The sequence below is a fragment of the Hordeum vulgare genome, chromosome 2H (genome assembly GCF_904849725.1).
Source record: "Hordeum vulgare subsp. vulgare chromosome 2H, MorexV3_pseudomolecules_assembly, whole genome shotgun sequence".
NCBI lineage: Eukaryota > Viridiplantae > Streptophyta > Magnoliopsida > Poales > Poaceae > Hordeum > Hordeum vulgare.
This window is the reverse complement of record NC_058519.1, coordinates 621,590,095-621,662,183: the sequence shown is the minus strand read 5'-3', so window position 1 is coordinate 621,662,183 and position 72,089 is coordinate 621,590,095. Positions and strand designations below refer to the sequence as shown.

The following is a 72,089-nucleotide window of genomic DNA, read 5'->3' as shown; positions in this document are numbered from 1 at the left end:
TACATTACTTTTCATTATGACAGTATAAGAAGAAGTAATAAACTAGATTCTATACCCCTAAAGAAAAGTAAACAAGATTCCTAACGACCGATAACCCAATTAGTAAGGTTGCTTATTGCAGTCGCGAATCGTTCATGTGAGGTTTCATGTAGGCCAACCCAGTAGAAAAGTTTTTTTTACCGGAGCCTGCTACAGCCGTGTGATGTGAGGCCATCGTACAGTAAAGTGATGTTTTTTGGAAACAAAATTCTTGTTGCAAAAATCTTTGCAACACAAGACTTGTTGCAGAAAACTTTTGCAACAAAGGTTTTGTTGCAAACAAACTTTGCAATAGTGGTAATGTTGCATATTTTTTGATCTCCACATTCATATGATGTTATCGAAGAAAGTTTTGCAACATGATTTTCAACATGATTTAGGTTACAGAAATCTTTTCTTGCAACAAAGAGAAAGTTGCTGGATGGTTGTGAGGGAGGATCGGCATCACCCGTCCTTGCTTTCGCGCCACCGCCACCACCGGCGAGCATCGAAGTTGTGAATCTCGCCATCAACCCCGTCGAACCTCATCTAGGTTAGCCCCCACCGCTCCCGGATGTCCCCACCTCATGCTCGCACGTCATCCTCAACGGATTTGGTGAGATCTTGCTGGAATCCTCGTCGTGATCGCCCTCCTAGCCGCACGAGTCTCCGCCCCTACTGCTCTTTGACGTCCCCGCCTCCTGCACGCATGCAATCCTCGTTGGATCCGGCGAGATTCCTTGCGGCCATCGCCCTCCCAGTCGCACGAGTCTCCGCTGCGACAAAAGGCCACGCCAGCTGCAAACTCTATTTTCAAAACAATGGCTCAGTTATAAAAAAACGTAGACATGGAGGGGGTCTCTTTTGACCGTCTAATCAAGAGTTGGTGGACGTCCATAGATGATCGGCTGGTTGAAGGTAAGTGTTTCCCTTTTTTTTCCTCGCAAAGAGTAATAGCGGTTTCTTTCTGTTCTGGCATTGTTCTTTTTTTTCTTGCTTTATCATGTATTTTCATTTTGGTTTATTTTTTCATTTTTTCACATTTTTATTTATATATGCCTTTTTCTTTTATAATTTGCTTTATTGTTACATTTATTTAAATAAGCTTATACATTTTATACAAAGACATAGATACTACTCCCTTCGTCTCAAAATAAGTGACTAAAAATGACTCAACTTTGTACTACAGTTAGTGCAAATTTGAGTCACTTATTTTGGGACGGACGGAGTATTATATTATTTTTGTGTAACTATTTTTTGGAATTCATGAACACCTTTGAATTATACAAGGACCTGAATAGGTGGGCGCATTCCCTAAGGGGTTCCTAGCGAACTGAACGCTTGTGACAACCCGATGCCGACGTTCCAGAAGATTCCCCTTCTATTTCGTTTTTGTCGTGTGGCTTATTTTATTTGTGGCATCATGATCGCATCATGCGCATGATCTGCATTGCATCGACATCTCCGTTGTCGTCAGTTTTCAAAACTTGCATCCGTTGTTAGTTGCCAGTTCACATCGTTGTCCGTTCTGAGCCTGACCGCACACGCACGCGCCCGCGGCATCGTCAAATCCTGTTTTAAAAGTGTGCGTAAAACTTTCTCTGATCGGGGTGAAACTTGGCATGCGGTCGTAATTAGTTATAGCTAGGCCGCCTGTCGAATTTCGTCGCGATCGGAGTCCGTCTGGTACCCGAATGGTCGACCGTAGCGGCACCGTATTCGGTCTACTGTCGGAGGGTTATCGGTGTTCTAAAAATCGTTGCCGTGCCGCCTGTCTTCCCTCTCATCTTAGCCAACGCCACTCTACATAGCTAACCCTAACCCGCCTCTACGATCGGACCGCACGATCGCGATCAGAGGGTCGAAAAACCCCCAAATACACTCCATCCTAGCCCCCTTCCTATAAAAGAAGCCCTCCCTGCCATTTTAAGGAAAACCCTAGCGGTTGCCTCGAATCCCGAGCCACCAACCGAACCAGCCGCCACCCCAGCGTTCTGCCTCTCTCCTCCCCACCGACAGGGCCCGCCATGCCCACGGCTAGCCTGCCGGGCCCAGAACCGTCGCGCCGCCGCCTTGCCGAGGCGCCCGAGACAGCCTCCTCCCTGCTCCCGAGAAGCAGGCTCGCGCCGCCGCCTGCGCCCCATGCCGTCGTCCGCCACGTCGCTGGGGCCTCGCCGCCGTTCCCTGCCCCGCCTCCACGCCGCCGGATCCCGCCGCAGTCAGCTCGGCCAGCTCCCGCGCCGCCCGCTGCCCGTTCGCCGCCACCTGCTCGAAGCTCGCCGCCGCCCTGGAGCCTCCCGGATCCAGCTCCTCTCGCCGCCTCCCGCCCGGATCCGTCCCCGCGCTGGCTGCTGATGCCCTCGGCCTCCCGCCGGCGAGCAGCCGCCGCCGCCTGCCAGTTCGAGCGGGAGTGCTCGATCCCGCCGGCCATGTGACCTAGCCGCCTCGTCGCCAGACTCGGCCCTGGCCAGCGCCTCGCCCGCGGCCCAGTCGCCCCGCGCCCTGGGCCTGCCTCGCCCCCTCCCAAGCCGAGGCCCAGACCGGCCTCCTTCTAAAAGCCAGCCCGAAAGAAGCCTCTCCAGGCCGGCCTCCTAGGCCAAGGTGAGATCCTCCCCCGTGCCCTCTTATTCCTCGCCTAGTTGTACTTTAGTTTTGCTACGCCTAGTAGTTAGGCCCGTAGGTAGTTTTTCCTTTTAGGGATTTATTTCGGAATTAATATTAATTTCAGAATATAGACGATATTTAGAATGCCCGTAACTTTAATTTCGTGTGTCGGAACGAGGCGTGTAGCATATGTATTTGGTGTAGTTTTGCGCGTAGAATCCGATTATAAAACTTGCATATTTGTTTGACGTGGTTTTTCGTGCCAAATGCATAGATTAACGTGTTGTTACAATAGGATAGACGCCCGTATATATTTTCGCCCAAGACCGGATAGCCCGAATGCCGTAGTAGAAATGCCCATGTTTTAGAAACCACTTTTCCATGTATTTTAAAGTAGACGTTGGTATTTTTGCGTGTAGGGATTTGCCGCTAGTTTATTTTCCGTGTATAGGTTATTATCTCGCATTTTCGTGTGGTAATATTTTTGAGTTGCAACCCCATGTATTTTATATGTTTTCGGGGTAGAAAAATCCATAGGATTTTTCTGTACAATTGGATTTAGCTTTTGAGCAAGTTAGTTCGCGCGATATTTTTGCTACATTGTCCTCTTGTCTATTTCGTAGGATTTATCCTGTGCTTCGTTTGATTAAGTTGTCAACTAGGGAGTTGTTCTTTGATGTTTACTCTAGCCCCTGGTATTTTGGTTGCAATAGAAATGCATGTTTAGGAGTGGTTTGCTTGCTCTTAAGTTGCTAGAAATAGTGATGTTTTCGAGATGCTGAAATATTTCTAAGTCTTAGATCTGTTATATTTTGTTGTTGTCTTGTCTTGCTTCTATATTTTGATCTGTAGCTCTGTTAAGGTTGGTCCAATGGAGTTAGTTGTAGACTTTATGTTTCTCTAGCATGCTGTGAATTTTCATGACATTTGGAGACCTATAGCTTATGGTTTTGCTGCTGTCAGTATGCCTTCAGATCGAAAACTGCACTTTCATAAAGTGTAATTTGCACTAAGTATGAAATAGTGTGTGAGATGCCATTTTGTGACTTCTTTTCCTAGTGATCCATGATGCCATGCTAGTTGTTGTTAGTTGTTGTTGTAGTGCTTCTTGCCCTCTATCGTCTCATGCCTTGCTTGAGCATATTGGAGTTGAGTAGCTCGTAGTTGTAGGGTGTAGAAAAGTGCTATGTGGTTGATTTTGGCAGATTGTAGTGATTTCTTGTTTTGCTCGTAGTTGTTGATCCGTAGCTCCGATTTGATCGTGTCCTATATGAAACTTGCTTAGAATCTCGTGTAGTTTCATTTTCTCTTGCTGGTTGTCTGTTTTGAAGTGCTCGTGATCGTCATTGCACACATATTGCATTCATGTCATCATATCTTGCGGTGCTTGTATCTTTTGAACCGTAGCTCCGTTGGAGATATTCTCTATGTGTAAATTGCTTGTAACGACGCGTAGAATCACGTGCACCCATTTGTAGAACTGTAAATTAACATATGAGGTCGTTTCGGAGGTGCTATAAGTCATTTCCGACCTCATTTAAAATGCCTAGATAGGTAGATTAATTGTGCTTCACCTCTTGCCATGTTTAATCACATTTAATATTGTCGAGTACCTAATCAGGATAGAACTAAATAATTAAACGTGGAGTTTCGTCAATATGCGACTCGTTGCATATTGAACTTCACTTACCGTGTAGTGTTTGATTGTATGATTTGCCATGCCGTGTCTTGCATGTGTTCAGCTGCTCATGCATCATTTGTTTGTGCATCGTGTGGTGAATATCGTGTGTTGATGCTTGTTTCCGGTTTTCCTCGTCTCGATAGAGTTCCGCAACCGTGTCGGATATGAGGACCCTTTCGACTACGTCGGTTCGTCTGCTTCACGAAGGCGTTCTTCTTCCAAGCGGGATCTCAGGCAATATGACCATTTCCCAGATACCATTACTATCATTGCCATGCTAGTTTTATCGCTTCTATCGATCATGTCTCGTTGCCTACCACATGTTAAATATCAGCCTCTCAACAATGCCATGAAAACCTTCAACCTGTTCAACTTAGCAAACCATTGATTGGCTATGTTACCGCTTGCTTAACCTTGTCGTTAGCGTTGCTAGTTGCAGGTGCAGTTGCTTCCATGTGACAACATGGGTTCCTTGTCATATCACCATATTAATGCTATTTAATATAATGCACCTATATACTTGGTAAAAGGTGGAAGGCTCGGCCTTTCTAGCCTGGTGTATTGTTCCTCCTTTGCCCCCTTAGTTTCGGCTACCGATGTTATGTTCCATAATTGAGCGCTCCTAACACGATCGGGGTTGTTATGGGGACCCCTTGATATTTCGTTTTAGATTAAAGCTGGTCTGGCAAGGCCCGACATTGGTACTACATTTGCCCAACATAATAATTCTGTTAATTTGAAATGCTTAGGGAGTTAGCGCTACCCGAGGAGTAATTCTACATAATACAGGGAGGGCCAGTGCTGATGGTGCTGGTCCAAAACAGAGCAGCTTACTAACGCTAACCGGGGCAACTCGGCGTTTGGCGTGGTAACCATCGCTCATCCGTCGTGTCCTGGGAACGAGATACGCGGCTCCTATCGGGATCGTCGACACGTCGTGCGGCCTTGCTGGATTAGTTTTACCTTTGACGAGATATCTTGTGCATCCGGATTCCGGTGATGCTTTGGGTAATCTCAGAGTTGAGGTTTTCCACTAAGGAGTCCGACGAGATCGCGAGCTTCGTGATCGAGGATTTCTATGCGGCTTGTGGTAATTTGTGATGGACTAGTTGGAGCATCCCTGCAGGGTTAAATCTTTCGGAAAGCCGTGCCCGCGGTTATGTGGCAACGTGGAAACTTTGTTTAACACCGGTTCTAGATAACTCGAAGTTAACTTAATTAAAATATGCCAACTGTGTGCGTAACCGTGACTGTCTCTTTCGTGAGTTCCTGCTCCGATCGAGGACACGGTGGGGTTATGTCTGACATAGGTAGGTGTTGAGGATCATTCATTTGATCATCTGTGGTTCACGTCCGCTATGCGTAGATCTTCCCCCTCTTATTTCTTGTACTCGTAAGTGTAGCCACCAAATATATGCTTAGCCGCTGCTGCAACCTCACCACTTAACCATGCCTCACCCATTAAGCTTTGCTAGTCTTGATACCTTTGGAAATGAGATTGCTCAGTCCCATGTGGCTCACAGATTACTACAACACCAGTTGCAGGTACAGGTAAAGGTTACTTGACGCGAGCGCATTGATTGTACATTTGGAGTTGCTTCTTCTTCTTCATCGATCTAGGATGGGTTCCAGGCCGACAGCCTGGGATAGCAAGGATGGACGTCGTTCTTCTTTTCTCGTTTGTTTTCGTCTCTAGTCGGACCGTGCTCTTACTCTTGATGTTTATGTATTGTACTATTGTGACTCTGATGTAGCTTGTGGCGAGAGTAAGCCAATTCTATATATATATATATATATATATATATATATATATATATATATATATATATATATATATCTTCTTTTCAGTACATGTACTTGTAACGATATCCATTCTTGCGACACGACGAGATGCGCTTCTATCCCTGACGAGGCCCTCGTGCCAAATTGAGGATAGGGCCGCATCTTGGGCGTGACAAGTTGGTATCAGAGCAGTACCGACCTAGGAGCCCCCTTGATTGATCGAACTTGGCCGAGTCGAGACTAGTGAAAAACTGCTTTGAGTCTAGTTATATATCGGAGAGTATGATTCTTTTTTTTCTCCTCTTCTATGCTCAGGTGAGGAATCTTGATGTAATAATTTAATTTTACTCCTATTCTCACTCAAAAAAAATTAGGATCACGCGGATATTCTTGGAATCTATATGATGCCGATGTGACGGAGTTCTGTCTTGGTGCCTCCTGTCTAACTTGATTTCTTCCGGGGAGTTGAGATTCAGGGGATTCTCGAGCACATCGTTATCATTCAGATTTCTTAGTAGCTCAGGACCAAGGATGTTCTCAATTGCTTCAATACTAGTAGTGGCGAGATAACCCCGATGTCCCCAGTACTGGTGCAGATTGTTCGGGAGTACTGCCATACTTTGTATCATTGTGATCACGAGGGTCTGTTGTAGATGAAGGTCCGAGATTCTGGTTGTGTGTTGATGGATGTGATACAGGTGACGGGTTAGTATAGGAGTTGTGTGATATTACTCCTTGTATCCGTGTACCGGATTGCATGACCAGAAATTTCGGGTATTCTTTGGTGGGAATTCAAGTAGTTGCTTATAGGACAATCTTCCAACAAATACATGATGTTAGGTTGGGGTTCGACATCTAGTGGATTCGTTTGTTGACGGTCGACTTACAGCGGTTCTCGTTGTGTCTTAAAGAGTCCTTGTAGCTTGCTACGACTCGGGGACGCTTCGTATGTCGGGTGCACTGCCTTGCACTTGATGGCTACTGTAAGGTTCGAGCCCGTGCGATCCTGTCCACGAAAATATCGGACGAAATCTTTCTCATGAGTTTGCTCTGGCTAATTGCAAGTCGCATCCTTTGTTTTGTTGGAATATGGTAATTCGAGTTGCTTCGATGTCAGATGGTGATTTCATATCTTTCCAAGAGCGGTTCTCATATTTCTATGGGAATGCTAATTAATTCTTTTGCTCAATCAGTGGTCTTGTCAATTCTTGTCAACCGGAGTCATCATGTTAATTCTTTTCCAACCGGTGTGTTCCTCTCCAAGTGGATTCAGTCCTCTCCAATTTTTTGCAAGATCATTCTCTCATTTATTCCAGAGTTCATCTCATCTGTCCCAAATTCTCTTTGTTTTTCCCCGCCCTCCCGCCCTTTTCTTCAATGTTTCAGTCATCATCCTAGTGCCTTTATATTCAGTGATGCTTCCGCTATCTCTTCTCCCTTTTGTAGTCGGTGACTCGTTGTGAAGATTCTGAGGAGCTTCGTGTTCATCTGTTTTCAATCTTGTTATCTTTTCCAGTGATTTTAATTCAGTTGTCTGTGTTCAGCATATCCTTTTTATCCTTGTAATTCTTTCCCATGTTGGAATTCTTATTCAAGCCTTTTTGTTATTCTTCCATCTATGTTCCATCCGGAGTGTTGAAGATATCTCAGAGTTCGAGTTTTCAATCCTTCAATTATTTCGAGGTGCTCAACCTCATCTAGTTTTCATTTCTACCGGTGCAGTATCTTTCTTTGTTAGTAATTGTTTCAACGGTGCTTTCTTTGAGTGGGCCCATACCCCACAGGTTTTTCCCAGGATCTTATATAGCTCTGTAATTTTTTCGGAGATCTCTATATCTTTTCAACTATGACGTAAGTATGAATATCATGAGTTATATCCCTTCTCCAAGATCTATTCGAATTAATTCATTCTTTGGCTCAACCTTTCATTCTTCGTTATTCCGGAGTGTCTCAGTTATTCTTGGTGGTGTTCTCCTCGTCATTTTCAGCTTCAAGACCGAAGGAGTGTTTTTCTCAATCTTGGTTCATTCTCTTCATGATTCATCGTTTCAGCCTTCTGGCATCGTCTTGAATTATTCCCAATCATGAGCATCCCTTTCTTGCGATCCGGTGTATTTCTGAGTTGTTTTTATTTCTCGTTCCTCCGAAGGCCATCATTTTAGAAGATTCTTCGTTCTCAGCTTTCAGCTTCATCCTCAATTCTTCTCAATTGTTGTCTCTTCGTTCGTCTCTCGTTTATTCCGGTGTCTTGTTCAAGTTTTCTCTCACGTGGCTCGTGAGCTCTTCATTTTCATGTATCTTCATTAATTCATGGTGTCCTATTCAATTGTCAATTCTTACAGGTGCTTCCTTCAATTATTCTTCAAGTGGTGCTTATCTCTTAGTCTCTTCAAGATTCTTTCAAGAGGAATAAGTTGTACGCTAAATCCGTTGCTTGTCATCAATTTAACTTGATGAAGGATAAACATAACATAATTCTTCTTCTTGTTTCATCAAATGATCTTAATTCTTCTTCCGGAGTGGCTCATGATATCAATTCCTTTTTTTCAAGTGTTATTATCTTTTCTTTTCCGAAGTTCCAAGTTTTCTCAAGTATCTCTTTGTGAAGCATCGAAGTCTTTGCAAGGCTTCAATCTTATTCTTTCATCCTTCATATCTTGCATCATCCTTTCGATACGGAGGCTCGTCATGGTGCTTCTTCAAGGATGTGATTCTCTCTAAGTGTTCTTCAAGATTCTTGTTGGAGAACCTCAAGTATCCTTTCTCTTGCATTTCCAAGTGCATTTGTTCTTCCTTTATCCTTTGACGTGGTATTATAGCATTCTTGTTAGTGTAGGAGCCTCGAAGAGATTTCCTTTCAAGTATGAGATAATTAAACCCACCAATTCTTTGATCATGAGATACTTCAACCCATGATTTCCTCATTGAGCTATCTTGGTTTAGATTTCACCTAAAGCTTTTCCTATGGATTGTTGCTATTATGGTGCTTGTCATTAATCCAAGTTCTCAATGTATCCTCTTGGTGTAAGAAATTGTTCATATCTTGTTTCTCTCAATCAATCCTTGTTTCTGTTAGTGGCTGGTTGTCACTTCATTAGTTTGAAAAGGTTTCCATAAGCCCACTACTGTCTTGTTCTTTTCGTTGTTGTTTTCCAACAACTTTGTCCAATTCTTCTTGCAAGGATGCTTGCCAAGTTCTTTGGAGTTAGTAGTTGTCATTCTTTTCTTCATTCTCTTCTTCTGTATGAGCTAGTTCATATTCTCTTGTTCCGGAGGCTTTGTGATGTTGCTCTTTGGGTCTATTATGTTGTTCTATCAAGATCATGGTGTTCCCTTGTTCTATTTAGTTGTTTGTTATGTATATTGTCTATTTCTCCCATATTTTCGAATTTTTTGTCCCATTTTCCTACCGGAATGCTGCCGAAATTTTCCGTGAATTCTTGCTTGTTTCTCATATCATTCCTCATCTCCTTGCAACTTTCAGGGATCATTGGTTTCACTCGTTTGTCAAAGAAGCGATTAAGTTCTACCTCTTGCTTTCTCATCCTCTCCCCCTTTCATTCTTGGATCTCGGGGCGAGATCCTCTTGTAGTGTAGGAGAGTTGTGACAGCCCGATGCCGACGTTCCAGAAGATTCCCCTTCTATTCCGTTTTCATCGTGTGGCTTATTTTATTTGTGGCATCATGATCACATCATGCGCATCATTTGCATTGCATTGGCATCTCCGTTGCCGCCAGTTTTCAAAACTTGCATCCGTTGTTAGTTGCCAGTTCACATCGTTGTCCGTTCTGAGCCTAACCGCACACGCACGCGCCCGCGGCATCGTCAAACCCTGTTTTAGAAGTGTGAGTAAAACTTTCTCTGATGGGGGTGAAACTTGGCATGCGGTCGTAATTAGTTATAGTTAGGCCGCCTGTCGAATTTCGTCGCGATCGGAGTCCGTCTGATACCCGAACGGTCGACCGTAGCGGCACCATATTCGGTCTACCGTCAGAGGGTTATCAGTGTTGTAAAAATCGTTGCTCGCCGCCCGTCTTCCCTCTCATGTTAGCCAACGCCACTCTACATAGCAAACACTAACCCGCCTCTCCGATCGGACCGCACGATCGCGATCGGAGGGTCGAAAAAACCCCAGATACACTCCATCCTAGGCCCCTTCCTATAAAAGAAGCCCTCCCTGCCATTTTAAGGAAAACCCTAGCGGTTGCCTCGAATCCCGAGCCACCATACGAACCAGCCGCCACCCCAGCGTTCTGCCTCTCTCCTCCCCACTTACACGGCCCGTCAGGCCCACGGCTGGCCCGCCGGGCCCAGAACCGTCACGTCGCCGCCTTGCCGAGGCGCCCGAGGCAGCCTCCTTCCTGCTCCCGACCAGCAGCCTCGCGCCGCCGCCTGCGCCCCATGCCGTCGGCCGCCACGTCGCCGGGGCCTCACCGCCGTTGCCTGCCCCGCCTCCGCGCCGCCGGATCCCGCCGCCGTCAGCTCGGCCAGCTCCCGCGCCGCCCGCTGCCCGTTCGCCGCCACCTGCCCGAAGCTCGCCGCCGCCCTGGAGCCTCCCGGATCCGGCTCCTCTCGCCGCCTCCCGCCCGGATCCGTCCCCGCGCTGGCTCCTGTTGCCCTCGGCCTCCCGCCGGCGAGCAGCCGCCGCCGCCTGCTAGTTCGAGCGGGAGTGCTCGATCCCGTCGGCCCCGTGACCTAGCCGCCTCGTCGCCAGACTCGGCCCTGGCCAGCGCCTCGCCCGCGGCCCAGTCGCCCCGCGCCCTGGGCCTGCCTCGCCCCCTCCCAAGCCGAGGCCCAGACCGGCCTCCTTCTCCAAGCTAGCCCGACAGAAGCCTCTCCAGGCTGGCCTCCTAGGCCAAGGTGAGATCCTCCCCCCTGCCCTCTTATTCCTCGCCTAGTTGTACTTTAGTTTTGCTGCGCCTAGTAGTTAGGCCCGTAGGTAGTTTTTCCTTTTAGGGATTTATTTCGGAATTAATATTAATTTCAGAATATAGACGATATTTCGAATGCCCGTAACTTTAATTTCGTGTGTCGGAACGAGGCGTGTAGCATATGTATTTGGTGTAGTTTTGCGCGTAGAATCCGATTATAAAACTTGCATATTTGTTTGGCGTGGTTTGTTGTGCCAAATGCATAGATTAACATGTTATCCCAATAGGATAGACGCCCGTATATATTTTCGCCCAAGACCGGATAGCCCGAATGCCGTAGTAGAAATGCCCATGTTTTAGGAACCACTTTTCCATGTATTTTAGAGTAGACGTTGGTATTTTTGCGTGTAGGGATTTGCCGCTAGTTTATTTTCCGTGTATAGGTTATTATCTCACATTTTCGTGTGGTAATATTTTTGAGTTGCAACCCCATATATTTTATATGTTTTCGGGGTAGAAAGGATTTTTCTGTACAATTAGATTTAGCTTTTGAGCAAGTTAGTTCGCGCGATATTTTTGCTATATTGTCCTCTTGTCTATTTCGTAGGATTTATCCCGTGCTTCGTTTGATTAAGTTGTCAACTAGGGAGTTGTTCTTTGATGTTTACTCTAGCCCCTGGTATTTTGGTTGCAATAGAAATGCATGTTTAGGAGTGGTTTACTTGCTCTTAACTTGCTAGAAATAGTGATGTTTTAGAGATGCTGAAATATTTCTAAGTCTGAGATCTGTCTTATTTTGTTGTTGTCTTGTCTTGCTTCTATCTTTTGATCTCTAGCTCTTTTGAGGTTGGTCCAATGGAGTTAGTTGTAGACTTTATGTTTCTCTAGTATGCTCTGAATTTTCATTCCATTTGGAGACCTTTGGCTTATGGTTTTGCTGCTGTCAATACGCCTTCAGATCGAAAACTGCACTTTCATGAAGTGTAATTTTCACTAAGTGTGAAATAGTGTGTGAGATGCCATTTTGTGACTTCTTTCCCTAGTGATCCATGATGCCATGCTAGTTGTTGTTAGTTGTTGTTGTAGTGCTTCTTACCCTCTATCGTCTCATGCCTTCCTTGAGCATATTGGAGTTGAGTAGCTCGTAGTTGTAGGGTGTAGAAAAGTGCTATGTGACTGATTTTGGCAGATTGTAGTGATTTCTTGTTTTGCTCGTAGTTGTTGATCCGTAGCTCTGATTTGATCGTGTGCTATATGAAACTTGCTTAAAATCTCATGTAGTTTCATTTTCTCTTGCTGGTTGTTTGTTTTGAAGTGCTCGTGATCGTTGTTGCACACATATTGCATTCATGCCATCATATCTTGCGGTGCTTGTATCTTTTAAACCGTAGCTCCGTTGGAGATGTTCTCTATGTGTAAATTGCTTGTAACGACGCGTAGAATCACGTGAAGCCATTTGTTTTGCTGTTTAACAACTAATTAAATGTGTTAGTTCAGATCTGGACAGAACTGTAAATTAACATATGAGGTTGTTTCAGAGGTGCTATATGTCATTTCCGACCTCATTTAAAATGCCTAGATAGGTAGATTAATTGCGCTTCACCTCTTACCATGTTTAATCACATTTAATATTGCCGAGTACCTAATCGGGATAGAACTAAATAATTAAACGTGGAGTTTCGTCAATATGCGACTCGTTGCATATTGAACTTCACTTAACGTGTAGTGTTTGATTGTGTGATTTGCCATGCCGTGTCTTGCATGTGTTCAGCTGCTCATGCATCATTTGTGTTGTGCATCGTGTGGTGAATATCGTGTGTTGATGCTTGTTTCCGGTTTCCCCGTCTCGATAGAGTTCCGCAAGCGTGTCAGATGTGAGGACCCGTTCAACTACGTCGGTTCGTCTGCTTCACGGAGGCGTTCTTCTTCCAAGCGAGATCTCAGGCAAGATGACCATTTCCCCAGATACCATTACTATCATTGCCATGCTAGTTTTACCGCTTCTATTGATTATGTCTCGTTGCCTACCACATGTTAAATATCAGCCTCTCGACAATGCCATGAAAACCTTCAACCTGTTCAACCTAGCAAACCACTAATTGGCTGTGTTACCGCTTGCTTAACCTTGTCGTTAGCGTTGCTAGTTGCAGGTGCAGTTGCTTCCATGTGACAACATGGGTTCCTTGTCATATCACCATATTAATGCTATTTAATTTAATGCACCTATATACTTGGTAAAAGGTGGAAGGCTCGGCCTTTCTAGCCTGGTGTTTTGTTCCTCCTTTGCCCCCTTAGTTTCGGCTACCGGTGTTATGTTACATAATTGAGCGCCCCTAACACGATCGGGGTTGTTATGGGGACCCCCTTGATAATTTGTTTTAGATTAAAGCTGGTCTGGCAAGGCCCAACATTGGTACTACATTTGCCCAACATAATAATTCTGTTAATTTGAAATGCATAGGGAGTTAGCGCTACCCGAGGAGTAATTCTACATAATACAGGGAGGGCTAGTGCTGATGGTGCTGGTCCAAAACAGAGCAGCTTACTAACGCTACCCGGGGCAACTCGGCGTTTGGCGTGGTAACCATTGATCATCCGTCGTGTCCTGAGAACGAGATACGCGGCTCCTATCGGGATCGTCGACACGTCGGCCAGCCTTGCTGGATTAGTTTTACCTTTGACGAGATATCTTGTGCATCGGGATTCCGGTGATGCTTTGGGTAATCTCAGAGTTGAGGTTTTCCACTAAGGAGTCCGACGAGATCGCGAGCTTCGTGATCGAGGATTTCTATGCGGCTTGTGGTAATTTGTGATGGACTAGTTGGAGCACCCCTGCAGGGTTAAATCTTTCGGAAAGCCATGCCCGCGGTTATGTGGCAACGTGGAAACTTTGTTTAACACTGGTTCTAGATAACTCGAAGTTAACTTAATTAAAATATGCCAACTGTGTGCGTAACCGTGACTGTCTCTTTTGTGAGCTCCAGCTCCGATCGAGGACACGGTGGGTGAAGGGACGTGGATGTCGCCTAGAGGGGGGTGAATAGGCGCTTTAAAATAATTAAGGTTTAGGCTTGAACAAATGCGGAATAAAACTAACGTTTAATATGTCAAGCACAAAACCTCAAACAACTAGGCTCACCTATGTGCACCAACAACTTATGCTAAGCAAGATAAACAACTAAGTGATAGCAAGATATATGACACGAGACAATATGGCTATCACAAAGTAAAGTGCATAAGTAAAGGGTTCGGGTAAGAGATAACCGAGGCACGTAGAGACGATGATGTATCCCGAAGTTCACACCCTTGCGGATGCTAATCTCCGTTGGAGCGGTGTGGAGGCACAATGCTCCCCAAGATGCCACTAAGGCCACCGTAATCTCCTCACGCCCTCGCACAGTGCAAGATGCTGTGATTCCACTAAGGGACCCTTGAGGGCGGTCACCGAACTCGTACAAATGGCAAACCTTGGGGGCGATCACCGAACCCGTACATGTGGCAACCCTTGGGGGCGGTTACCGGTACCCGTACAAATTGCTCGGGGCAATCTCCACAACCTAATTGGAGACCCCGACGCTTGCCCGGAGCTTCACACCACAATGATTGAGCTCCGAGACACCACCAAGCTTCTAGGACGCCAAAGCATCCACGAAGAACAATATCTAGGGTACTAAGTGTTGGGGAACGTCGCATGGGAAACAAAAAATTTCCTACGCGCACGAAGACCTATCATGGTGATGTCCATCTACGAGAGGGGATGTCCGATCTACGTACCCTTGTAGACCGTACAGCAGAAGCGTTAGTGAACGCGGTTGATGTAGTGGAACGTCCTCACGTCCCTCGATCCGCCCCGCGAACCGTTCTGCGATCAGTCCCACGATCTAGTGCCGAACAGACAGCACCTCCGCGTTCAGCACACGTACAACTCGACGATGATCTCGGCCTTCTTGATCCAGCAAGAGAGACGGAGAGGTAGAAGAGTTCTTTGGCAGCGTGACGGCGCTCCGGAGGTTGGTGGTGATCTTATCTCAGCAGGGCTCCGCCCGAGCTCCGCAGAAACGTGATCTAGAGGTAAAACCGTGGAGATATGTGGTCGGGCTGCCGTGGCAAAGTTGTCTCAAATCAGCCCTAAAACCTCCGTATATATAGGTGGGAGAGGGGGGCCTTGCCTTGGGGCTCAAGGAGCCTCAAGGGGTTCGGCCGAGCCAAGGGGGGAGCCCTCCCCTTCCAAACCGAATCCAACTAGGTTTGGAAGGAGGAGTCCTTCCCCCTTTTCCCACCTCCTCTTTTTTTTCTCTTTGATTTTCTTCCTATGGCGCATAGGGCCTTCTTGGGCTGTCCCACCAGCCCACTAAGGGCTGGTGCGCCACCCACAAGACCTAGGGCTTCCCCGGGGTGGGTTGCCCCCCCCCCCCGGTGAACACCCGGAACCCATTCGTCATTCCCGGTACATTCCCGGTAACTCCGAAAACCTTCTAGTAATCAAATGAGGTCATCCTATATATCAATCTTCGTTTCCGGACCATTCGGGAAACCCTCGTGACGTCCTTGATCTCATCCGGGACTCCGGACAACATTCGGTAACCAACCATATAACTCAAATACGCATAAAACAACGTCGAACCTTAAGTGTGCAGGCCCTGCGGGTTCGAGAACTATGTAGACATGACCCGAGAGACTCATCGGTCAATATCCAATAGCGGGACCTGGATGCCCATATTGGATCCTACATATTCTACGAATATCTTATTGTTTGAACCTCAGTGCCAAGGATTCATATAATCCCGTATGTCATTCCCTTTGTCCTTCGGTATGTTACTTGCCCAAGATTCGATCGTCACTATCCGTATACCTATTTCAATCTCGTTTACCGGTAAGTCTCTTTACTCGTTCCACACATGTAGCTTGCTAGGGACAGTGTTTTGTCTATGTATCCACACATGTATATAAGTCTTTATTCAATACAATTATAGCATGGATAATAAACGATTATCATGAACTAAGAAATATAATAGTAACTAATTTATTATTGCCTCTAGGGCATATTTCCAACAGTCTCCCACTTGCACTAGAGTCAATAATCTAGTTCACATCACCATGTGATTTCGACGAATCCAACACCCATATAGTTATGGGGTCTGATCATGTCTTACTCGTGAGAGAGGTTTTAGTCAACGGTTCTGAAACTTTCAGATCCGTGTGTTCTTTACAAACCTTTATGTCATCTTATAGATACTGCTACTATGTGCTATTCAGAAATACTCCAAATATCTACACTACTATACGAATCCGTTTCACTACTCATAGTTATTCGGATTAGTGTCAAAGCTTGCATCAACGTAACCCTTTATGATGAACTCTTTAACCACCTCCATAATCGAGAAAAATTCCTTAGTCTATTTAGTTACTAAGGATAACTTTGACCGCTGATCAGTGGTTCAATCCTGGACCACTCTGTGTACCTCTTAACTGACTTGCTGCAAGGCACACATCAGGTGCGGTACTCAGCATGGCATACTTTAGAGTCTACGGCTAAGGCATAGAAGACGACCTTCGTCTATTCTCTTTATTCTGCCGGGGTCGGGTTTTGAGTCTTACTCAAATTCACACCTTACAACACAACCAAGAACTCCTTCTTTGCTGATCTATTTTGAACTCCTTCAAAAACTTGTCAAGGCATGCATCTTGTTGAAACTTCCATTAAGCGCTTTCGATCTATCTCCATAGATCTTTGATGCTCAACGTTCAAGTAGCTCAATCCAGGTATTCCTTTGAAAACTCCTTTCAAACAACCTTGTATGCTTTACAGAAATTCTACATTACTTCTGATCCACAATATGTCAACCACATATACTTATCAGAAATTCTACAGTGCTCCCACTCACTTCTTTGGAAATACAAGTTTCTCATAAACCTTGTACAAACCCAAAAACTTTGATCATCTCATCAAAGTGTATATTCCAACTCCGAGATGCTTGCACCAGTCCATTGAAGGATCACTGGAGCTTGCATACTTGCTAGTATCTTTAGGATCGACAAAACCTCCTGGTTGTATCACATACAATGTTTGCTCAAGGAAACCGTCGAGGAAACAATGTTTTGACATCCTACGTGCAATATTTCATAAATAATGCAACAACTACTAACATAATTCTAACAGACTTTTAGCATCGCTACGAGTGAGAAAGTCTCATCATAGTCAACTGTTTAATCTTGTCGAAAACACCTTTGCGACAAGTCGAGCTTTTCTTAATAGTGATTTATCACCATCATCGTCTGTCTTTTAAAGATCCATCTTTACTCAACAGTCCTATGACCATCAAGTAGTTCTTCGAAAGTCTACACTTTGTTTTCATACATGGATCCTCTCTCGGATTTCATGGCCTCCAGCCATTTGTCGGAATTCGGGCCCACCATTGCTTTCTCCATAACTCGTAGGTTCACTGTTGCTCAACAACATGACCTCCAAGACAGGGTTACCGTACTACTCTGCAGTAGTACGCGACCTTGTCGACCTACGAGGTTTGTAGTAACTTGATTCGAAGCTCAATGATCACCATCATCAGCTTCCACTTCAATTGGTGTAGGCGCCACAGGAACAACTTCCTGCGCCCTGCTACACACTGGTTGAAGTGATGGTTCAATAACCTCATCAAGTTCTACCAGTCTGCCACTCAATTCTTTCGAGAGAAACCTTTCCTCGAGAAAGGATCCGTTTCTAGAAACAAACACTTTGCTTTTGGATCTGAGATAGGAGATGTACCCAACTGTTTTGGATATCCTATGAAGATGCATTTATCCGCTTTGGGTTCGAGCTTATCAGACTGAAACTTTTTCACATAAGTGTCGAAGCCCCAAACTTTCAAGAAACGACAGTTTAGATTTCTCTAAACCTCAGTCTATACTGTGTCATCTCAACGGAAATACGCGGTGCCCTACTTAAAGTGAATGCGGTTGTCTCTAATGCATAACCCATAAACGATAGTGGTAATTCGATAAGAGACATCACAACATGCACCATGCCAAATAGTGCATGGCTATGACGTTCAGACACATCATCACACTATGATGTTCCAGGTGGCATGAACTGTGAAACAATTTCCACACTGTCTTAACTGCGTACCAAAACTCGTAACTCAGATATTCATTTCTATGATCATATCGTAGAAAGTTTATCCTCTTGTTACGACGAACTTCACTCCGAAACAGAATTGAACTTTTCAATATTTCAGACTTGTGATTCATTAAGTAAATACTCTTGTATCAGCTCAAATCGTCATTGAAGTAAGAACATAATGATATCCACTGCGTGCCTCAGTACCCATTGGACTGCATACATCAAAATGTATCACTTCCAATAAGTTACTATCTTGTTTCATCTCAATGAAAACAAGGCCTTGCTCATGTGGTACGATTTGCATGTCACTAGTGATTCAAAATCAAGTGAGTATAAAGATCCATCAGCATGGAGCCTCTTCATGCAATTTATACCAACATGACTCAAGCAGCAGTGCCACAAGTAAGTGGTACTATCATCATTACCTCGTATCTTTTGGCACCAATATCATGAACATGTGTAACACTACGATCGAGATTCAATAAACCATTGAAGGTGATTATTCAAGCAAATAGAGTAACCATTATTCTCTTTAAATGAATAATCGTATTGCAATAAACACGATCCAATCATGTTCATGCTTAACGCAAGCACCAAATAACAATTATTTAGGTTTAACACCAATCCCGATGGTAGAGGGAGCGTGCGACGTTTTGATCATATCAATCTTGGAAACACTTCCAACACGTATCGTCACCTCGCCTTTAGCTAGTCTCCGTTTATGCCATAACTATCATTTCGTGTCACTAATCACTTAGCAACCTAACCGGTATCCAATACCCTCTTGCTACTGGGAGTACTAGTAAAGTACACATCAACATCATGTATATCAAATATACTTCTTTCGACTTTTGCCAGCCTTCTTATCTACCAAGTATCTAGAGTTGCTCCCCTCAGTGACTGTTCCCCTCATTACAGAAGCACTTAGTCTCGGGTTTGGGTTTAATCTTGGGTCTCTTCATTAGTGCAGCAACTGTTTTGCCGTTTCATGAAGTATCCCTTCTAGCCCTTGCCTTTCTTGAAACTTAGTGGTTTTACTAACCATCAACTATTGATGCTCCTTCTTGATTTCTACTTTCGCAGTGTCAAACATCGCGAATCACTCAAGGATCATTGTATCTATCCTTGATAAGTTATAGTTCATCACGAAGCTCTCACAGCTTGGTGGCAGCGACTTTGGAGAACCATCACTATCTCATCTGGAAGATTAACTCCCACTTGATTCAAGCGATTGTCGTACTGAGACAATCTGAGCACACGCTCAACGATTGAGCTTTTCTCCTTTACTTTGTGGACAAAGAATCTTGTCGGAGGTCTCGTACCTCTTAACAAGGGCACAAGCATGAAATCACAATTTCATCTCTTTAGAACATCACTTATGTTCCGTGACGTTTCAAAACGTATTTGGTGCCTTGCTTCTAAGCCATTAAGTATTTTGCACTGAACTATCGTGTAGTCATCAGAAACGTGTATGTCGGATGTTCACAGCATCCACAGACGACGCTCGAGGTGCAGCACACCGAGTGGTGCATTAAGGACATAAGCCTTCTGCGCAGCAACAAGGACAATCCTCTGCAAAGTTTGCTACTATCAACTTTCAACTAAATTTTCTCTAGGAATATATAAAAAATAGTAGAGCTATAGCGCAAGCTACATCGTAATTCGCAAAGACCATTAGACTATGTTCATGACAATTAGTTCAATTAATCATATTACTTAAGAACTCCCACTCAACAAGTACATCTCTCTAGTCATTTGAGTGGTACATGATCCAAATCCACTATCTCAAGTCTGATCATCACGTGAGTCGAGAATAGTTTCAGTGGTAAGCATCTCTATGCTAATCATATCTACTATACGATTCATGCTCGACCTTTCGGTCTCATGTGTTCCGAGGCCATGTCTGCACATGCTAGGCACATCAAGCTTAACCCGAGTGTTCCGCGTGTGCAACTGTTTTGCACCCGTTGTATGTGAACGTTGAGTCTATCACACCCGATCATCATGTGGTGTCTCGAAACGAAGAACTGTCGCAACGGTGCACAGTCGGGGAGAACACAATTTCGTCTTGAAATTTTAGTGAGAGATCACCTCATAATGCTACCGTCGTTCTAAGAAAGATAAGGTGCATAAAGGATTAACATCACATGCAATTCATAAGTGACATGATATGGCCATCATCATGTGCTTCTTGATCTCCATCACCAAAGCACCGGCACGATCTTCTTGTCACCGGCGTCACACCATGATCTCCATCATCATGATCTCCATCAACGTGTCGCCATCGGGGTTGTCGTGCTACTCATGCTATTACTACTAAAGCTACATCCTAGCAAAATAGTAAACGCATCTGCAAGCACAAACGTTAGTTTAAAGACAACCCTATGGCTCCTGCCGGTTGCCGTACCATCGACGTGCAAGTCGATATTAACTATTACAACATGATCATCTCATACATGCAGTATATCACATCACATCGTTGGCCATATCACATCACAAGCATACCCTGCAAAAACAAGTTAGACGTCCTCTAATTTTGTTGTTGCATGTTTTACGTGGTGACCATGGGTATCTAGTAGGATCGCATCTTACTTACGCAAACACCACAACGGAGATATATGAATTGCTATTTAACCTTATACAAGGACCTCCTCGGTCAAAACCAATTCAACTAAAGTTGGAGAAACTGACACTTGCCAGTCATCTTTGAGCAACGGGGTTACTCGTAGCGATGAAACCAGTCTCTCGTAAGCGTACGAGTAATGTCGGTCCAAGCCGCTTCAATCCAACAATACCGCGGAATCAAGAAAAGACTAAGGAGGGCAGCAAAACGCACATCACCGCCCACAAAAACTTTTGTGTTCTACTCGAGAAGACATCTACGCATGAACCTAGCTCATGATGCCACTGTTGGGGAACGTCCCATGGGAAACAAAAAATTTCCTACGCGCACGAAGACCTATCATGGTGATGTCCATCTACGAGAGGGGATGTTCGATCTACGTACCCTTGTAGACCCTACAGCAGAAGCGTTAGTGAACGCGGTTGATGTAGTGGAACGTCCTCACGTCCCTCGATCCGCCCCGCGAACCGTCCCGCGATCAGTCCCACGATCTAGTGCCGAACGGACGGCACCTCCGCGTTCAGCACACGTACAGCTCGACGATGATCTCGGCCTTCTTGATCCAGCAAGAGAGACGGAGAGGTAGAAGAGTTCTCCGGCAGCGTGACGGCGCTCCGGAGGTTGGTGGTGATCTTATCTCAGCAGGGCTCCGCCCGAGCTCCGTAGAAACGTGATCTAGAGGGAAAACCGTGGAGATATGTGGTCGGGCTGCCGTGGCAAAGTTGTCTCAAATCAGCCCTAAAACCTCCGTATATATAGGTGGGAGAGGGGAGGCCTTGCCTTGGGGCTCAAGGAGCCCCAAGGGGTTCGGCCGAGCCAAGGGGGGAGCCCTCCCCTTCCAAACCGAATCCAACTAGGTTTGGAAGCAGGAGTCCTTCCCCCTTTTCCCACCTCCTCTTTTTTTTCTCTTTGATTTTCTTCCTATGGCGCATAGGGCCTTCTTGGGCTGTCCCACCAGCCCACTAAGGGCTGGTGCGCCACCCCCAAGGCCTATGGGCTTCCCCGGGGTGGGTTCCCCCCCCCCCCCCCGGTGAACACCCGGAACCCATTCGTCATTCCCGGTACATTCCCGGTAACTCCGAAAACCTTACGGTAATCCAATGAGGTCATCCTATATATCAATCTTCGTTTCCGGACCATTCAGGAAACCCTCGTGAAGTCCGTGATCTCATCCGGGACTCCGAACAGCATTCAGTAACCAACCATATAACTCAAATACGCATAAAACAACGTCGAACCTTAAGTTGCAGACCCTGCGGGTTCGAGAATTATGTAGACATGACCCGAGAGACTCCTCGGTCAATATCCAATAGCGGGACCTAGATGCCCATATTGGATCCTACATATTCTACGAAGATCTTATCATTTGAACCTCAGTGCCAAGGATTCATATAATCCCGTATGTCATTCCCTTTGTCCTTCGGTATGTTACTTGCCCGAGATTCGATCGTCAGTATCCGCATACCTATTTCAATCTCGTTTACCGGCAAGTCTCTTTACTCGTTCCGTAATACAAGATCCCGCAACTTACACTAAGTCACATTGCTTGCAAGGCTTGTGTGTGATGTTGTATTACCGAGTGGGCCCCGATATACCTCTCCGTCAGACGGAGTGACAAATCCTAGTCTCGATCCATACTAACTCAACGAACACCTTCGGAGATACCTGTAGAGCATCTTTATAGTCACCCAGTTACGTTGCGACGTTTGATACACACAAAGCATTCCTCCGGTGTCAGTGAGTTATATGATCTCATGGTCATAGGAACAAATACTTGACACGTAGAAAACAGTAGCAACAAAATGACACGATCAACATGCTACGTCTATTAGTTTGGGTCTAGTCCATCATGTGATTCTCCTAATGATGTGATCCAATTATCAAGCAACAACACCTTGTTTATAATCAGAAGACCCTGACTATCTTTGATCAACTGGCTAGCCAACTAGATGCTTGCTAGGGACAGTGTTTTGTCTATGTATCCACACATGTATATAAGTCTTCATTCAATACAATTATAGCATGGATAATAAACGATTATCATGAACTAAGAAATATAATAATAACTAATTTATTATTGCCTCTAGGGCATATTTCCAACACTAAGTACCAAAGGTAATAAGCTTCTCAAACTTCACTTCCACGTATCACCGTGGAGAACTCAAACCGATGCAACCAATGCAATGGCAAGAACACACGAAGTGGTCAAGTCCCTCACACTCAAATACCTCCACAACAACGAAAGCTATGGAGAAATATGAGAGGAAGAAGAAGGAGCTCACAAAGATCTCCAAGATCTAGATCCAAGGGGTTCCCCTCACATAGAGGAGAAAGTGATTGGTGGAGATGTGGATGTAGATCTCCTCTCTCTTTTCCCTCAAGAACAAGCAAGAATCATTGGAGGGATTGAGAGTAAGCAAGCACTAAGAATGTCAACAATGGAGGTAGAACAAGAGCTCAATGGATGGATGAGACCAAGGGGGAAGAAGACCCCCTTTATATAGTGGGGGAAGGAATCAGATCGTTACCCCCACTTACAGCCCGAGCCCAGCGGTACTACCGCTGACCCTCCGGCGGTACTACCGCTGGCTGCAGCGGTACTACCGCTGACCCTCCAGCGGTATTACGCTGGCTGCAGCGGTACTACTGCTGAGCCCATGGTAGCGCAAAGATATTACCGGGCCAACCACCGCCAAGAAAGTCTTCGCAAAAATGTCCGACGCAGTACAACCGCAAAGATGACGGTACTAAAATCTTGGAGCGGTACTACCGCTGACCAGGGGCGGTATTACCGCTGGGACAGCGGTACTACTGCCAGCTCTAGCGGTACTACCGCTAGGGCCAGCGGTACTACCGCCAACTCTAGCGGTACTACCGCTAGGTCCAGCGGTAGTACCGCTCGCCACTGAAACAGCCATAACTTTCGCATACGAGCTCCGAATCGAGCAAACCCAAGCTTGTTGGATTCAGGACGACAAGAGCTATCCAAACAGCGACCATGCAGATATGAAAATGCCAATGATATAGAGATCTGAAAATCTTAAGACCATGCAGATATGAAAATGCCAATGATATAGAGATGTGAGTCCTCTATGAATGAAGAACCGGCAAAAACTCCAACATCGAAAACATCATAGTTGATGCATATGGACTCCATTTTTTATGAACTCGAGCTTGTCATGAAGATGACCATAAGCTCTAAAACTCACAAAGAGAAACACCAAACAAGAACCAAGAAGTATGATGCAAGGATGCAAATGGTTTGATCTCTCAACGAACGATACGATCAAGCTACTCACTTGAGAGCCCCCCTTGACAGTACGGAAATCTATCCTAAAACAGAAAACATATCAAGGGAAAACCTATACCTTGCACCTCGTCCTCTTGAGCTAGATGACGATGATCTTGGCTTCCTCAATATGGACCACCTTTCTTGATTGCGTTGGCTTGATGAAGACTAGTTGATTGCTCCCCCGTACTCACTATGGGTGATCCACTCTTCACCATATCTTCACAACTCCATTGCCACCACAATGAACGGCAAGCTTCAAGCATGATACTTCGTGCTGATCCACTTGAACTTGCACACCGCAATCTTGATGACGATCACCACTTGACGTCATCCTTCATGGGTTGTATGAGATCTTCCTCTAGACGCAAGCCCATGGAAACACACCTAACCCCCACATAGAACCCTCACAAAGACCATGGGTTAGTACACAAATACGTACTGGAGAATGCTTACCATACCATGGGATCACTTGATCCCTCTCGGTACATCTTGTACGCTTTGTGTGTTGATCATCTTGATTTACTCTTTGTATGACGATCTTGATCAACCCTGAGTCTCTATGACCATTCTTTGGATAATACCGTGAATACCACCTTGGTCAACATATAAACTCCTTGAACCCAACAGATAGACTTCAAGAAGTGCCTATGGACAAATCCTATAAATATAACTTAAGGCAACCATTAGTCCATAGGAATTGTCATCAATTACCAAAACCACATATGGAGATATATGTTCTAACAGTGGGGTTATGTCTGACGTAGGTAGGTGTTCAGGATCATTCATTTGATCATATGTGGTTCACGTCCGCTATGCGTAGATCTTCCCCCTCTTATTTCTTATACTCGTAAGTGTAGCCACCAAATATATGCTTAGCCGCTGCTGCAACCTCACCACTTAACCATGCCTCACCCATTAAGCTTTGCTAGTCTTGATACCTTTGGAAATGAGATTGCTGAGTCCCCTGTGGCTCACAGATTACTACAACACCAGTTGGAGGTACGAGTAAAGGTTACTTGACGCGAGCGCGTTGATTGTACATTTGGAGTTGCTTCTTCTTATTCTTCTTCTTCATCGATTTAGGATGGGTTCGAGGCCAGCAGCCTGGGATAGCAAGGATGGACGTCGTTCTTCTTTTCTTGTTTGTTTTTGTCCGTAGTCGGACCGTGCTCTTACTCTTGATGTATATGTACTGTACTGTTGTGACTCTGATGTAGCTTGTGACGAGTGTAAGCCAATTTTATATATATATATATATCTTCTTTTCAGTACATGTACTTGTAACGATATCCATTCTTGCGACACGACGAGATGCGCTTCTATCCCTGACGAGGCCCTCGTGCCAAATTGAGAATAGGGCCGCATCTTGGACGTGACAACGCTCCCTGGAAAATTCCATTCCAGCGAACGAAAACTTCCGCTAGAGGAGTCCCCTCCCAGCGAACCCTCCCCTATGACTAAATCTGGGCATGGGCAGCCCGGGCCGGTTACACGGGCCAGGCCGGGCTTGCAGTTCGGGCCGGATTTTCAAGCTCGGGTAGCAGTTTGGGTCGAGCTCGGGCTTGCATAAATCACCATTTTACCCGGAGGCCTGACCCGGCTCGGACTGAAAATTCCCTTTTTAGTTCGTTCGGGCCGGGCTCGTGCCTGAGATTTTTGATTCGGGCTTTCCAAAGCTCGGCCCGAAGCCCAGCCCGGCCCGGTGTACACGCAGGTTTACCTATGACGCTATACACGTACAGATCTAAGCCTGCATTTGGACCTCAATTTAACTAAAATGCCATGTTTGCAGGATTTCATATATAGCACATTGCTAGAAGCACATGAAAAAATGTATGTATATTAAAAACTACAAATTGCAAAAACGAAACAATAAAAATAGTATTTCTAAATAAAATGGCATCATAAAAATTTAATGTTACAAGATACGAAACACACAAAGATAAACAAAATAAGTACCATGACATAAAAACAAACTGTTATGAGCTTAAAATTAAAAATGCCATGGTTTTTAAATGAAAACTGCCACAATTAAAAAAAAAAGTATAGTGAAACCGACATGTTATTAAAAATAAAATTATTATGGTAAAGATAAAAAAAATGTCATGATCTTAAAACAAAAACGCAATGATCTATTTTTTTTGTCAATCACGCATAGAAAAAGTTGTCATGGTCCAAAAATTGCGAATTTGCCATGTCATTAAAAATGAAATTACCATGGTAAAGATAAAAATATCATGATCTTAAAAAAGAAAATGCCATGTTCAACTTTTTTTTGAAAACCACATACAGAAATAGTTACCATGAGCCAGAAAATTGTGAAAATTTCATGTCATTAGAAATAAAATTAAGATGTCAGATATGAAAAAATGCCATAATCTTAAAACTAATTCGCTATGCTCGTCAAATAAGAAAAATGCCATTGCTCTACAAAACAAATGTCATACTATTCAAAACAAATGCTTGCAAACTTGCTGACATGATTGAGAATAATAAAAATGCCATGACACTAAGAATTAAAAATACATGATAAAAATATATTTAAAATGCCATGCTCTAAAGTTCTCTCTGTCAGAAAATGACATGCATTTTTTAAATGTCATGCTTTGAAAATGGCTATGGATGTAAAAATGACATGCTCTTCAAAATAATAAAAAGTTCATTGCACTACAAAAAAATGACATGCTTCTTGAAAATTAATGTGCCACGCTCTTCATAGTAAAAACGTCATGTTCTGTATACTAAAAATGTCATGCTTCTACAATAAAAATGCCATGCTCTTCGTAATAAAATATAACATGCTTTTAATACTAAAAATGCATGCTCTTCAAAATAGAAAATGTCATGTCCTGTATACTAAAATGCCATGCTTCCACAATAAAAATGCCATGCTCACCAAAATAAAAATGCCATGCTCTTCGTAATAAAATATGACATGCTTTTAATACTAAAAATGCATGCTCTTCAAAATAAAAATGCCATGTTCTGTATACTAAAAATGCCATGCTTCTACAATAAAAATGACATGCTCACCAAAATAAAAATGCCAATGTTTTTTATACTAAAAATGCATGCTCTTCTAAATGAAAATGGCATGCTTCTACAATAAAATGTCATGCTCTTTACACGAAAAGTACTATGCTTGTACAATAAAAACGCCATGCTCTTTATAATAAAAATGGCATGCTTGCCCAAGAGGACAACACGGACTATCTTGTTATAGTTGTGAGATGCCTTTTTTTGCAGCTTAGATATGCATACTTACATACCAGGGCAATAGTTTCAGAAGGAAGAAACCCCACCAAAGATAATAACAACATCCTTGGCATAGTCCAGTATTTAACTGGATCACAGTTTTGACAGAAAGTATAAAATTAACCACTGCAAACTAACCATGGGAACAAGCGAAACCTTTCATAACCTCCTGCACAGCGCACCACAAAAAGAAGAAGGAAGAAACAAATCACACCATCAACCCATGCATGTTTCAGCAAATGAAAGGCACATGGAGGAGCTCATCAGAGCAGTAGAGGCCAGGCTCCTGAGTGTACACTTGCCTGGCCAGCGCCTGCCGTGCTCCCATGACGAGATCCCTGTTGGTCACCTCTCCGCCGTCCTCCCCTTCAAGGATGGTCTGGATGGCGTTGCTGAGCGCGCCGAACGAGGAGCCCTCCGCCGTGGTTGCATCCGCCGACGTCTGGCTGCAGCTCTGGCACCCGCTGACGAGGACGCCGTTGCTGGGCGCCCAGGACTTGGTCCCCGCGTACACCTCCTCCACCCCGCCAACCTCCTGCTCCATCGCCGGCCTCAAAGCATCTTCCTTCTCGTCGCCGCCTTCAAGCTAGGCCTTGAGGAGCTTGTAGGCCAGGCCACCAACCATGCTCATCACCCCGTACTGCTCGCCTAGCTTGCCCTCGCACTCGCAGTACTTGAGGAACATGACCTTCATGAACTTCTTGATCTTTGGGCTGGCATCATCCCCGAAGAGGTTGAACAGGGTCATCCGGATCGAGCCCACATCGACGTCGTCCTTCCCGCTCTGCTGCTTGAGCATCTCGATGAGTGTTGACAACGGCAGCGAGCGGCTTTTTGGTGTTGCCATCGCCATCCCCAGCTGCTTCTACTTCTACTTGTGCATCCGCCTCCTCCTCATCGTCGCCTCCGTATCGGCTTCGGAAGCGGTGGCTATGGGACTTGAACACGTCCCGGACAGTCTCCTTGAGGAAGGACCGGAAGCCAGTCGGCGAATCGGATGGCTCCTCGGGTTCACCGGACTGGGTCTCACTCTGCCTGGTGCTGTCGCCTATCTGCTCCTTGGCCCTCTCAAGCAGGCCACCGCTCTCGCATGAGCCAGAAACAATGGTAAATATTTTCTTTTTTATAAAGAGGAAGCGAGCCCCCGGCCTCTGCATCAATCGATGCATGCAGCCATATTATTAAAGATATATAAAATAGTATCTTAGATCCAAAGAGCTCAAAAAGCCGAAAGTGTAAAAAAAACATGAATGAAATAGTAAAAAGATGCCACATCCGGCGTATCTAAACTTAGACCCTGTTTGTTTCAGGAGTACCGGGACTTTTTTTTAGTCCCAACTTAAAAGTCCCTAGTCCCTACCCGTTTGTTTCCAGGGACTAAATAGGGACTAGAGGTCATTAAATGACATGCAAAAAGACCATATTACCCTTAGTAATGTAGTAGTAGTTATTAAATGACATGCTAAAAGTAGGGGCATTGTTGAAAAAAGTGCTAAAAAAGTCCCAAAAAGACCCTCCCATAGGGACTTTTCCAAATAGTCCCAAATACCCCCTTTTAGTCCCTAAAAGTCCCTCCTGTTTGTTTCACATGGGACTTTTTGGGACTTTTTTTAGTCCCTACACCAAAAAGTCCGTGGAAACAAACACCCCCTTAGACTACGATGCCTATACATCTAGTCTATTATTAGCACGCCATCCAAATCGATTGAAAATAACCCGTGCGGCCATCTCCCATCGGTTGCACCTAATATCCATAAGATCCTTGTACTCCGCATGACTGAGTAACGACCACGTACGGCAAGACGTTGCTCTGTATATAACCTGCAAAAAATTGTTGAAGTTCTTGCCATTAAAGATCATGTCATTCCTGGTATTCTATATTGCCCAAAACAAAGCACATATCCCAACTCCGATAAGTTTCAATATTTTAACGTCAACTCCATTGAGCCACGTTGTAAATATTGAGCCAACACATGTAGGTGGGCTGATATTAAAAGCTATTTGAATAGTTCTCCGTAGCAATTTTGCAAGAGGGCATTCTATGAAAAGGTGTTTAATTGTTTCATTTTGCTCACAATAGCAACAGTTAGGCCTTCCTCTCCAACTGCGCTTAAGTAAGTTATCTTTGGTTAGTATGACCCCTTTGTGTATAAACCACATAAATATTTTAATTCTCAGGGGCACCTTGATCCCCCAAATAGGTACAGATGTTGGTAAAATTCATGTATTTATCAGATGTGAATACATGGACTTGACTGAGAATACTTCATTCTTAGTTAAAATCCACCTAATACTATCTGATTGTTCAGATAAATGCACCTGCATGATTCTTTCAACCAAATGCAACCATGCATCCCAGCGAGGTCCTACTAAAGCCCGCCTGAACTGTATATTAAGCGGTGTAGATTGTAGTATCGTGGATACATAATCCTCTTTACGTTGTACTCCCTCCGTAAACTAATATAAGAGCATTTAGAACACTATTTCAGTAATCTAAACGCTCTTATATTAGTTTACAGAGGGAGTACTATATTATATAACATTGGGTATTGAAGTGCAAGTGGCGTGTCCCCAAGCCAAGTATCTTCCCAAAACCTTGTTGAGGCACCATTACCAACTATAAATTTTACCCTCTGGTAAAACTTCATCTTTATCTTCATTAGCCCTTTCCAAAATGGGGAATCATTTGGTCTAGCTATAACCTGAGCTAAAGTTTTAGAATTTAGGCATTTGTTCTAAATTATCTGAATTCACATCCCTTCAGATTCTGTAGATAATATATATAGCCATTTGCTAAGCAAACATTTGTTTTGCACTTCTAGATTCTCAATGCCCAAACCCCCCTGATCTTTAGGAGAGCATATAATATCCCACCTAGCTAATCTGTATTTCTTCCTAGCTTCATCACTTTGCCAGAAAAACCGAGATCTGTAAAAGTCTAGTCTTTTTCATACCCCTACTAGTATTTCAAAGAAAGACAATAGAAACATAGGTAAGCTTGTTAACACCGAGTTAATTAAGACAAGCCTCCCTCCATATGACATTAGTTTGCCCTTCCAGCAGCTTAATTTTTTCTCAAATATTTCTTCGATACATTTCCATTCTTTATTTGTGAGACGCCTATGATGAATAGGGATTCCGAGGTAGCTAAACGGAAGTGACCCTAGTTCACAACCAAATAGTTGTCTATACGCGTGTTGCTCTTCTTTTGCCTTTCCAAAGCATAAGATTTCGCTTTTGTTAAAGTTAATTTTGAGCCCTGATAGTTATTCCAATAGACACAATAATAATTTCATGTTCCTTGCTTTAGCCATATCGTGTTCCAGAAAAAGAATTGTATCATCCGCATATTGTAATATAGACACACCCCCATCTACAAGGTGTGGAATAAGTCCACCAACTTGGCCCTTATCTTTGTCGCATAATGAGTATTGTCAACATATCAACAACTATGTTGAATAATACTGGGGACATTGAGTCCCCCTTTCTTAATCCTTTATGTGTTTGAAAGTAATGTCCTATGTCACCGTTTACTTTAATACCTACACTCCCTTTCTGTATGGAAGCATCAACCTGATCTCTCCACCTTTCATTAAAACCTTTCATTCGTAAGGCCTGTTGAAGGAATGACCAATTTACCTTATCGTAAGCCTTTTCGAAGTCTACTTTAAAGATAATTCCATCTAATTTCTTTGTATGAATTTCGTGCAACGTTTCATGAAGAACGACAACCCCCTCAAGGATATGTCTCCCAGGCATAAACGCCGTCTGTGTCGGTTGGACTACAAAATGTGCTATCTGCGTCAATCTATTTGTGCCAACCTTTGTGAAAATCTTGAAGCTCACATTCAGCAAACAAATTGGTCTAAACTGTTCAATGCGTGTTGCTTCCACCTTTTTTGGAAACAACGTAATTGTTCCAAAGTTAAGGTGGAAAAGTTGCAACTGGCCCTCGAATAAATCTTGGAACATAGGCATGAGATCACCTTTAATAATATGCCAACACTTCTTATAAAAATCTGCTGGGAACCCATCTGGTCCCGGTGCCTTATTACGTTTCATTTGTGCTATTGAATCATAAACCTCCTTCTCTGTAAAGGGAGCAGATAAAACCTCATTCTCATCTGCATTTAGTTGAGGTATATCATGATTCAAGCTCTCATCGAGTGAGACCAGCGTCTCTTTTGAAGGTCCAAATAATTTCTTGTAATATTCAGATATGTATAATTTTAAGTTTCATGACCTACTATTGTTCCTTCATCTTGCTCTAGTTGAATTATTATTTTTCTTTCTATGCTTGCCATTTGCAATCATGTGAAAGAATTTAGTATTATCATCTCCATGAACTACCTTGTTCACCTTAGCTCTTTGTGCCCATTTCATTTCCTCTTCTCTTAACAATTTGTGCAACTCTTTTTCAGCATTTATCTTATTATACCTATCTGTCTTGTTTAACTGTGCCGACTCGGCTTTGATGTCTAAATCATCAATCACACGAGTCAGTTTTTCTTTTTCTATTTTATAAATACCACTTTGATTTTTCGCCCATCCTCTCAGAAATTGGCGAAGATGTCTTATTTTGTTCTGCCATCTTTCAATATTCGTAGAGCCGCCAACTTTTGTAGCCCATTCATGAGCTATGGGATCCATGAAGCCTTCTCGTTCGAACCAACTTAATTCAAATGAGAAGACATTTTTATTACCTACATGATTGGCCTCCCCTGAGTCAACCATGAGGAGTGTGTGGTCTGAGATGGCTCTCTGTAACGCCCGTACTGTGACCAAAGGGTACCTCTGCTCCCATTCGACACTAGTTAGTACTCGGTCCAACTTCTCATATGTTGGTACCGGTAGAGAGTTCGCCCATGTAAATTGTCTACCAGTGAGGTCAATCTCCCTCAGATCGAGACTCTCAATAACCATATTGAACATGAGTGACCATCGTTCATCATAGTTATCGTTGTTTTTTCCTCAGTCCTCCTGATAATATTAAAATCTCCCCCACCATAATTGGGATTGTTTCTTCTCCACAAATTCTTACTAGATCAGCAAGGAAGTCAGGTTTTAGTTCTGGTTGAGCTGCACCATATACGGCTATCAAAGCCCATCTGAACACATCAAGTTTCGATCTCACTCGAAACTTAACGGTAAACTCGCCGTAAACCACACTCATCACCTCCAATGTCTCACATTTAACACCAAGTAAGACTCCTCCAGATCTACCCCTTGGTGGCAAACAGTGCCAGTCAAACTCAACCCCTCCTGATAAAGTATTTAAAAATTGAGGTGTGAAATTATCTCTACCAGTTTCTTGTAGAGCCATAAAATCTAGTTTATATTCTATCGATGTGTCTCTAAGGAACCTTCTTTTAGCCAAGTCTGCTAGACCTCTGCTATTCCAGAATATTCCTTTCATATATCATCATGGAATTTTTTCTTTTGTTTCACTCTGGCATTTCTCCTAACCGCTGATTCGGGAAAAACCTTCCTTTTCCAAGGTCGCTTTGGTTTTTCCATAATCATTTGAGTGATACCTTCTTGGTTAATTGATGGTGAATGCGTACCAGGAATTAAAGAGGCCGTATACCCCTATTGGAAATATGCCCTAGAGGGAATAATAAATTAGTTATTATTATATTTCTTAGTTCATGATAATCGTTTATTATCCATGCTATAATTGTATTGATTGGAAACACAATACTTGTGTGGATACATAGACAAAATACTGTCCCTAGTAAGCCTCTAGTTGACTAGCTCGTTGATCAAAGATGGCCAAGGTTTCCTGGCCATGGGCAAGTGTTGTCACTTGATAACGGGATCACATCATTAGGAGAATCATGTGATGGACTAGACCCAAACTAATAGACGTAGCATGTTGATCGTGTCATTTTGTTGCTACTGTTTTCTGCGTGTCAAGTATTTGTTCCTATGACCATGAGATCATATAACTCACGGACACCGGAGGAATGCTTTGTGTGTATCAAACGTCGCAACGTAACTGGGTGACTATAAAGATGCTCTACAGGTATCTCCGAAGGTGTTCCTTGAGTTAGTATGGATCGAGACTGGGATTTGTCACTCCGTGTGACGGAGAGGTATCTCGGGGCCCACTCGGTAATACAACATCACACACAAGCCTTGCAAGCAATGTGACTTAGTGTAAGTTGCAGGATATTGTATTACGGAACGAGTAAAGAGACTTGCCGGTAAACGAGATTGAAATAGGTATGCGGATACTGACGATCGAATCTCGGGCAAGTAACATACCGAAGGACAAAGGGAATGACATACGAGATTATATGAATCCTTGGCACTGAGGTTCAAACGATAAGATCTTCATAGAATATGTAGGATCCAATATGGGCATCCAGGTCCCGCTATTGGATATTGACCGAGGAGTGTCTCGGGTCATGTCTACATAGTTCTCGAACCCGCAGGGTTTGTACACTTAAGGTTCGACGTTGTTTTATGCGTATTTGAGTTATATGGTTGGTTACGGAATGTTGTTCGGAGTCCCGGATGAGATCACGGACGTCACGAGGGTTTCCGGAATGGTCCGGAAACGAAGATTTATATATAGGATGACCTCATTTGATTACCGGAAGGTTTTCGGAGTTACCGGGAATGTACCGGGAATGACGAATGGGTTCCGGGAGTTCACCGGGGGGGGGGGGGGGGGGGCAACCCACCCCGGGGAAGCCCATAGGCATTGGGGGTGCCGCACCAGCCCTTAGTGGGCTGGTGGGACAGCCCAAAAGAGCCCTATGCGCATTGGAAGAAAAATCAAAGAGAAAAGGAAAAAAAAAGAAGGAGGTGGGAAAGGGAAGAAGGACTCCACCTTCCAAACCAAGTAGAATTCGGTTCAGGTTTGGAGACCTTCCCCCTTGGCTCGGCCGACCCCTTGGGGGTCCTTGGACCCCAAGGCAAGGCTCCCCCCTCCTCCTCCTATATATAGTGGGGTTTTAGGGCTGATTTGAGACAACTTTGCCACGACAGCCCGACCACATATCTCCACGGTTTTACCTCTAGATCGCGTTTCTGCGGAGCTCGGGCGAAGCCCTGCTGAGACGAGATCATCACCAACCTCCGGAGCGCCGTCACGCTGCCGGAGAACTCTTCTACCTCTCTGTATCTCTTGCTGGATCAAGAAGGCCGAGATCATCGTCGAGCTGTACGTGTGCTGAACGCGGAGGTGCCGTCCGTTCGGCACTAGATCATGGGACTGATCCCGGGACGGTTCGCGGGGCGGATCGAGGGACGTGAGGACGTTCCACTACATCAACCACGTTCACTAACGCTTCTGCTGTACGGTCTACAAGGGTACGTAGATCACACATCCCCTCTCGTAGATGGACATCACCATGGTAGGTCTTCGTGCGCGTAGGAAAATTTTTGTTTCCCATACGACGTTCCCCAACAACCCCTCCAATCCCGTATCATCCCCCTCCTCTTCCTCTCCGTCTATGTGTAATAAACTTTGACATACTTCTTGTAATTCTACTCCTCCTAATTCATTAATATCTTTTTCATTCATAGGCTTCACCGATGCAAGATTTTGAATAAACTCTATAGTTCTATCCGTTTCTATATCAAGAATATCATTAATAGTTTTCGCTAATTGTTTGCTAGAAGAACCGAGAGTAATTCCTATGTCGCTAGCATTTTGGATAATCTTATATTCGGTAAAATGAAGTATTGAAGCATTATGATCAATTTGCATACATGTAGCTGCCTCGACGTCTCGAAGCTTTGCTGCCCTTGTGGCACGCGCTACTAACATGTCATCGGCACCGGCTGCTCCTGGATATGTTGACTGAACCTTAAATCTCCGCAAGAAGGATCTAGAATTCCTCCAAAAGAAATCACATCCTGTGAAGATATAGCTGTATGTTTTCGTCCTTTTACCTCACAGTCAGCAGCAACCTTGTCCTGCCCAGAAGAAGGTGCGTGAACCTGTTCCGCCCAGCTGAAGCAACGTTTTGCTGCATGGCTTGCATGTCCCCCTGGGACAGAACTGTATTATTATGGCTGGCTGTACTTGTTATGTCGCTGCTTTTTCCCATAATCACCCTGGGACACAATGTGAGAATAGTGGCTTGTACTTCTTACGTCATTGCTACTGTTTCCCATCAGCCCGGCCAAAGTATCATTATGCTTCGAAAATTGCATGTCACCCCGATGTACGTCCTGATTACACGTGTAGGCACGGATGTCTGTTTCAGGCTCAATTGCTCATCCTCCCTATGGAGTTTAATTGAACTGATTGGCGTGGTCAGCACCTCCAAGTGTGACAAACGCATGGGCGGAGAGGTATTGTTTCCTTGATGTGGTATCTCTTCCTCGATACCTGGTATTAATTCCTCTTGGACGCATGCTTTCGTCCATAGTGTAGTTGGCGTACGCATCTCAAAAGATCTAAGCCGTAAAGTAACCATAGGTGACACTGAAGAGGAGGGGGGTCCTGCGCTGTTAAGTGAATTATGCTTGGCAGATGATGATTGTGGTTTTGCATTGTGATTAGATTTGTCGGGCTGATCCTCGTCGGCATCTCCCCGGTCCTTATCGCGATCATCTCCATCTGCCATATGAGTATCACCATCATGTGATTGTTGTTGGTGTTGGGGAACGTCGCATGGGAAACAAAAATTTTCCTACGCGCACGAAGACCTATCATGGTGATGTCCATCTACGAGAGGGGATGAGTGATCTACGTACCCTTGTAGATCGTACAGCCGAAGCGTTAGTGAACGCGGTTGATGTAGTGGAACGTCCTCACGTCCCTCGATCCGCCCCGCGAACAATCCCGCGATCAGTCCCATGATCTAGTACCGAACGGACGGCACCTCCGCGTTCAGCACACGTACAGCTCGACGATGATCTCGGCCTTCTTGATCCAGCAAGAGAGACGGAGAGGTAGAAGAGTTCTCCGGCAGCGTGACGGCGCTCCGGAGGTTGGTGATGACCTTGTCTCAGTAGGGCTCCGCCCGAGCTCCGCAGAAACGCGATCTAGAGGAAAAACCGTGGAGGTATGTGGTCGGGCTGCCGTGGAAAAGTCGTCTCAAATCAGCCCTAAAACCTCCGTATATATAGGTGGGAGGGAGGGGACCTTGCCTTGGGGCTCAAGGAGCCCCAAGGGGATCGGCCGAGTCCAAGGGGGAAGGTCCCCCCCAAACCGAGTTGGACTTGGTTTGGTGGGAGGGAGTCCTTCCTTCCCTTCCCACCTCCTTTTTTTTTCTTTTCTCCTTGATTTTCTTCTCTAGGCGCATAGGGCCCTCTTGGGCTGTCCCACCAGCCCTCTCTAGGCGCATGTGCCACCCTCAAGGCCTATGGGCTTCCCCAGGGTGGGTTGCCCCCCCCCCCCCCCCGGTGAACTCCCGGAACTCATTCGTCATTCCCGGTGCATTCCGGGTAACTCCGAAAACCTTCCGGTAATCAAATGAGGTCATCCTATACATCAATCTTCGTTTCCGGACCATTCCGGAAACCCTCGTGACGTCCGTGATCTCATCCGGGACTCCGAACAACATTCGGTAACCAACCATATAACTCAAATACGCATAAAAAACGTCGAACCTTAAGTGTGCAAACCCTGCGGGTTCGAGAACTATGTAGACATGACCCGAGAGACTCCTCGGTCAATATCCAATAGCGGGACCTGGATGCCCATATTGGATCCTACATATTCTACGGAGATCTTATCGTTTGAACCTCAGTGCCAAGGATTCATATAATCCCGTATGTCATTCCCTTTGTCCTTCGGTATGTTACTTTCCCGAGATTCGATCGTCAGTATCCGCATACCTATTTCAATCTCGTTTACCGGCAAGTCTCTTTACTCATTCCGTAATATAAGATCCCGCAACTTACACTAAGTCACATTGCTTGCAAGGCTTGTATGTGATGTTGTATTACCGAGTGGGCCCTGAGATACCTCTCCGTCACACGGAGTGACAAATCCCAGTCTTGATCCATACTAACTCAACTAACACCTTCGGAGATACCTGTAGAGCATCTTTATAGTCACCCAGTTACGTTGCGACGTTTGATACACACAAAGCATCCCTCCGGTGTCAGTGAGTTATATGATCTCATGGTCATAGGAATAAATACTTGACACGCAGAAAACAGTAGCAACAAAATGACACGATCAACATGCTACGTCTATCAGTTTGGGTCTAGTCCATCACGTGATTCTCCTAATGACGTGATCCAGTTATCAAGCAACAACACCTTGTTTATAATCAGAAGACACTGACTATCTTTGATCAACTGACTAGCCAACTAGAGGCTTGCTAGGGACAGTGTTTTGTCTATGTATCCACACATGTAAATGAGTCTTCATTCAATACAATTATAGCATGGATAATAAACGATTATCTTGATACAGGAATTATAATAATAACTATATTTATTATTGCCTCTAGGGCATAATTCCAACAGTTGGGCCTCCACCTCGACCTCTACATCAATGTCATAGTGAATTCCATCGTAAGACCATGGTGCGTAGTCCGGTATGTACTCAACATCAAGGACCAACACACACACCCTCGCTATACCCCGTTTTCGAGTAAAAGGCATATCCACCTTATCTGTCTTACCAACCAAAGACCCTAGACTCCATACAATAAGGAAGTCATTAAGAAGAATCTCTGGTATTCCTGAAAATCTAATCCAAGCCTTCTTTAACCGCGTACCCTGTGGTTCCGGTTTTTTACACTCCTCAAACTCAAGTAAGAATTTGCTATCACTAACTTTGCTGACCCCAAATGCAAGCAACCGTTGAAGATCCTCTCTTCTTGGAAACTCTACTTGAAAACTTTGATCATCTACCTTATCTGGTGCCCACTGGTATGTCTCAGACACAAGCCTTTTCAGCTGTTGAGAAACTTGTTTTGCAGTCAGTGTTCCGTTTGTAACCTTTACTAGTCCCGTTCTGGAACTCTCTAGGCGAGGCGGAACTAGGACTGATGAGGATCTTGGTGTTTCAAAGAACATCAGCCTACTTTGACATACACCATAAATATTAATTACCGGCTTAGGAACTGAAAGTAGTGGACATGTGGCATCATCATGACCTGGTTTCTGGCAGATATCACATATCTCAGTGGTACAATCTACTACGAAGTGTACAGGAACTCCACACGTGTAGCATGCCAATTTTTCCTTCTTTCGAGCAGCTTTGTTCGCGCGTGCGGTGTCTCTATCCTCAGCCGACTTAGGTCTCTCAGCAGAGTTGGAAGTATTACCTGGCACTCCATCGTTTGCCATTGGATTAATTTCCTTCCACTTGGGCAGCGAATTGTTTCGGCCAAACGTGCGGAGTCCACCACCCCCACGTTGACGAAAGCTCGAACCTCTTGCACCTTCGACAAAATTGCCTTCCGGAGGTTGGAAAGGTCTGTGCCACTGATTAGCACCTCCCCCTGGCCCTCCCTCGACGTTCCATTGCCCACGTCCAGCACCTTGACCGCTGAAGTTTTCGTTCCAATGTTGTCCAAAATTTCTATACCCCTGGTATCCGCCACCTCCTCTGTTATACCCTGCACCTCGTGCGGGCTTAAACGTCACACCTCCACGGGCCTGACTGTCCTTTCCTACAGTAGGAAGAGGATGGTCCCCATCGGATCGTGACAGCGCTGGATCCGCTGCAACCTGCTTGGGTTCAGAGGGAGGAGCCGCTGCAACTTGCTTGGGTTCAGAGGGCGTAGCCGCTGGTATCTAGGAGCCACCCCGTGCGGCCATGGAGGGAAGCGCCGGCACTCGGCGGGCTCTTCCCGTTCTCGACGGGAACCCAGGCGGCGAGCGAATAGACGGATAGTTGCGATCTGTGCCTTCCTGGCGAACCCTGATTCCCAGTTCGTTTTGTACAGAACTTTGTTTCTCATACGTATCAGATCAGAATTGTTCGTTAATCTCTGGGCTATCCACCGAGCACAGCTAGGCCTTATACCCAGATGTTTCGGGCCCTTTCACATCAATTAATGGCCCATCTTGGCCTATGAGTAAATTCAAACGTTGCTTCCTCTTTTCTCGGATCCCGAGATCTAACTGCGACGAGGACGTCGCCGACGGACGCACCGTCGCCACAGCTCGATTTTTCTTCCGTTTGATCGGGATTGTCTTCCAAGAATCGATAAAATCAGCTAGTGTTAATGCCGGTAGTCGTACCTTCGGAATAGGTCCTTTCCATGGTCGTATTGCGGACGGTGCAGTGCGTCGATGCACGATACACCGGAGTACCTCTATCTTGTCTTCTGTATGATCTCCAAGTCCAGACCAAGCGTGATCGGATGAAGGAATGAAGCCATCTAAATTTTGTGCAACTTCTTCCTCGGTATATCCTATCTGCAATGATTCACATATAAGATCTGATGGAGTTGGGGATTGTACCTCATGCCGATCTGGAACTGCATCCTCTGGTTCGTCGTCGGTGTCGTTGGCCAAGGCCCAGAACCTACCTCCGACTTGACTCTGGCCAGTTAACGTGCGGGCGCCGCCGGCAGTGACCATCCGCCAGGCCCGCCGGTAGTCACCCCGTTCGTCGCCAGTCGCGCGAGTGGCCCGCTAGTCGCGAGTCGCTTGAAAAAAGAAAATCCAATGGTAAATATGCAACCATCGGGGACCTTCTGAACCAGTTCACTGATATCATCATCTGCGCACAATAACAAGTTAGCTCGAGACTTTGATCCACAAGCTGAAATTTGAAATGACGGTGCACATCTCGCCTATGTGCGGCAATGGATCATTATCCACAAGCTGGAATTTGATATTACTGTGCAGGGGGGTAAAATGTCTGATCTCGCCTATGTGCGGCAATGGATCATGATCTAGCTGAAAAGAAAACAGCCTAAAAGATAATTACGGAAAAAATGCAGAAAAGGCTGGTTGACATATGCCATAAGCATATTTCTCACTTTTCTGTTAGACATTTGGTACTTGTGATAAAGACCATGCATGCATAATTTGATCCAGGAAAAAAAAGACATGCATGGCTTGGATTGATAGATTAATGCAGAGGAGTAACTTACGAGTGCATTGCATGCCTTCTATTTTAACTACACAACTACTCCCTTTGTATCGAAATATTTATAGTTATAGAAGGCTAACTTAGCCTATTAAAACTACAGATATTTCGATACAGAGGGAGTATTAGTTATTGAGGTGATGTGAGAGCACATATGTACAGAGAAATATAATAATAAGGGTTAGCTATTGTTTAATGTTTTTTGACACACACTACGGTGCCTTTGCACCAGCCTGAACCTCTAGAACCAAAAACAGAGCAGCACAATCATCTCAACTTGTGGCCGCTGGCAACTAAGAGTGGTCCCTCCTCTTGAAGTGTTGTCTCCACATAACATCTCTCCCTCCCTCGACAAACCATCCCCGAGTTGGAATGAGAGAATATGTTTTCGGAAAGTAGCAACAGCAGAAAAAGAGGGTTTCCTCCTAGCCTTGATTGAGCAATAGTCCCGATCGTTTTTTGAACCAGGACTAATAGTTTTGGTTCGAATGGCTAGGAGCGGACGGACGGCATTGCTATATTTATTTTCTGTTGGTGTGGAACCTTTAGTTCCGGTTGGTGCCATCAGGCGGGACTAAAGGTTTGGTCCGGTTGATAACACTAACCCGGACTAAAGAGTCTACCTATAGTCCCGGTTGGTAACACCAACCTGGACTAAAGGTCCTGCATAGGCTAGTTCAAAAGAAAAGCATCCCATCCAAAGTCACATGTTCTATGTAGGTGGGGTGGTAAGTTGTGCAGGACAATACACATACCGTCCAAGTCGGACGGTGCTACCCATCATCGTCTTCATTGCCGTCAACAACATCATCGTCAACACCGTCTCGCCTGCAACAGTTAACGAATAGTACGTTCTTCGTGATCTGCTCATGTTGCTTTCTGTAGTTGCTACTTCGTGTAAGATGATGATATGCATGCTCTGTTGCTCATCTAGTTTGCTAGATTATTGCATGCTAATATATGTTCTAGTCATGAATTATTTACTATAGGATTAATCATGATATTGCCTAATATTCCAACAATCCAAAAATCTAATTTTAGACAATTTCCTTAGTTAACTATAGTTGGATTTGCTGATGCACTGGCTCCGGATAAGTTTACCAGTGTGCGCTCCAAGAGGTGGGAAGTGAGATGTACATTCTGGCTTACCGCTCTGAATGTTTTCCATGTTAGTGTTGGCATGTCAGAGGGAGCTTCTGATGAAGATGAGAGAAAGTTTTAGGAAGCCAACACTATGTTTATTGGATGCGTTTTGAGTGTTCTCATTGATCTGTTGTGTGATGTGTACATGCACTTGCAAGATGAAAAGACACAATAAAATGCACTGAAAGCTAAATTCTATGCGACAAATGCACGCAATGAACTGTACATCATGGAGAATTTTCACGACTACAAGATGGTGAATAACCGTTCTATGATTGAACAAGCTCATGAGATACAATGCATTGTGAAGGATTTGGAACTTCTCAAGTGTGATCTACCCGACAAATTCGTGTAGTAGTTTTTGTGTAGCTCCGCCACTCCACAAAGAACACATGCATGCATAACTACTCCCTCCGTTTTTAAATAGCAGACCTTTTAAAGATTGCACTATAGACTATATATAAAACAAGATGTATAAATCTACATTCTAAAAGATGTATATATACATCCTCCACTTCATAAAGAACACATGCATGCATAACTACTCCCTCCGTTTTTAAATAAAAGACCTTTTAAAGATTGCACTATAGACTATATATAAAACAAAATGGATAAATCTACATTCTAAAAGATGTATATATACATCCGTACGTAGTCCATAGTGTAATCTTTAAAAAGTATTTAAAATGAAAGGAGAGTTATATTGTGCGACATCTCATAAACGCGGAGCCCATGCGCTCTTTAATGCTTCAATATTCAAGTTGTGCAGTCTCAAACTTGGCATACGTGTGACGAAAAGATCACCGGCCTATCATAGCGCACCTGTTGGCAGTCACCTCATCTCATTAGTCATGCTTTTATAGGTCTGTGCCAATGCAAGTTTCTTAGCGCAGTTTTATAGATATTTTTTTATGTGGCACTGTATTTAATGAAAAGAGATACTATTGAAGTTGTATATTACTTCCTCCGTTCGCCAAAAATGATGCATCTAGCACTATAATTTTTCCCCATAAAGAGTGTGCATCTACACTCCCTATGTGCTTAGCCTTTAATTAACCAGTATTAAATGACTAATGTAGCAACTTGTGCTCTAGCTATTGGTTCCATGCCTAACCTTAATTACTGCATGCCGCAACCTTCATTTAATCTTCTTCTCTCAATGGTTGCATGTACATATAAGTCTGCTACTTTTGGGCATTAATTAGGCTGGCCATAGTGGGAGTAATTTAGCTACTAGTATCATGTACTTGGGACAAGCAAACATGCTGATGTGGCAGACAATTAAAGAAGAGAGAGAGGGTTAGAGCAACATAGGTAGATACCGTAACATATTAAATTCTATGCTACTACTTTATGATACTATGCACTATGACCAGCCTTATGTCATGAAGGTTTCTCTTATGCATGATACTACTATATGATACTATGCACTATGACCAACCTTATGTCATGAAGGTTTCTCTTATGTCATGAAGGTTAGAGTAACATAGAGAGAGAGGGTTAGAGTATGTGTCATGCATGTCAATAAATGAGGTCATTTATGATACTACTTTATGATACTATGCACTATGAAGTTAGTATCATACAATAGTATCATATGCATGATACTACTATATGATACTCCCCACTATGTAAATGTGAGAATGTTTATTAAAAAGCCGGGTGTAACGGTTCGGTTCTTACTTTGGGTTTGATTGGTTCAGGTTTTATTGGGTTGAGATTTTTTTAGTTTGGTTTTGGTTTGGGTATGTGGAGAAACCAGTTTGAGTATAGTTGGTTATGGGTTTAAACGGTTTGGTTATTAGCGGTTATAAACTATGGGTCCAAACCGGTTTTTATGCATTGGTTATATGGAATAATCAACTACGACCGAGAACGAGTATCTTTGATCCTCGTGCATGCTGTAATGCATTATGTAATTATGTATTATGGGAAACAGCAGATGAAAATCGGAAGTGTTTTCTTGTGCTTTCGCTAAGCAATTTGGTTTTAATACACTTGTTAGTGAGCTTATTCAGGGCCGGTCCTGAGGTTTCGGAGGCCCCGGGGCGAAGTCAAATAAATGGGCCCAAGGCGACATAGGAGGAAAAAAAAGATTCCATATATTGATAGTTTTTTTTTTGCAAAGCTACAATAAACAGTGGTAATTTTCCTTGTTAACTAATATATGATAACAACTTCATACTTCATCATATACCATAGAAGTTACATAGCATAAACAAAAATATATGACGCTAACAAACCTGCAAGCCTTCGTTGATCATGAGAAACGGCTCCTCCGTGCATTCTTTGACGCAATATCATTAATGATAGTGTCAAGATCGATGTTATCCAACACATGTTGGGGAACGTCGCATGGGAAACAAAAAATTTCCTACGCGCACGAAGACCTATCATGGTGATGTCCATCTACGAGACGGGATGTGTGATCTACGTACCCTTGTAGACCGTACAGCAGAAGCGTTAGTGAACGCGGTTGATGTAGTGGACCATCCTCACGTCCCTCGATCCGCCCCGCAAACCGTCCCGCGATCAGTCCCACGATCTAGTGCCGAACGGACGGCACCTCTGCGTTCAGCACACGTACAGCTCGACGATGATCTCGGCCTTCTTGATCCAGCAAGAGAGACGGAGAGGTAGAAGAGTTCTCCGGCAGCGTGACGGCGCTCCGGAGGTTGGTGATGATCTCGTCTCAGCAGGGCTCCGCCCGAGCACCGCAGAAACGCGATCTAGAGGTAAAACCGTGGAGATATGTGGTCGGGCTGCCGTGGCAAAGTTGTCTCAAATCAGCCCTTAAACCCCACTATATATAGGAGGAGGAGGGGGAAGACTTGCCTTGGGGTCCAAGGACTCCCAAGGGGGTCGGCCGAGCCAAGCGGGAAGGTCTCCCCCTCCCAAACCGAATTCTACTTGGTTTGGAAGGTGGAGTCCTTCTTCCCTTTCCCACCTCCTTCTTTTTTTTCTTTTCTCTTTGATTTTTCTTCCAATGCGCATAGGGCTCTTTTGGGCTGTCCCACCAGCCCACTAAGGGCTGGTGCGACACCCCCAATGCCTATGGGCTTCCCCGGGGTGGGTTGCCCCCCCCGGTGAACTCCCGGAACCCATTCGTCATTCCCGATACATTCCCGGTAACTCCGAAAACCTTCCGGTAATCAAATGAGGTCATCCTATATATCAATCTTCATTTCCGGACCATTCCGGAAACCCTCGTGATGTCCGTGATCTCATCCGGGACTCCGAACAACATTCAGTAACCAACCATATAACTCAAATACGCATAAAACAACGTCGAACCTTAAGTGTGCAGACCCTGCGGGTTCGAGAACTATGTAGACATGACCCGAGAGACTCCTCGGTCAATATCCAATAGCGGGACCTGGATGCCCATATTGGATCCTACATATTCTACGAAGATCTTATCGTTTGAACCTCAGTGCCAAGGATTCATATAATCCCGTATGTCATTCCCTTTGTCCTTCGGTATGTTACTTGCCCGAGATTCGATCGTCAGTATCCGCATACCTATTTCAATCTCGTTTACCGGCAAGTCTCTTTACTCGTTCTATAATACAAGATCCCGCAACTTACACTAAGTCACATTGCTTGCAAGGCTTGTGTGTGATGTTGTATTACCGAGTGGGCCCCGAGATACCTCTCCGTCACACGGAGTGACAAATCCCAGTCTCGATCCATACTAACTCAACGAACACCTTCGGAGATACCTGTAGAGCATCTTTATAGTCACCCAGTTACGTTGCGACGTTTGATACACACAAAGCATTCCTCCGGTGTCCGTGAGTTATATGATCTCATGGTCATAGGAACAAATACTTGACACGCAGAAAACAGTAGCAACAAAATGACACGATCAACATGCTACGTCTATTAGTTTGGGTCTAGTCCATCACATGATTCTCCTAATGATGTGATCCCGTTATCAAGTGACAACACTTGCCTATGGCCAGGAAACCTTGACCATCTTCGATCAACGAGCTAGTCAACTAGAGGCCTACTAGGGACAGTGTTTTATCTATGTATCCACACAAGTACTGTGTTTCCAATCAATACAATTATAGCATGGATAATAAACGATTATCATGAACTAAGAAATATAATAATAACTAATTTATTATTGCCTCTAGGGCATATTTCCAACAGTCTCCCACTTGCACTAGAGTCAATAATCTAGTTCACATCACCATGTGATTCCAATGAATCCAACACCCATATAGTTATGGGGTCTGATCACGTCTTGCTCGTGAGAGAGGTTCAACGGTTCTGAAACATTCAGATCCGTGCATTCTTTACAAATCTTTATGTCATCTTATAGATGCTGCTACTACGTGCTATTCGGAAATGCTCCAAATATCTACTCTACTATACGAATCCGTTTCACTACTCATAGTTATTCAGATTAGTGTCAAAGCTTGCATCAACGTAACCCTTTACGACGAACTCTTTAACCACCTCCATAATCAAAAAAATTCCTTAGTCCATTAGTTACTAAGGATAAATTTTGACCGCTGCTAGTGATTCAATCATGGATCACTCTCTGTACCTCTCAACAGACTTTGAGTCAAGGCACACATCAGGTGCGGTACACAGCATGGCATACTTTAGATTCTACGGCTAAGGCATAGAAGACGACCTTCGTCTATTCTCTTTATTCTGCCGTGGTCGGGTTTTGAGTCTTACTCAAATTCACACCTTACAACGCAACCAAGAACTCCTTCTTTGCTGATCTATTTTGAACTCCTTTAAAAACTTGTCAAGGCATGCATCTTATTGAAACTTTCATTAAGCGCTTTTGATCTATCTCCATAGATCTTTGATGCTCAACGTTCAAGTAGCGCAATCCAGGTATTCCTTTGAAAACTCCTTTCAAACAACCTTATATGCTTTACAGAAATTCTACATTACTTCTGATCAACAATACGTCAACCACATACACTTATCAGAAATTCTATAGTGCTCCCACTCACTTCTTTGGAAATACAAGTTTCTCATAAACCTTGTATAAACCCAAAATCTTTGATCATCTCATCAAAGTGTATATTCCAACTCCGAGATGCTTGCACCAGTCCTTTGAAGGATCGCTGGAGCTTGCATACTTGTTCGTATCTTTAGGATCGACAAAACCTTCTGGTTGTATCACATACAATGTTTGCTCAAGGAAACCGTCGAGGAAACAATGTTTTGACATCCTACATGCAATATTTCATGAATAATGCATCAAGAACTAACATAATTCTAACAGACCTTTAGCTTCGCTATGAGTGAGAAAGTCTCATCATAGTCAACTGTTTGATCTTGTCGAAAACATCTTTGCGACAAGTCGAGCTTTTCTTAATAGTGACTTATCACCATCATCGTCTGTCTTCCTTTTAAAGATCCATTTTTACTCAATAGTCCTGTGACCATCAAGTAGTTGTTCCAAAGTCTACACTTTGTTTTCATACATGGATCCTCTCTCGGATTTCATGGCTTCCAGCCATTTGTCGGAATCTGGGCCCACCATCGCTTTCTCCATAACTCGTAGGTTCACTGTTGCTCAACAACATGACCTCCAAGACAGGGTTACCGTACCACTCTGTAGTAGTACGCAACCTTGTCAACCTACGAGGCTTGTAGTAACTTGATCTGATGCTCGATGATCACTATCATCAGCTGTCACTTCAATTGGTGTAGGCACCACAGGAACAACTTCCTGCGCCCTGCTACACACTGGTTGAAGTGATGGTTCAATAACCTCATCAAGTTTTACTATCCTCCCACTCAATTCTTTCGAGAGAAACCTTTCCTCGAGAAAGGATCCGTTTCTAGAAACAAACACTTTGTTTTCGGATCTGAGATAGGAGATGTACCCAACTGTTTTGGATATCCTATGAAGATGCATTTATCCGCTTTGGGTTCGAGCTTATCAGACTGAAACTTTTTCACATAAGTGTCGAAGCCCCAAACTTTCAAGAAACGACAGTTTAGATTTCTTCTAAACCTCAGTCTATATTGTGTCATCTCAACGGAAATACGCGGTGCCCTATTTAAAGTGAATGCGGTTGTCTCTAATGTATAACCCATAAATGATAGTGGTAATTCGATAAGAGACATCATAGTATGCACCATACCAAATGGTGCGTGGCTATGACGTTCAGACACATCATCACACTATGATGTTCCAGGTGGCATGAACTGCGAAACAATTTCCACATTGTCGTAACTGCGTACCAAAACTCGTAACTCAGATATTCATTTCTATGATCATATCGTAGACAGTTTTATCCTCTTGTTACGACGAACTTCACTCTGAAACAGAATTGAACTATTCAATATTTCAGACTTTGTGATTCATTAAGTAAATACTCCTGTATCTATTCAAATCGTCAGTGAAGTAGGAACATAATGATACCCATTGCGTGCCTCAGCACCCATTGGACTGCATACATAAAAAATGTATCACTTCCAACAAGTTACTATCTTATTTCATCTCAATGAAAACAAGGCCTTGCTCATGTGGTATGATTAGCATGTCACTAGTGATTCGAAATCAGGTGAATATAAAGATCCATCAACATGGAGTCTCTTCATGCAATTTATACTAACATGACTCAAGCGGCAGTGCCACAAGTAAGTGGTACTATCATCATTACCTCGTATCTTTTGGCACCAATATCATGAACATGTGTAACACTACGATCGAGATTCAATAAACCATTGAAGGTGATTATTCAAGCAAATAGAGTAACCATTATTCTCTTTAAATGAATAATCGTATTGCAATAAACACGATCCAATCATGTTCATGCTTAACGCAAGCACCAAATAACGATTATTTAGGTTTAACACCAATCCCGATGGCAGAGGGAGCGTGCGACGTTTGATCATATCAACCTTGGAAACACTTCCAACACGTATTGTTACCTCGCCTTTAGCTAATCTCCATTTATGTCGTAGCTTTCATTTCGTGTTACTAATCACTTAGCAACCGAACCGGTATCCAATACCCTCATGCTACTAGGAGTACTAGTAAAGTACACATCAACATCATGTATATCAAATATACTTCTTTCGACTTTTGCCAGCCTTCTTATCTACCAAGTATCTAGAGTTGCTCCGTCTCAGTGACTGTTCCCCTCATTACAGAAGCACTTAGTCTCAGGTTTGGGTTTAATCTTGGGTCTCTTCATTAGTGTAGCAACTGTTTTGCCGTTTCACGAAGTATCCCTTCTAGCCCTTGCCTTTCTTGAAACTTAGTGGTTCTACAAACCATCAACTATTGATGCTCCTTCTTGATTTCTACTTTTGCAGTGTCAAACATCGCGAATCGCTCAAGGATCATTGTATCTATCCTTGATATGTTATAGTTCATCACGAAGCTCTCATAGCTTGGTGGTAGTGACTTTGGAGAACCATCACTATCTCATCTGGAAGATTAACTCCCACTTGATTCAAGCGATTGTCGTACTCAGACAATCTGAGCACACGCTCAACGATTGAGCCTTTATCCTTTACTTTGTGGACAAAGAATCTTGTCGGAGGTCTTGTACCTCTTAACAAGGGCACAAGCATGAAATCACAATTTCATCTCTTTAGAACATCACTTATGTTCCGCGACGTTCCAAAACGTCTTCGGCGCCTTGCTTCTAAGCCATTAAGTATTTTGCACTGAACTATCGTGTAGTCATCAGAAACGTGTATGTCGGATGTTCACACCATCCACAGACGACGCTCGAGGTGCAGCACACCGAGTGGTGCATTAAGGACATAAGCCTTCTGTGCAGCAACGAGGACAATCCTCGGTTTTACAGACTTAGTCTGCAAAGTTTGCTACTATCAACTTTCAACTCAATTTTCTCTAGGAACATATAAAAAACAGTAGAGCTATAGCGCAAGCTACAACGTAATTCGCAAAGACCATTAGACTATGTTCATGACAATTAGTTCAATTAATCATATTACTTAAGAACTCCCACTCAAAAAGTACATCTCTCTAGTCATTTGAGTGGTACATGATCCAAATCCACTATCTCAAGTCCGATCATCACGTGAGTCGAGAATAGTTTCAGTGGTAAGCATCTCTATGCTAATCATATCTACTATACGATTCATGCTCGACCTTTCGGTCTCATGTGTTCCGAGGCCATGTCTGCACATGCTAGGCTCGTCAAGGTTAACCCGAGTGTTCTGCGTGTGCAACTGTTTTGCACCCGTTGTATGTGAACGTTGAGTCTATCACACCCGATCATCACGTGGTGTCTCGAAACGAAGAACTGTCGCAACGGTGCACAGTCGGGGAGAACACAATTTCGTCTTGAAATTTTAGTGAGAGATCACCTCATAATGCTACCGTCGTTTTAAGCAAAATAAGGTGCATAAAAGGATTAACATCACATGCAATTCATAAGTGACATGATATGGCCATCATCACGTGCTCCTTGATCTCCATCACCAAAGCACCGGCACGATCTTCTTGTCACCGGCGTCACACCATGATCTCCATCATCATGATCTCCATCAACGTGTCGCCATCGGGGTTGTCATGCTACTCATGCTATTACTACTAAAGCTACGTCCTAGCAAAATAGTAAACGCATCTGCAAGCACAAACGTTAGTTTAAAGACAACCCTATGGCTCCTGTCGGTTGTTGTACCATCGACGTGCAAGTCGATATTATCTATTACAACATGATCATCTCATACATCCAATATATCACATCACATCGTTGGCCATATCACATCACAAGCATACCCTGCAAAAACAAGTTAGACGTCCTCTAATTTTGTTGTTGCATGTTTTACGTGGTGACCATGGGTATCTAGTAGGATCGCATCTTACTTACGCAAACACCACAACGGAGATATATGAGTTGCTATTTAACCTCATCCAAGGACCTCCTCGGTCAATTCCGATTCAACTAAAGTTGGAGAAACTGACACCCGCCAGTCATCTTTGAGCAACGGAGTTACTCGTAGTGATGAAACCAGTCTCTCGTAAGCGTACGAGTAATGTCGGTCCGAGCCGCTTCGATCCAACAATACCGCGGAATCAAGAAAAGACTAAGGAGGGCAGCAAAATGCACATCACCGCCCACAAAAACTTTTGTGTTCTACTCGAGAAGACATCTACGCATGAACCTAGCTCATGATGCCAGTGTTGGGGAACGTCGCATGGGAAACAAAAAATTTCCTACGCGCACGAAGACCTATCATGGTGATGTCCATCTACGAGAGGGGATGTGTGATCTACGTACCCTTGTAGACCGTACAACAGAAGCGTTAGTGAACGCGGTTGATGTAGTGGAACATCCTCACGTCCCTCGATCCGCCCCCGCGAATCGTTCCGCGATCAGTCCCACGATCTAGTGCCGAACGGACGGCACCTCCGCGTTCAGCACACGTACAGCTCGACGATTATCTCGGCCTTCTTGATCCAGCAAGAGAGACGGAGAGGTAGAAGAGTTCTCCGGCAGCGTGACGGCGCTCCGGAGGTTGGTGATAATCTCGTCTCAGCAGGGCTCTGCCCAAGCTCCGCAGAAACGTGATCTAGAGGTAAAACCGTGGAGATATGTGGTCGGGCTGCCGTGGCAAAGTTGTCTCAAATCAGCCCTAAAACCCCACTATATATAGGAGGAGGAGGGGGGAGACTTGCCTTGGGGTCCAAGGACTCCCAAGGGGGAAGGTCTCCCCCTCCCAAACCGAATTCTACTTGGTTTGGAAGGTGGAGTCCTTCCCTTTCCCACCTCCTTCTTTTTTTTCTCTTTGATTTTTCTTCCAATGCGCATAGGGATCTTTTGGGCTGTCCCACCAGCCCACTAAGGGCTGGTGCGGCACCCCCAATGCCTATGGGCTTCCCCGGGGTGGGTTGCCCCCCCGGTGAACTCCCGGAACCCATTCGTCATTCCCGGTACATTCCCGGTAACTCCGAAAACCTTCCGGTAATCAAATGAGGTCATCCTATATATCAATCTTCGTTTTCGGACCATTCCGGAAACCCTCGTGACGTCCGTGATGTCATCCGGGACTCCGAACAACATTCGGTAACCAACCATATAACTCAAATACGCATAAAACAACGTTGAACCTTAAGTGTGCAGACCCTGCGGGTTCGAGAACTATGTAGACATGACCCGAGAGACTCCTCGGTCAATATCCAATAGCGGGACCTGGATGCCCATATTGGATCCTACATATTCTACGAAGATCTTATCGTTTGAACCTCAGTGCCAAGGATTCATATAATCCCGTATGTCATTCCCTTTGTCCTTCGGTATGTTACTTGCCCGAGATTCGATCGTCAGTATCCGCATACCTATTTCAATCTCGTTTACCGGCAAGTCTCTTTACTCGTTCTGTAATACAAGATCCCGCAACTTACATTAAGTCACATTGCTTGCAAGGCTTGTGTGTGATGTTGTATTACCGAGTGGGCCCCGAGATACCTCTCCGTCACACGGAGTGACAAATCCCAGTCTCGATCCATACTAACTCAACGAACACCTTCGGAGATACCTGTAGAGCATCTTTATAGTCACCCAGTTACGTTGCGACGTTTGATACACACAAAGCATTCCTCCGGTGTCCGTGAGTTATATGATATCATGGTCATAGGAACAAATACTTGACACGCAGAAAACAGTAGCAACAAAATGACACGATCAACATGCTACGTCTATTAGTTTGGGTCTAGTCCATCACATGATTCTCCTAATGATGTGATCCCGTTATCAAGTGACAACACTTGCCTATGGCCAGGAAACCTTGACCATCTTCGATCAACGAGCTAGTCAACTAGAGGCTTACTAGGGACAGTGTTTTGTCTATGTATCCACACAAGTATTGTGTTTCCAATCAATACAATTATAGCATGGATAATAAACGATTATCATGAACTAAGAAATATAATAATAACTAATTTATTATTGCCTCTAGGGCATATTTCCAACAACACATCCTTCTCAATACAACATATTGCCAATCCATTCAATCTTTCTTGCGACATAGTTGACCTCAAATAATTTTTCAATAACTTCAATTTTGAAAAACTTCGTTCGGTTGATGCAACTGTCACAGGCACAGTTAAGAGAATTCGATAAGCAATTGATACGTTTGGATAACAGTCTGCAGCTCTAACAAACTCGTATATTTGATCAGCCGGCATGAGTGTATTTGGCAATGTCATCTGCAACACTTTCAGTTCAGAAACAAAATCATCTAAGTCAACATATCCTGAATTTTCATGACAAAAGGTCTTTGCAAAATTAGTGCAACATCTTCTCAAATCAGTCTCATCCAAGGATTTCAACTTTTTAGAGTTAAATAAGAAGCCAAATATACTCCCAAATGACTTAAGCTCATCAAATCTGGTGGTCAGTGAATTAATTGCAACATCTATCATCACAAGAAAGTATTTTACTCTAAATGATTCCTCCGCAACTGCTTGTGCTTCTCCCATTTGATTATTTTCTTCCATGTCATTAGTTTCATCAAAGTGTTTTTTTCTGATAACAAGGCGTTTTACAGGAAATACAGGCTCTATATCCATGTCAGATGCAATAGATTTTGCAACATTTACACTGGATGTAAAGCCGTCATCTCTGTACTTCTTAAAAAATGAGATGGCGCCCTCAATTTGCTTAAGGGTAACATCAATGCACATAAACTCAGACTGCAACTTCTTACTGACCATGTTGATAGTAAATAAAATATCATGCCAAATGACCATACCAACTAAGAATTCAAAATTTCCAAGTGCAGCAACCAATGACTTTGCATCACTCTTAGTTTTGGGGTCATCACTAGAAGTTCTCTGCAATTCCAACAGAGCTTTTCTTAACTGAGGCGCTTGATACCTAATAGCTTGAACACTCTTTATCCGACTCTCCCAACGAGTATAACACAGAGATTTAACAGTAAGGTTTGGAACATTATCAAACAATACCTGCCATCTTTTATTTTCCACAATGGTGGTCTCATTCTCAGTAGGTTGTTGTTCTTCAGAAGTGTCATCTAGTTCCTCAAGATTATCAGCACATTCTTTCCTTACAACATATCTATGCATAGATCCCTTCTGCAATTCATTGGACTTCTCTGTTTTTTCCTCTTTTTTCTTTTCTCACAACCAGATAAATGTTTTTTGGGCAGCATGTTGAAAGAAAAGGAGTGAAGGCACCTGAAGGCTGAAGGTTGCTGAGTGCTGACTTGTTGTAAGTAATTGAAAATCTGGGTTCCAATCATCAAAGAAACAAGAAGCACAGGTCTGCAGGTTGTAAAAAGCAACAAAATTGGTTATAGTACTCAAGCCTGCAGGTTGTAAAAAGCAAAAGAATTGGTTCCAATCATCAAAGAAACAAGAAGCACAAGTTTGCAGGTTGTTGTAAGCAATTATGTAAGATTTTCTCCATGTAGATTTATCCATGCAATTTAGTCTACATTCTCTCACGTATTCAGTAGAAGCATGTACGTACTTCGGTACTTACGTATTCAGTAGAAGTAGTCAACAGGCAGCAACAGCATCTGCTGATCTGCACGACTTGGTGGATGTTAATGGCCAACAGGCAGCAGCAACAGCATCCGTAGATTATTCCGAACCACAACCCCCTGAAGTTCATACCATTACATAGGTTTTCACAGGTTTCTTCGGATGAGGTTTCTTTAGATAAGATAAATTTATCTAGAGATTTACCTCATTGGCTTTCTCTCATGAAGGAATTCCTTGCATCCCTGCATCGGCCGCTGTTGCAGGAATCGCCCCTTGCCCGGTGCCTCGATCGGACGATTTGTGGAGGGCTGGAGGCGAACAGGCGAGAAAAGGAACCGGCGTCGGCGTGCAGGAATCAGGTATTCAGGTCGATCGCCTTGTGCATGCATAAGAAATCGTTCTGGACAAGTTGGGCCATTACTACGTATAAGCTCGGGCCCTGTATGTGTCTAGAGGTTGCAGCACTAGCTCGGGGGCCCTACTTTAGCTGGGCCCCCGGCCGTCGCCCCTGCTGCCCTGGCCCAGGGCCGGCCCTGAGCTTATTAGCCATGGGCATGTTCTTTTTGCCTCTTACTGTGTGTTGACTGTATCTCAAGGATTACTTTGTTTCTAAACTGTTGTAGATGCACTTATGCCTTTTTTATCTTATTTGTTTCTTAACATGTCAATTTGTGCAATCATATGTACATTAAAGCAAACCATGGTTATGTATTGGGTTTAAACCCATGGTTATGTTTTGGGTGGAAAAAATAATGGGTTTGGTTTTGGATGGGCTAAAAATGACATTAAATGGGTATGGTTCAAGTATGGTTTTGAGAGATAAATGAATGGGTATGGTTTAAGTATGGTTCAAGTATGAAACCATTCTCAGGTTTACCACTATGACCAGCCTTATGTCATGAAGGTTTCTCTTAGTCTACATGCAAATCTCTATATGCATATTTTTTTGGCGAACGGAGGGAATACTAGCTAACATACAACCTTGCGCGTGACCATAGGCAAAAAAAAGTGCTAACCCAATCACATGCATGCATGAGCCATAAATCATTATTTTTCGATACAATGCATTGTACTAGTTGTTTCTTATGTTTTTATTACGCATATTATTACGTGCTAAGAGACGATGCATTGACATAGACTTTATCAACCTTTGGAATCTTGCTGACACGCACCCACCGTCTACTGGAATAAATGCATACTACTCCCTTCGTTCCTAAATATAAGTCTTTTAAGCGATTGCACTAGGGGTCTACATACGGAGCAAAATGATTGAATCTATATTCTAAAGTATGTCTATATACATCCGTATGTAGTCTACTAGTGAAACCTCTATAAAGACTTATATTTAGGAACGAAGGGAGTACTTAGCATTGTGCTCGATGCAGCTCGGCCGACGTGATTTCCATTTTGTTATCTCGTCCTCTCACTCATTGCTCCGTACTCTCTGCTTTTCGGTTTATAAGGCTGGTCCTAGTGAGAGTAACTTAGGTAGTATCATGTAACTGAGACTAGCAAACATGATGATGTGGCAGACAACTAAAGAAGAGAGAGAGGATTAGAGTAACATATGTAGATACTGTAATATGTTAAATGATATGCTACTATGTGTCATGCATGTCAATAAATAAGGTCATCTATGATACTACTTTATAATACTATGCATTATGGAGGTAGTATCATATAATAGTATCATATGCATGGTACTACTATATGATACTCCCCACTATGGTCAGCCTAAGGTTCGTATCTGAAATCACATTAACCAATGTGAATTGTAAGTGGATGACACTAGCTTTAACTAGTCAATGAAATATTTCTCACATATTTAATTTGTGAGACAATAAATGTAGCATCATCCTCTCATTGGACTTGCATGGTGAATGTAGAAAATGATGCATGTATAATCACTAATTTTCTTTCTTTAATCTCTATGAATTAAATATGGCATGGGACTCAAAGCACTTTAAATCTCAGCTGCAAATCCGGCCCCTCAGACGCGTGCGGACGCGCCCGGTCAGTGCTCGGGCGTGTCCCGGTTAGTCCATATAGCCACATTTCTCATTTTCTTTTTCATATGTTCGGTCACTTGCACGTGATTGGGGGAGAGAGGAAAAGAAAGAAAGAAAAGAATAAATAAAGAAAAGAAAAGGATGGTACGTGATGGGGTCGCGTCCTATGTGACGGACTAATCGGACGCGTCCGTGAGCCCTCATATTCTTTTCATATTTGGAATGGATATGAAGGTTCGCGGACATCTCGAACATATAAGTATGAGGGGTCATTTCTCTCTCTCTCTCTCTCGTGTCCGATCAGTGACAGGAGTGTCCATAAATTTTATGAGGGATCACTTGAGAGATTCGGCTGTAGATGCTCTTACGACAATATGTATGCATTGTCACATCGTCATACACCATGCATGCGGAGCAAGAAGGGCATCAATCTGGTATCTGGATACGTTGAAAAAGTAGAAACACCCTCGGCATGGGACACGTGGTTAGCAAACTAAAAATTCAAAGAGAAGGTAAAAACACTAACAATCTTTTCATGCTTTCTTCATTGCCCATTTGAAAATTTTGTTAACATAATACATACGTAATCACTCATGTATATGTGAATATATTTATCTTTAAAAATGCACACACACATCTTATTTTTATAAACATCTTCGTGAGACTAAACTAACATATCACCTTAAGATTTATGAAGTTATCATAGACGTCTCGTCATCGATGAAAAACATACCATTTTCTTTCATTGTATGTGGATCGACGAAAATTTTGAATTAAATAAAGAAATAATGCGAGCATCGTGACTTAATCCTGATGGGCTAGGAATATCATTTTTATTCTAACCATTCAATCATAGATTGGTTCGTGTCTATTTTCACCATTGTTAATAGTGTCTCTCCTTTGTAACATCCAATCACAAATTTATGAAGTAGTAAAATCATAAATAAATACTCTACGTAATTGAGAAAAAAAATCATAAATAAATACGGGCAACGAGCAATCACACGCGTCAGTCAGCCAACGGTAAGAGCATGGTTAATAATACAGCCAACAACCGTTTATAAGAGCATCTCTAACAGTCCGTATGTTCAATCGTTGGTATAAGTGTCCACATCAACAACCAACAGCACATCATACAATCTCTTCAATGAAGTGTATGTTAATCGTATGTAAAATAACTAAGGGGGTCCACTAAATATGGAAGAAATAACCATACTTGCCTTGGAGCTTGTGCGTGAACCGTTGCTTCAAGTTCATACGATGTCATTCTCTCTCTTCTTTTATTATACGCCATGTCATCAAAATCATCTATGTGGCAATTTTACCAACGATGATCATACGATCATTGGATATGCCCTAAGGAGTTGCCATGTCATATAGATTCAACTCAATAGCCGGCATATACAATGGTCCTGTTTGGATCCTACGGTTAGAGTTAGAGTTGGTTAGATTGAACTCATCTAACCCTCAAAAATCCAAACAGGGTGGGTTAGAGTGGGTTAGATGCATCTAACCCACTCAAAAAATCTAACCCACCCAAGAGGTGCTTTTTTGGGTTAGAGTTAGGTGGGGCCCAGAAAAAGTTACTTTTTTCTCTCCCTCCACCACACAAAATCCTAGATAAAGGAGCCAAATGATTGGAAAAAGTACATTTATTGACAATCTAACCCTTCCATCCAAACACCTCTTTGGTTAGAGTTAGTTCAGGGTTAGTCTAGAGTTAGAATTTAACTCTGACCTCTAACCGAATTAGAATATCCAAACAGGCCAATAATAAATTTTAGATGTGTACTACTCCTACTTTAGTAGTAGTTGACCCACCTTACAATCTCACAAAGTGTCTTGTGTCTCGTGCTGCAACTGGCTACTCATCAAGAGCCCGCTTCTTTTCTTTCTCCTCCAACTAAGCAAAGATATAATATTATAATCCTTATAACCTGCTTATTGCTTATGTCACTTTATTGTACTTGCTCTCGGTACAGGGTCACGCCGTGAGCATTCACCGTCGGGTTTCCTTCCTTCACAAGCGCCCCCGGATACCCACCCTCCTCGTCAGAGCTTTTCCAAAATCCAAACCTCCCAGCCAATCCGAACATTCCCTTTCCCGCTCCACCATGCCCCGCCGACACGCGGGCCCCCCGCGCGCCGGCCCCACCAGACAGTGACCCGAGAGGGGGGCGGGCGACGACCGTCGCCCGTTAAGTCCCAGGCCACGCCCCACCCCCGCCCGCCCGCCCGCCGCCACCAACGAACCGCCCTTCCTCCCTAAATCCCCTCGCCCACGATCCCATTGGCGCAGCCAGCCGGGTTCCCGTCGGCCACCTCCTCCCCGCCGCGCCCCCGGCGATCCCCGCCCGCCGCCCGCGCGGCCCGGCGCCGGCTCCGGCCTGGCCTCTCCCCGCCGTCGCTTTCCTGGGGGTGAGTTTTTTTTTTTTTGAATCTTGGTTCGGACGGAATGGCGTCGCGAGGCGTTTTTTAATTCTTTTCGACGGGGGAGGCTGGGGTTGGCCGGTGTTTGGGGGGGGGGGGGGGGGGGGGCGGTGCCGGATCCTTCCGCGGTGGGAAGCCGAGGGATTCATCCGATTCCGCCTAGGTCGGGCGCTCCGAAGGAACCGGCCGCGTCGGCGGCTTGGGGCAGCTCTTGCCGATCGTGGGCGAGACCGACTAGGATTGCGCGTCCCGTAGATTCGTGCGCGACTCGGTTGTCCTCATTGCCCCGTCGTCTCTTTCAAATATAAATTAGTCGCCCGCGACGTAGTTTGCCACATGTGCTTGTCTTACGACACCGTCCTGTTCCTGTTATGCCTTTGGTTTGAAAAATACAAAACCGTTCAGGTTTCAGTGTAGCTCTTTGTTGAATCTGAGACCGCAATTCCAGCCACTGCTGTGGCTTTTGAACGCATTGCTGTCGGAGAGGTTTATCCACCTGCTTCTTGCACATTTTTATCTTGCCCACATTTGTTTGTTATTTAGTACAGGCGTTGTTATTGCCAGCTAACGTGTGCTTGGCTTCTTTCAGGATTTAGACACTTCGATCGACAAGACCGCCCCGGCCGTTGCTCAGGATAGCTGACAAGTTTGCATAGTCACCAACATGGAGATTATTGACTTGTGTTCAGATAGTGAGGACGATGTTAAATTGTGTTCAAAAGGCAAAGGCATCACTCACCTGTGCTCAGAGGACAGAAAAGACAATGTTGTCCCTATAGATGGAGTTGACTCCTCTCTTCTTTTACTCAACACGCCGTTTGCCAAGAATAATGCACAACAGCCAATCACTTTGGATGATGATGATTGGATAAGTAGCAATCACGCTTCATGCTCTTATAGATCTCCGGCTGGTTCGTCACACAGGATCTATCCTCTCTCAAGTTCTTCGCTGATGCTATATGATTCCTCATACGGTAAAACCAAGCAGGAAATTGATGATGGTGAGTACACTGCATCTATCCTTGATTAATTCTGACAATTAACAATTTTTAAAAGGGCACCGCTGCAGCAGCCTGTGACTAGTAAGCAAGATTAATGTTTCTTCACTGTTCAAATTTCTCAGATGATGATATCTATATGTATTCTGTTCCGCCTCAATCATTTCCAATCAGTCATCCAAGTTTGAGTGACGAGGAGGATCTTACTGCAAGGTTTAATTATGTTGGAACAAGTGCTGATGATGGAACTGGGATGTTTTCATCTGCAACATCAGTAGATTGGAAACCACCTTTTGGTAGCAGCCAGGTCAAAACTGATAGCGATAATGGTGCGTAGTATGTACCTTATTCCTTTGTAATACTATAATAGGTGTAATTGTACAAAAGTAATCATGCTGGTGCAAACCGTAACTAAGATGCCTTTTTGCCTTTTGTAACTGTCAGATGATGTCTATGCGTATGAAGGCCCACATTCACATAGGATGTTTCCTCCATCAATGCCGTCCTTTAATCCAGTTAATGGCCCTGAATTTTCCAATGGCTTTAGCACGCAAAGCCATCCAAACGGGGAAAAAAGGCCTCTTGGTTGTGATGAGAGAGCTATATATGAAGAAGCGCTACAGGTATATAATGTTACAAGTCACTGTGGAGATCATATGTGTTTTAATTGCCTGGTGGCTTTGATCGGATTCTAATTACTATGGATTGTAAACAAAACTTTTATGCAGCATATCAGTCAGGAAACAAAGGAAGAAGATCTGCCTGAAGGTGTTTTGTCCATATCACTCCTTAAGCATCAGGTAAACTTCAACTTCTAAAATCTCAGCTGTTGTAATTGGTATGTTTGCTCTGGCTATCCTGTTCACTGCTATGTTCTTTTATGTTTGGCAGAGAATAGCACTAGCTTGGATGCTCTCCAAGGAGAATAGTTCGCATTGTCCAGGTGGAATTTTGGCAGATGATCAGGTTATTTTCATTTCCTAGCTTGTTGCACTTTCTGTTAATTATTTTACCACTTCTCCTTTTCTTAGCGCCCGATAATTTTCCATGTTGTAGGGTCTTGGGAAGACAATATCAACAATTTCCCTAATACAAAAGGAGAGGGTTCAGCAGTCTAACTTCATGTCTGCTGATTCCGACAGTAAAAATTCTGTGCCATTAGACCTTGATGATGATGATATAGTGATGGCAATGGACAAGAAGGAACCCTCAGACAGTCTTGATCATGAGCTCTGTTCTAGTTTGTCGGGGAGTGCTTTTAATAATATGGCCAAGAATGTTAAAGTTGAGCCCAGGAAGAAGGCCAGAGTGGGTTCTGCATCAATCTCGAGGTCTGCTACTAGACCATCTGCAGGAACACTGGTGGTTTGTCCGGCTAGCATTCTTAAGCAGTGGGCTAGTGAGATCAAAGCCAAGGTTACTGAAAGTTCTAGATTATCTGTTTTGGTTTATCATGGAAGTTCAAGGACTACAAAACCAACTGAGTTGGCAAAATATGATGTTGTTGTGACCACATATACCATTGTAGGCCAAGAAGTGCCCAAACAAGACTCTGATGATGACATGGAGCCAAATATCGATGAAAAGTATGGGATATGTCCAGATTTTGCTGCTCGTAAGAAAAGAAAACTGTCTAAACAGACCAAGAAAAAGGCAATAAAGAAAAAGAAGCTTAGCAGTTCCGACGCTGACCTGGGTGGTGGCCCACTTGCCAGAGTGAGATGGTTTAGAGTTGTGCTTGATGAAGCTCAAACAATAAAAAATCACCACACTAAATCTGCTAGAGCCTGTTGTGGACTAAAAGCAAAAAGGAGATGGTGCTTATCGGGTACACCTATGCAAAATACAATTGACGATCTGTACAGTTATTTCCGCTTTTTGAAATATGAGCCGTATTCTTCATTTAGTTTGTTCCGCTCAATGATAAAGGGCCCAATATCTAGAGGCTCAAGTCAGGGATATAAGAAACTTCAAACTGTCCTGAAGATAATTCTGCTGCGGCGTACAAAAGGTGAAATAAAATACTTTGACAGTTTGTCTACATATATCTGTCTGCAATTGTGTACGTTTTTGCTATCTATATGCTGTAAAGGTGTAAGATCCACTCACCTTGGCCTACAGAACCGAATTTAGCATAATAACCATATATTTATTTGACTGACATTCTATATGGCGACATGAATTTATCTTTATTGTCTTGGAAAATGCATTTTCTTGTATGTACATTTATTAGCATAAATGTCTCCTGTTCTGCCAGCCATTAAATACATATGAAAACTAGAAACTGAATGAGCAGGAACAAAGTACAGAATTATAGGGAACCAATTATCTAGGCAGTAATCACCTTTCGATTTTATTTATTTGCTGTTTGCGTATAGTAATCCGTTTCCTTGGACACCAGCTCCATCATCTTTTTTGTCTTTAACCTTGTAAGCTGCTCTTAAAGTACTCTTAACTGTAACTTGGTTCTTCGTTGGCTGAGATATTCTGGCATTGATTCACTTCTGAACTGTTTCCATTAGAAACACTACTTGATGGAGAACCAATTATAAAAGTACCTCCAAAGACAATAGAGCTGAAGAAAATAAATTTCACACAAGAGGAGCGGTATTTCTATTTGGCTCTTGAAGAAGGTTCTCGGGAAAAGTTCAAGGTAGGTTCGTTTACGAACTTAATTTTATTAAGTTTTTACATCCTTGGTCACTCAGTTGGATATTGTGTTTAGATCATATCTAAACTTTTGGCAATTAGGGTGCATTAATGTTGTCTAATCTCAAAAGCAGTATCTCCTGTGCACTTTTTGAAGTAAAAGAAAAACAGCTCAGTTTGAGTTATCACAACTCAGTTGTGGCTTATAAGAATATCTCTTAGAATAGTATGATTATATATTGTCTATTGATACTTCCCAAACTATTTGTTATCCCGGTTGTCTCATACCGACCCAGAACCTTTCTATCCGGTGAGCTTTTTAAACTGTATTGGGCTCAGAGGGATTGTTCGGTACCTTAGCTATTTTTTTCATGAACATAATCAGAATATTTGCATTTAACATTATAGCTATTATGTTTAGCAGTCAGTTTAACATTGATGCTCTTAATAATTTATACCTTTATTTTTTTTCCCACAAAATATCCTTTTGTTTGTGTTGCTCATATGTTTCCTGTTTATACCGCAGGAATTTGCTGCTGCTGGAACAATAAAACAAAACTATGCAAACATTCTTGTATTGCTGCTGCGGCTTCGGCAAGCTTGTGATCACCCTTATCTTCTGAAGGATATGAGCAATAAAACAAATTATACTGACCCAGCTTCCATAGAAATGGCAAAACAACTTCCTAGGGAAATAGTGATGAATTTGCTCGAAAAGCTGGAAGTACGGCGACCAATTTGTATGATATGTGCGGTAAGCAGCCTGGTCACTCAACATATGTATGTTTAAAGTTTATTCAACATCTGTATGTCAACATCTGTATGTGTAAAAATTGTTACCTTGCCTCTGGAATATTCATTTTTCTGCAGGAGCATAGAAATAATGGGATGGAATCTCGCACAGGACCAAAGGTTGTTGTTTTTATTTAGCTGAAGTATTTGTTCTTTCACAACTATTTTAATGTGTATAGAATAATTTAGCTTGTCCCCTTGTTTTGCAGGAACCACCGGAGAATGCTGTTATAACAACATGCTGCCATATTTTCTGCTATGAATGTGCACAAGAGAGCTTAAGTGAAGAGGAAGTCTGCCCTGTTTGCAAACAGAAATTATGTTCTGAATTGCTTTTTTCACGCCCAGTACTAAGGCTCTGTATCTCTGATGAGTTGGAGTCATATGCAACAGCAGCAGGAGATAGTTCTGCAGCAGCAGCAGCAGCCGCAGATAGTTCTGTAGTGGTAGCAGCAGCTGCAGATAGTTCTGCAGTGGTAGCAGCAGCATCAGCAGCAGATAGTTCTGCAGCAGCAGCAGCAGCATCAGCAGCAGATAGTTCTGCAGCAGCAGCAGCAGCAGATGAATCATCCTCGATTTGTGAAGCCAGTTACATCTCCTCAAAGATCAAGGGTGCCGTTGACACGCTGAAATCAATCTTCAACACACATGGCCCTGCTGATAGTGATACTCCTAAGGCAATAGTCTTCTCCCAGTGGACTGGTATGCTGAACGTCCTGGAGCTTTCACTGAATAGCAATTTCATAAACTTCAGAAGGCTTGATGGGTCAATGTCCCTTGACGATAGAGAAGAAGCAGTGCAAGAGTTTAAGGCTGACCCAGAGGTACGTTCCACTCTTTTTCTTTTTCAGCTTATTGCATTAGAAACTAATAATATTCATCTCCACCATTCAAACAACAAATATTCAGAAAAAAACTCTTTCCGTTCCTCATTCAGGTTAGAGTGATGCTCATGTCACTGAAGGCTGGTAATCTTGGCCTAAACATGATAGCTGCTAGCCATGTGATCATGCTCGATCCCTGGTGGAACCCTTACGCTGAGGACCAGGCAGTTGATAGAGCCCACAGAATCGGCCAGACACGTCCTGTGACTGTCACTCGTTTCACAGTCAATGGCACGGTGGAAGATCGAATCTTAGCTCTGCAGGTAATACTTTGTCCAGACATGTTGGCGCTCTACTAGTCTACTTGTTTGTATGTCCCACCCTTTATACTTCTCCCTGTGTTTTTGTCGTGACAAATTGTGTATGTTTCTGTTGCCAGGCGAAAAAAAGAGAGATGGTAGAATCAGCTTTCGGCGAGAAATCAGGTGGCATCTCAACTCGGCTCACCGTGGAAGATCTCGGATATCTCTTCAACATATAGGGAGCTGATCGCGGGCCTTGGCGTCAGCTATTGTGCAAAGCTTGTTTTGCACAGGTTTTTGGAGCACCTGTCGTTCGATTATTTTGCAGCGGTGTTATTGTGGAGCCGGTTGGCTCATGTAATTAATTTACGCCCAAAGGTCTGCTGACCCTAGAAAGTCTCACGTATCTAGATAAGAAACCCTTGTCTCTTGATATGACATGTGGGCAAGATGATTCGTTTTGATTTGTATGCTCTCATTTGAGAAAGGGAAAACATGATGTTATGGTCGTACCTTTGGTCAAACTTGATGACTTTGATGATATACATAAACTTGTGTTTAAGTTATGTGTGCAGGCAACTGCCACCTTGTTTGTTTAGGCAGAGGGTGAACAATTTATCCGATCCCTTGCAAACTTCACTGCCACCTTTTGTCACATTTGTCACAGCCTGTGTGTTTTTTGTGTTTTTGTGTTTTTTGTTTATTTTTTTAATATTTTATCTGTCGAACTGTGCATCCAGATCTTGTACCGCTTTCATGGTTGTGTTTCTTGTTTGAGATTTTTAAAACTAAATTCCATATTAATAGATTTGAATAAACCAAAAATTATAAAAATTGGGAGCCCAGAAAAATAATAACATGAAAAAAGCCGGAAGCATGACTGTATTTGCTTGAATAAAAAATGTTTAAAAGCACACTTGTGCTTTTCACTTTTCGAAAAGCAAAGCTATGTTCGTACCTAAAAACACAACTATGCTTTTCACTTTTCAAAAAATACAACTGTGAGAAACAAATATATGCTTCACACGGAAGCACAACTCCCTAGTGTGCTTCACACGAAAAAATCAGAAAACATTTTTTTCTTCAAAAACCTAGGATAAACCAAGCAAAATAGAAAAAAAAGAAACCCTCCACAAAACACAAAAAAACACACGTTCTCATGAATGTGTCCCGTGTGTGATACATGGCGACGGCTGAAAACAATAAGAGATTTTTATATCTGTCCCTGGTTTCTTAGCTCTACTCATTCATCCCCACGCTTTTAACTTTTGCTCATTTTTCTCCATTCCCTTGACCGAAATCCTTAGAAATGGTCACAACGGAGGATGCCGTGGGGTCAAACCGTTGACCGTGAACTCTGACAAGTGGGGTCACGCTAGACAATGTCGCCCGTTGGACCTGACTAGTGGGGCCGTGTTGGACGGTAGTGTTGTTGGACCGTTGGGGGCGTGGTTTCCTAGGACTGTTGGGCCGTTGCATGAAACGCATGTGCGCGTCGCCACGACAGAAGCCTGCTATGCATGCAGGACATCCCTAGTAGTGATGCCTGCCTGCACCGATGCATGCCGCCACGATGTGCTGACCGAGCCGCTTTCCTGCACGTTAGCCGCCGCGGATGCAGCAACGGTCGCTATCGCTGGTTCGTCTCTTCTCGCACACGTGCCTCCTTCATTTAGAGCATCGTTCAGCCTTCTCGATCCACTCGCATCGATTCAACGTGGCAATTAAAGTTGGTTTTAAAGTGGCATATCGATCGTCGCGGCTTGTTTGAACGTAGCAAATCCAGAGCGCGGCCAGTGCCCTTATTTAAACCACCTATCCCTCCACCTATTCTCCGCACATCCATGTGTGTCGTCCCCTTCTCTCTTCTTCACTCAAATCCAGAGCACTCTCGAAGCGAGGCGAGGATGCAATACTACGGCTCCACCTTCCAGCTGCCACCTATCGTGCTGGAGAGGCGGTATTCCGCCAGCAACTTGGGAAGGCTAGAAATCAAGAATCATATGGTAGGAATGTAATATCTTGATCTCAACACATGAGTAGGTGGTTCTCTCTCAGAAAATGAATGGCGAAAGTGTTGGTTCGCTCTGACTGCTCCCTCCATGAGCGAGAGAGCAGTGGAGGGGCTATATATAGACTTCTCCAAAATCCAACCGTTACAATATTATTGCCCAACTTGGTGACACCAAAGTTAGAACTCGGTGCTACCGACTAGTGCAAAATGTCCTAACTTTTTAATTTTCGGTGAGACCGAATGGAACATCTTGGTGAGACCGATTGGGCTTAACCTAGACATATCCATCACTTCTGAGGTTCCGAAAATGAAACCTTGGAAATTCCGTAACTCAAAATCTCAACCACAGAAACTTGGTCACAACTTTTCGATTCCACGTAACACAGACTTAGTCCTACCAAGGTGTTGAGGTTTGGCATAGGTTTTATCTCGGTGGGGCCAAAGTGGAAATCTTGATGGCATCAAATTTAGAGTTCAGGGTTTAAGACAGAGGATTTTGTGAGAATCTTTTGGTGGCATATCTCTAAGCACTTGATCAACCAGATCATTATCGGTAGTTCATCCCCTTTTAATAGTATTATCTTTCCTATGGACTCAATTGTGATTAACTCACACAAAACAAAATATAGAGTATTGGAGCTTTTGCCAATAAGAATTATTTGCATCTTAGGGGACCCTTCTCACAATTCCTAGCCAATCCATTCATTGAAATTTCCTAAAATATACTTGATAAGCTTATTAGTTCAATGAACTATATGTTTTTATTAATTACCAAAATCGTCTATGAAGAAGTTGTGCTTTCAGAGGGGTCGTCTAGTCACTGATCTTCCGGAGTAGTGGATCCAATTGTGTCTTTGTCTTATGTAGGTCGTGTTTGAAGGTGTCTTTGTCCTCTGGCTCCTTCTCTAACCAGCGAAATTCGACCAACTTCGGCGTCGTCGGAGAGCTTGAGGTTATGTTCTCTAGATCTCGATGATCGCCCATCCCACTTCAACACCATGTTCTTTAGGATGGCGTTCTTTTTCCCAAATCGTTATGAGTGTTTTCTGAACAACTGATTTCTTGGCCGTTGCATCAACGACGTTTTCTTGGTTCCGATGGTATTTTGTAGGTCCAGAGGCGGTATTGAGATTTGCTCAAGGTATGCTGCCGATGAGTGCAGGAAAAAGACGACATAGATTTTCTAATGTCACGTGTGTAATTTTTCATTTCTGTAAGGATGTTCTTGTAAGGGTTGATCTAACTTTAATATATGACCATCGACCTTTTCACATTTCTTATGGAAGAGTTACTCCCTCCCTTTGGTCTAAACTTCTAATTGATTTTAATTCATTCTGAGATAGTCTTGATCGACACCTTTATTTATGCGATTTATAGAACAAAACGGACGGTGTGAGATCCATATCGAAATACATTTTACATGCGAACTGAGTGTAAATCACATGGTTAAGTTCTAGTCCATCGGGTTTATGTCATATACTTGAGACTGATGCTCGTATTTTTCTGGAATTTATTTCAGGTTTTCTGGCAATGTTCGTTCAGTGACATGATAAGTTCTACGGGGTGTGTATGATGAGTTTGTCAATCTCATGATTTAATGTCGGCTCTGTATCTTAAGGTGTTCATAAGAATCGGATGTGCGTGTGTGTTCATATGGATGAATGTATAAATGTGTATGTAAGCATTTATGATGGTACTCTGTTAAAAACACCATTTACACATATGAGTGCAAATTTGTATTGCATAAATACACCATGTATTAAGTAAGTGGGTATCGAGTTCAATACTAAGAAAACATCCCAAGCTTTCCTCATGTCGGCGTCGCCTCCGGTGCAGAGAATCTCAACCTCCCCCCCCCCCCCCCCCCGCGCGTCGGCGGGAGGGACCCCGTTGTTGTTTTTTGTTAGGTTTAATGTTTTGGTTGGGACTGTGTGGCGACATCGATGTCCCTTAGTAAGAATAATGCCTCCCACGTTCTATATATCCCCACCTTAATGATGTGTGTGGCGTCGACGTGGACGTGTTGAGGTGTGTCTCCTTTGGATCTCGTAGGATTCGATCGGTGCTAGTCTCCGATGCATCTGTGTCACGTCCAAGATGCGACCCTATCCTCAATTTGGCACGAAGGCCTCGTCAGGGATAGAAGCGCATCTCGTCGTGTCGCAAGAATGGATATCGTTACAAGTACTGAAAAGATGAGATATATATAGAATTGGCTTACACTCGCCACAAGCTACATCAGAGTCACATCAGTACATTACATAAACATCAAGAGTAAGAGCAGGGTCCGACTACGGACGAAAACAAACGACAAAAGAAGAACGACGTCCATCCTTGCTATCCCAGGCTGCCGGCATGGAACCCATCCTAGATCGATGAAGAAGAAGAAGAAGAAGAAGCAACTCCAAATGAACAATCAACGCGCTCGCGTCGAGTAACCTTTACCTGTACCTGCAACTGGTGTTGTACTAATCTGTGAGCCACACGGGACTCAGCAATCTCATTTCCAAAGGTATCAAGACTAGCAAAGCTTATTAGGTGAGGCAAGGTTAAGTGGTGAGGTTGCAGCAGCAGCTAAGCGTATATTTGGTGGCTAAACTTACGAGTACAAGAATAAGAGTGGGAAGATCTACGCATAACGGACGTGAACTACTGATGATCAAATGAATGATCCTGAACACCTACCTACGTCAGACATAACCCCACCATGTCCTCGATCGGAGAAGGAACTCACGAAAGAGACAGTCATGGTTACGCACACAGTTGGCATGTTTTAATTAAGTTAACTTCAAGTTATCTAGAACCAGTGTTAAACAAAGTTTCCATGTTGCCACATAACCGCGAGCACGGCTTTCCGAAAGATTTAACCCTGCAGGGGTGCTCCAACTAGTCCATCACAAGTTACCACAAGCTGCATAGAAATCCTCAATCACGAAGCTCGCGATCTCGTCGGATTCCCTGGTGGAAAACCTCAACTCTCTGATTACCCAAAGCATCACCAGAATCCCGATGCACAAGATATCTCGTCAAAGGTAAAACTAATCCAGCAAGGCCGCCCGACGTGTCGACGATCCCGATAGGAGCCGCGTATCTCGTTCTCAGGATACGACGGATAAGCACAGCGTACGGTGGCCTGATAGAAATCTCCCGAGTTGCCCCGGGTTGGCCCCGCAAACGGCTCTAGTTTTGGACCAGCACCAACAGCATTGCCCCCCCGTATTATGTAGAATTACTCCCCGGGTAGCGCTAACTCCCTATGCATTTCAAATTATCAAATTATTATGTTGGGCAAATGTAGTACCAATGTTGGGCCTTGCCAGACCAGCTTTAATCTAAAACGAATTATCAAGGGGGTCCCCATAACAACCCCGATCGTGTTAGGAACGCTCAATTATGGAACATAACACCGGTAGCTGAAACTAAGGGGGCAAAGGTGGAACAAAACACCAGGCTAGAAAGGCCGAGCCTTCCACCTTTTACCAAGTATATAGGTGCATTAAATTAAATAGCATTAAATATGGTGATATAACAAGGAACCCATGTTTTCACATGGAAGCAATGCACCTGCAACTAGCAACGCTAACACAGGGTTAAGCAAGCGGTAACATAGCCAATCAGTGGTTTGCTAGGTCGAACAGGTTGAAGGTTAACAAGGCATTGTTGAGAGGCTGATATTTAACATGTGGTAGGCAACGAGACATAACGACAGAAACGACAAAACTAGCATGACAATGATAGTAATGGTATCTGGGGAAATGGTCATCTTGCCTGAGATCCCGCTTGGAAGAAGAATGCCTCCGTGAAGCAGACGAACCGACGTAGTCGAACGGGTCCTCACAATCCGACATGCTGCGGAACTCTATCGAAACGAAGCAAACCGGAAACACAAATCAACACACGGAACTCACCACACGATGCACAACACAAATGATGCATGAGCAGCTGAATACATGCAAGTCACGGCATGACAATTTCACACAATCAAAACTACACATTAAGTGAAGTTCAATATGCAACGAGTTGCATATTGACGAAACTCCACATATGAATTATTTAGTTCACTCCCGGTTATTTACACGGCAATATTAATGTTGTCAAACATGCAGGAGGTGAAGCGGAAATTAAACTACCTATCTAGGCATTTTAAATGAGGTCGGAAATGTCTTATAGCATCTCCGAAACGACCTCACATGTTAATTTATAATTCTATCCAGATCTGAACTAACACATTTAATTGGTTGTTAAACAGAAAAAAAAAATAGGTTCACGTGATTCTACGCGTCATTTCAAGCAATCTACACATAAAGAACATCTCCAACGGAGCTACGGTTCAAAAGATACAAGCACCGCAAGATATGATGGCATAAATGCAGTATGTGTGCAACGACGGCCGCGAACACTTCAAAACATACAACAGCAAGAGAAAAATGAAACTACATGAGATTCTAAGCAATTTTCATGTAGGACACGATCAAATCGGAGCTACGGATCAAAAACTACGATCAAAACAAGAAATGACTACAATCTGCCAAAATCAGTCACATAGCATTTTCTACACCCCACAACTACGGGCTACACTACTCCGATAAACTCAAGCAAGGCATGGCACGAAAGAGGGCAAGAATCACTACTACAAACAACTAACAACAACTAGCATGGCATCATGGATCACTAGGGAAATAAGTCGCAAAATGGCATCTCACACACTATTTCAGACTTAGTGAAAATTACACCTCATGAAAGTGCAGTTTTCGATCTGAAGCAATATTGACAGCAGCAAAACCTATAGCTACATGACTCCAAATGGCATGAAAATTTACAGCATGCTAGAGAAACACAAGGGCTAAAACTAAATCCATTGGACCAACCTCAAAAGAGCTACAGATCACAAGATACAAGCAAATCAAGACAACAACAAAATATAACAGATTCCAGACTTGGAAATATTTCAGCTCCTCTAAAACAGCACTATTTCTAGCAACTTGAGAGCAAGCAAAACACACCTAAACATGCATTTCTATTGCAACCAAAAATACCAGGGGCTAGCCTAAACACCCAAGAACAACTCCCTAGTTGACAACTTAATCAAACGACGTACGGAATAAATTCTACGAAAATGACAAGAGGACAACATAGCAAAATATCGCGAACTAACTTGCTCTAATGCTAAGACTAATTGCACATAAAAATCCCATGGATTTTTCTACCCCGGAAACATATAAAATATGTGGGGTTGCAACAACAAAATATTACCATACGTAAATGCGAGAAATAATCCTAAACACGGAAAAATAAACTAGCGGCAATTCCTACACGTAAAAATACCAATGACCGCTCTAAAACACGTGGAAAATGGTTTCTAAAACTTGGGCATTTATACTACGGGATCCGAGCAATCCGGACTTGCGCGAAAATTAAATACGGGACAATCCCCTATTAGGACAGCACGCAAATCTAGTCGTACGTCAAGACCAACTACTTCAAATATGCATGCAAGAGGTAAAATAATATTCTACACGGAAAACTACACAAGTTTCATATTTAAATCATCGCGATCCAACGCACGGTTTGGAATCTACGCTCGTTTTATTATCTAACATTTTCCTGAAACTAATTAAAACCGAAATCCTAAAAAAAAGAAGCTAACGGGCCTAATCTGAACAGGGCCCAACATGAGCTTGGGCGCAAGTGCTAAATCGTTCCACGGGCGCCGGATAGAGGCAGGGCTCACCTTGGGCCTAGCTCAAGCCGGCCTGATGATGGGCTCGGGGAGGCGGTCCGGCTTGGGGCAGAGTGGCCGAGGCGGCGATGACGCGGGGGTGGGCCGAGCTGGCCTGGGCCGACGCTGGAGAGCGGGGCGACTGGGCCGGCTACGGGGCCCACTGGCGGGCGCTGGAGGAGCCGAGGCCTGGCCGAAGCTGGAGCAGGCCCAGCCGGGGCGCTGGAGAGCGAGGCCCAGGCGGGAGGAGCTGTGCGCTCGGGCGGTTCCCAGGCGCGGGGTCAACGCCGACGCGAGGGCTCGCTGCCTCACTCCATCGCCCGAGGCGAGGAACCGACTGGCACTGGAGCGGTTCACCTGACGGCTCGGTTCAGATCTGGAGACCCGATCCAGATCGAGGGAAGGCGGCAGCGCTCTCGAGGCGACTGTCGACAGGGGAAACAGGAAGGACACGGGCGGATCGGGG

At 43.8% G+C, this 72,089-nt stretch overlaps 1 protein-coding gene and 1 pseudogene across 1 annotated transcript; one reads left to right on the top strand and one right to left on the bottom strand.

Annotated features, from left to right (window-relative positions):
- Positions 1 to 27,476: 27,476 nt before the first annotated feature.
- Positions 27,477 to 53,466, bottom strand: LOC123428795 (annotated as a pseudogene).
- Positions 53,467 to 58,124: 4,658 nt separating this feature from the next.
- Positions 58,125 to 64,456, top strand: LOC123427954 (helicase-like transcription factor CHR28). The gene is made up of 13 exons (XM_045112099.1): positions 58,125 to 58,313; positions 58,915 to 59,326; positions 59,449 to 59,652; positions 59,768 to 59,946; positions 60,052 to 60,123; positions 60,215 to 60,289; positions 60,380 to 61,334; positions 61,846 to 61,976; positions 62,499 to 62,726; positions 62,843 to 62,884; positions 62,974 to 63,588; positions 63,702 to 63,911; positions 64,028 to 64,456. Exons 2-13 carry the CDS (start codon positions 58,990 to 58,992, stop codon positions 64,127 to 64,129), a joined length of 3,150 nt encoding a protein of 1,049 aa, XP_044968034.1. The 5' UTR covers positions 58,125 to 58,313; positions 58,915 to 58,989; the 3' UTR covers positions 64,130 to 64,456.
- The last annotated feature ends 7,633 nt before the right edge of the window (positions 64,457 to 72,089 follow it).

What these genes read in the sequence shown, in the direction of transcription:
- LOC123427954 (XM_045112099.1), top strand. Translation starts at nt 58,990, where the DNA reads ATGGAGATTATTGACTTGTGTTCAGATAGTGAGGACGATGTTAAATTG. An exon ending in TATCACTCCTTAAGCATCAG is followed by an intron (nt 60,124 to 60,214) that starts GTAAACTTCAAC and finishes TATGTTTGGCAG; the next exon opens with AGAATAGCACTAGCTTGGAT. An exon ending in GTTCTCGGGAAAAGTTCAAG is followed by an intron (nt 61,977 to 62,498) that starts GTAGGTTCGTTT and finishes TTTATACCGCAG; the next exon opens with GAATTTGCTGCTGCTGGAAC.